Consider the following 72,089-nt stretch of genomic DNA (forward strand, 5'->3'; position numbering starts at 1 on the left):
TTTGCAAGGCACAACTTTTTCTTGTAGCAAAAATAGATGAAACCCACTTTCCTCCAAAGAATTGATTACTGGATGCCTTTGTGGGTTTTGTACAGCACTCTGGTCATGTGAACTAGGTGTAGTTTGGTGAATGTGAAAGCTTAACCCCCCTTCCTCCAACCATACGTGTGGAAGGAAAGAATTTGTATTTAAGATTGTAAAAAATACAACAGCTGTGTATTATTTTTTTTTTATACATAACATTTTTGGTTTTACATGTAATACCAAGCATTTTAAAATAACAGAAACACAGAGCTCTCTGAAGTTTTCAAAAAATGTCGGTCGTGCTAACAACCTCAATCTCCAGTAAACTGGTAACACATTTCAATGTGAAACAAATATAGTCATAAGTTTGTTTTGTTAAGGGCTAACCTTGTGCTGTTAACATTGCTGCTAGTCCAAAGGAGCCTTGGTCAGTAAAGAAGTTTCTTGTGAGATGGACAACTAAATATTGTGGATTTATTAAATATTAAAGGATTACGTGCCCTTTACGTATATAACTTGTTTGGATTGGGTTTTTTGGCCACTCAAGGACTTTCACTAATAGAAATCTAGCAGTTCAGAATCCAGGCTATTGCTGCTGCCCCAGTTGAGCTAAGCTGCTAAAGCAATTTTTAGATTCGACATGGTCTCTGATGTACCATCTAGCATTTGGTTACATCAGTACTATTTGACCTAATGCAATAAAGATAGGTGCTGTAATAATTCTAAGAGAAGAGAACTATATATACATATATATACACACACAGTGGCAGGTGTCACCAGAAATGATCATAAACCGGAGGGGAGGCACATGAAGGCAATTTGTACTCATGTTCATTTAAATTTTTAAAATCTCCTTTAGTATTCAGAATTTTATTTCTGGAAATTTTCTCAAAGCAGTGGGAGATCCCTCAGCAATTAAATGAAGATGCAAATATTTAAAAAATCCTAACACTGGGCATAAGTATATGAACTAGTCAGTGACATTATTCACGTAGTTAAAGTTCGGCTTGTCCTTCAGTTCTTTGCTGAAAGAACCAAAAAGATTTTTTCCTTGCTTGCTCAGCAAAGAAATCACATTGGTGTTAAAAAAAAGGCTTTCTGTATGAACTGGTTATTAGTCACATTCTGTCGGTCTGTCAGATTTCGCTTCCTCCTTGCCTGACGCCACATCTACTGAATCTCCATTCACCTGTAGAGTAAGGCAAATAGAATAAACCAGGGCCTGATTTTTCTTGTATAAAGTATTACCACAAGATCTCAGTCTGGAAACAAAAATAAAAAAGCTGGTGGATTAGTAGAGATTAAAACTACAAAAAGTTATTTTCTCCCACTATTCAGTCAAATTTGAGGGTAGCCTTAAATCTGCACTCGCTTGCGCTTGCCATTCTTTTAAAATCTTCCAGTGAAAACTGAGATTTGATTTTCTTGACAGTAAAATGTCAGCAGCAGTATAAGAGAGGCTGTTCTTCCAGACCATGATGGAGACGAAGATTGTACGGCCTTTCTTTTCCTCTTCCCTTCCTCGGGCTCTGTTTCATTTTCTTACCCTGTGATAAATGGCACTTAGATCCAGGCGGATCCTGCTGTATCGCAAGCACGGCTTCTTTAAGCATAACATGGTGCTCTCTGTACCAGCGTGCAGCCGGAGCCTGGGGTGGTGCAGAGTGCATACCTCCATCCAGCCTCCTGAAATGCAGCGAGGGTATGGGCGTAAGCTGTCCTCTGTGTACGTCAGATCTGGAAAGTAAAAGCTGATTTTTGTTTGTATAAAGCATAGAGCCAACATGGTCACCAAACATAACTGTGCTGATAATTTCTGCTAATAACAATAACTTCGGGCTAATACGTATCGTGGGGGGTAGTGATGTTATCTTGCTTACTAACATGTAGACCTTTTCAGCTCCTGTCCTGCAAATTATATCACACAGTTGGTGCTCCATAGAGAGACGGCTCCTCTTTAGTGGACCAGATGGCAGGTTTAGGGCTTTTAAAGGCTGTATCCAAAACCCACCAGAGCAAACAGACTCGGTCATTTTGCATCCGGCGACTCTTTGCTGAGCGCATGAAACAAAGAGCTAGCTTCTGCGCTCACATAGATGCACAAAGCTGATCATTTCAGCTTTGTGAGGAGGGATTAATTCCTGGTGGCTGTGTCTCGCCTCGGGGACAGGGGTACTCCTTATTACTGCACCTCATGGAGGTCGCTATGGTTCCCTCCAAGCTCACAGACCCCCTTTCCCACCTCCAGACCAGGCAGGGGGCAAAGCAGAGCGATTGCATTCCCACATTTCATCCCAACGCAGAGTCAAGATATAGCTGAGGCAGACAGCAGGACCCAGGAGCTAAGCGCTACTCAGGGTCAGACTGCATAAACACAGTCAGTATTAAATCTGTATTATTTGCTTTCGCTGCAGTGCCTCGGGTCTCTGAGAACCTTACTGTGCCAGGCACTGTACAAGTCCAGAACAAACTTACCCCGATATAGACTTTGAATAAGGACAGTATTGAATCAAGACAGATTTAGAACACAGCCTTTAAAGATATCATTAAAAATATTTTATACCCTGATTTTTTTGAGAAACCCCCCTTCCCTTTCCCCTTTAGAGGGGAGACCTTGTCAGGTACTACATAAATGTTTACAGAAAGGTGTTTATGACTCAACATTAAATAATGGTTTAAGATGGAAATGTTGACAGAGCCTGAGTGCTAGCAATGCTTCTAAGAATCTCGATGCATCTGGGAATTTATTTCCTTTTACAGCCTATGATAAAAAAGAGAATAGCTCTACCTGTGTTTTAAAATACAAGCAAAACTTCCCATCAAGGGCCAACCAAAATGATCTGTAATCCCTGAAAAAAAAGAATCCCTGAAAACAGGGACAAAACCTCTACTATAGATGTTTCAGCAGCAAAAACAACATAAAAAATCATCTCCATATGTCACATAGATGCCTTTTTCTGTTTACATCTCATTGTTTCAGAAATCGTGATTTTTATCTAGTGCTGTCTTTTCATTTTTCCGTTCCCCTTGTTTGTCTTTTTATCTTAAAATGTGTATTTGCTTCAGAAAAGCCTTCTTAATTTTGACCCACTGGTGGCCCGGCTAAGCGCTGAGCTAATATTGACTAATATTTTAAAATAAATTGCTCCCTCTAGTGAGATCGCAGCAGTACTGATGTCTAGCAGATGTGACTGAAAACTGCGTGTGTGTGTTTTTCCGTACCACTCGATTAAGCAGTTGGCTCATCATGGATTTGATTCTGCGCTCTTTACTCAGACAAAACTCCAGATGATCTCAAGAGGAGACTTGCCTGAGCAAGGAGTGCATGATAAGGCCTTCTACATTTAAGATAATATTATTTACAAAGGCTTATGCCTCCTACACCATTAAAACCTTCCCTTAAACAACGCGCCAATTAACTAGCAGACCTTTGGAGAAGCATGCTAGCTAGAAGAATGCTAAAGCCTTTGCTCTGAATAGGTTTCATACAAACAATACTGTTATCACCGTCTCCTTCATTTCTTTCAGCTCAAGATGTTTGAAAAAAAAATTAAAAAAAAATCCAATTAAAGGTAGACTTCACTCCAAACATGAGCTGGGTGCTTCAGGATGTCCCCCTACATCTAGCAGCCTTTAAAGTAAAAAAATATTAATATTGTATATTTTGTGGTGTCTTCAAAAGGCTCCTGAGCAAAAAGACATTAAAAAGGAACAGCATTAGCGTTCTTTTCAGCACCTTCTACCATTTTGGCATGGTAGTATCAGAAATAAAGCACCCATTTCATAAGGAAATGGGTGCCCTTTCTCTTTTTAGTTAATAGACCTACTCTGGGAACACTTGGGAATAATTCCTAGGGAGGCAAGGAACAGGGTGCTGGGATGCATCTCTGCTAATTCGTGTGAGCTACTCATCAGCAGTGTTACCCTGAAGCTGGCTATGCAGTCACTGCAAGTGCTGCAGACACCTCCTCCCTCCCCGAGCATCCAGGCCAGGCGGAGGCCATAGCCAGAGGAGGCCATTGCCTGGCTGTCCTCCCCTCCCAGCACAGGTGGGCGGCAGCTCTCCAAGCAAAACCATGCCAGCGGTGAGGTGGAAAACCCATAAGTGGTGTCTCGTTATCAGCCATCCCGCTCTCTGCTCCCCACAGTCTGCCGGGCAGGGCAGGGGCCGCTGCTGGTGGAGGGCTTGAGGCCATGCTGCCGGCGTGGCTGGCAGGGGACCTGCCACCTGTCCCCACCTCCGGGAGTGGGTCTGGGGGGCTCTCGGCAGAGGTCACCCGCTAGCACAGCCGACCCCATGCCGAGCCCGGCAGCGCTGCGAAGCCATGCTGGCTGCCGCAGGGTGATTTCATTAGCGGCGCAGCCTGATTTCATTAGTGGGATGATTGGATTACCATCCGATGAGTGGCTGTAACGAGAGGGGCCCCGGCCCTCCCTCGTGCGCCAGCGGCATGAGGGACGCGACCTGCTGGGGTTTGGGTGCTGCCCAGCCTCACGCAGGGGGAAAGGGGCACTGCAGACCAGGCAGTATGGCGCCAGGGCCTTTCTTTCTCCCTCCCAACGCCCTGCCTGCCACTTGGAGTAGACATAAACGCTTGGTAGGCTCCCGGCCCCTTGAGAGTGGTCTCCCTCACGATGGCGGCCTCAGGACATGTTGTGCCGGGAGGGGCCACCCCCTCTCATCCCCAAGCACCGCCGCCATCCAACACCGTGGTGAGGAGGCAGAGAGCACTGTCGGTGACCCTGCCAGGGAGAGCCCACAAGAGGAGCTGAGGCGGCTGCACCTCTGGGGGTTGTGAAGGGACCTTGCTACCCAGCGGCTGGTGTGAGATGAAGCCAGCAGGCCGCCATGCTGCACGAGGGCCCAACTCAGCTGTGGCCCAGAGCCCAGCGGCAGGGCCGAGCCCCCGTCCGTGCTCTCAAGGAGAAGCTTTTTACTTTAAAAGAGAAAAACGGCAGCTTGACTGGTGTGAGATAAATATCTGGAAGAGGCCTCGAACCCTCAGACTGCGTAAGAGCAAGGCCACCCCACTGGAGGACGTTGGTGTGAGGGGAAGAGGGAAACATGCCCAAATACAGGGACCTTGTGCTCCAAACCCTTGTTTCTGTCAGGGCCAACTCTGCCCCACCACTGGGCACAAGGCTTTGGTCACCATAGCCCATGGAAAGTCAGCTGCGCAAGGGAGGCCCATCCCTCTGGTGGCTTCTCCTCCCGGCCTGCCTGCCCGGCTGCCCGAGGGAAAGGGGCAGCCTGTGCCAGCCGCCATCTTCCAGGTGCTGAGGGGACAGGTGCCCTGCCTGGGGACACCATTCCCTGGCCTGGCTCTTGCTCTCCAGCCTCCCTTTTTAATGCTGTGAAAAGTGTCACTGAACCACTGAGGCTACAGACACAGCCATGACCGTGAGGCTGTGTCCGTTTTCTGTAAGCAAAGCTTGACTGGCCAGAACGCTTCTCCGGAGGTCTGAGCAGACCCGTGTCTGCAGGAAAGCAGCCACGACAGGAAGCAGTGGATGACTCGTTCTTCTGAAAATGAAGTAATGACTTAAAGGCAGGTGCTAAGGTTTCTTAAACAAATATTTCCTAACTTCTTTTCAGTGAGGAATAAAAGAACATATGACTCCCCAAAGCAATGGATTAAAGAAAGCAAACACAAGCCCATTTTGGAAATGTTGAGGGCTTTGTTGCGGGCTACCGGCAGGCCTGAGGGGAAGACCTGCCTCTGAGGAGAAGCGGCTGGGCAGCACTGGCCCTGCCGTTCCCTGCCCCACCTCCGGCAGCCAGAGCTCCTTCCCGACTGCAGCCTGGCTCCTGCCATGGCCCCACAGCATTTTGCTGAACGCAGCGAGTTACCTGGCGTGATCATGGGCAAACGCTCGTTTCCACAACCCCTCAAAGCACAAGCATGTGTGTTCATAAAGGAAGTCAAGTTTGCAAGGAGAGGTAGTATCTTTCTAATGCCTCAGTTGCTATAGGTTAAGAAAGCTAACAAATACCTGGCTCAGCATGGTGTAAGGGAGTTTATGGGCGTTTATAGTTTCTGCAAACTACACATGCCTATTTTTGCTAGGAAGCTTTTTTTTTTTTTAAAGTTGCAAACAACTGCTTGCAGTAAAATAGTCATCGTGCCAGAGTCCAGCGCGCCTGCTGCGTACAGGTGTGCATGCAAGCTTGTCATGATTGTCCTGAGTTCTCAGGGTTTGGCTTCTTGCTCCTTTGGAGCACTGCCCACTGCTTTTTGAAACCTAGCTTGTATTTTCAGCAATTTCTGGTGACTCAAATGGTTAAATGTAATCTTCAAAAGTCTTCAAAGATGTCTAAGGCAACTTTGTTTTTCTTTTTAAGGTGTATTACAACCAGTTAAGGAAGTGTTTCCGTAAGCATGCACGCTGTGCTAAAGCAGATGTAATTAAATGTAATGGCTATCAACTGTCACTAGAGGCTGCTCTTAATACACTGTGGAGAAATAAAAATAGGGAAAAACTGCACTGCGCGTCCTCCACCTCTCATAAAGATTTTTTTTCTTTCTTTTACAAGAGGAAAAGCTCATCACAATGATGCATCTGCGTTGTTATCCTATTTATTTCCATTACTAAACCATTAGTTTAGCAATAAAATTATTCTAGCTATTACAACCCTGTGAGATTAGGCAATGCATGGACAAACCACATTTCCCAGGACACCAATACTCATTTTTTTCCGGTGCACACAGAAAATAGATCAAAAATTTTGAGTTGCATTTTAAGAAGTATTTGAGCAATAGCTCCTAATTATAATAGGAAGTTTATGTTTTACTTTAAGATATGTTTTTGGAGTATTATACTGCTTGCTGTTTTCTGTCCTTAATCGTCCCCATCTGATTTGTCTTTGACAGGTTGCATTCATCTCAAGGAGTCCTAGCTAAAATAACAAAAATCCCTTCAATAAATTGCAAAAAGCTCTTAAATATTTTGTGCAGAACAGTTAACATCTAAAACAGCTGTGTTTAAATAAACAAAGCACAGGCTGTTTGTGTCACTAGGACATGTGCGTCAACCTGCTTTGGCAACTTAACTGCCTCTCTGTTTCCATCTTCATTTGGACAGCCCAGAAGGTACACCAAAAACGTCTTTTTCCTGAGTAGACCCACCCATCCATTAGATCAGAATGAGCAGTTTGTTTCGGCCAGATGAGGTGTTCTCCATTCTTTCAAAATGCAAAGATGGCCAAATATTTCTTGCCTTGCTCTGTTGTCTTCACGACGTGCATCTGCAGACATGAGTAGGGGGCGTGGGGAGCAGTCTGGTCTGGCTGGGGTGCAGAGCAGAGGGCACTGTATCGGCATGTTAGCTTAGCATCATGCCTGCATGAACGACATCCTTTGTCCTGGCCCTGACTTTTCCGACTGGGCCACTCTAGTGCCAGCTAAGACATGCTGTTTGGCATCTTACCTGATTTCCTCCTCCTGCACTCTGATCTTAGTGGTGTCTGACTTTCCCTTCGGTTGTGTTGTTTCAATGCTAATTAGGCATTATTGGCTCTGCTGGCTGTTCCGTTTTTGTAATAAGTGGTGACTGACTCAATGTTCATTAGAACCAGTCCCTGCTTGCATCAGCCTTTCTCAAATTGTGCAATTGTGTGCTTCTGTTTTGTGGCTAGGGCGATACCTGAGGGTGTAGTTTGCTCCAGTTCACCTCCTAGTTTGTGCTGGTTCACTTTCGTGCCTGGAGCTTGTCTTTCCTCTGTTGCAGTCTGGCCATGGAGCTCAGCAGCCCCTATGTGAAGCCAACAGTCATGTTATTTCGGGGCATTTGCTGGGGGAGCACATTTTTGTTTGTTTGTTTTTCTCATGAACTAGGGAGGAGGGGAGTGAGTCTGTGCAGCTTGAATGAAGCTTTGTTTTCTGCTGAGGAAATGAAAAGCTGAAATCTTGTCTCGCCTGACACAGAAAGGTTCCCTTTCACAGGACTGAAACTTTTGGTTTGGAGTCCTTGAGGTGGTAAAGTAAAAGAAGGGCTGCATTTACAAGAGCACTGGAGAGGAATGCCCCTTATGTGCAGCGGTTGGAGACCTTGTGCAGGAGGTGGAGGAGTTGGTGAATTATTGTTTCTGCTGGAGCAAATTTTAAACCACATGTCTGCCCTTTCAAACTAGCACTCAAACCACTGTACTATGAAATGGTGCTCCGCTACATTTCTAATTACTTAGGGCCTTTTAATGCAGATCGCAGATTATTACCAGCCTCTGTTGAAGACGTCCATTTTTACTTGAAGTAATAACAAAACATAAGGGCCTGGCAATCCTGTGTTCTTAGATGCTAATGTGAGGCATCAAACTAGAAAGTTACTAATTTGCTTTTAATCCTGGCCATTATTTAAGTACCACAGGAGAATTTAGAAGACCAGGCCCCATATATAGTAATGTGGAAGAGTTCACGTGCATTTCTGTGGAGAGGGCAGAACTAAGCCTTGATCTGTTTGCTTTCTGTGCAAGTCTTTCAGCCCAAGAAAAAGGGGGGGGCGATGACTTTTCATCAGTGATTTTGTAACTTCAGGTCCATAGTGTTTTCTCCAGCTGAAGCTGCTTAATGAACCTGGGTGGGCTGTAATTTCAGTTTGCTGAAAGTGAATATTTGCTAAAATAAATGAATCAAATCATGTTTTGGCTGCCCACCAGACACCTGGAAAACCTGCTTCTTAGACTGCCATAGCAACTCTTCTGTGTCATAAGAACTTGACCTATGGCTTAACACCTTTTTTGCCATAATGTCGCACAACTTTTGCTCTGGCTAATAGCTATGTTGACTACCCTCCATTTAGGCTCTTTGAGAAAGACATAAAAAATACCCCCGGGTTGCAGACCTGCTACAAGTATGAGCTCTGTAGCCCTGTGGTATGCAGTTCCTGGTTGGAGAGGCTTCTTCCTCAACCTGTGGTGCATGAATGCATTTGACAGCAGGCAATACAGCATGGGAAATCTGGAACGGCAGAATTTCATGAGCTGTGTTTGGGCTTGCACTCCTTGGAAGAAACCATATCAGTGACCAGTTTCTTGTTCACTGCAAACAATTAAAAAAATTCAAAAGTGCTGGAAAGGATATTTAGAGGACACCTGGCCATTTCATCCATCTCCAAAAGAAAACTAGCATTGACGTTCTAAGCTAGGGCGACGGTTGTATGGTGGATATCACATATATAACTGCAACATCTATTTCAAATATACTTTTGATTCTTACTAAGAATAATGACCCTGTATTCCCAGCCTTCCTTTTGAAGAGTTAGGCTCCAGTCCTCTCTCATGCTTGGATCTCTTCCTTTCCCTGACTGCCTGGTTCAGCATCATTAAACTACTAGCAAGAAAATATCAGCTTGATAGCTGTGTCTGGACATCAATTTGTGAAGAAGAGACAGTTGATATGGAAAGGTTTTCTGCAGATGAGGGATTACTGAAACAACTAGTGAGTACTACTTAAGAACAGCATCTCTCAGATACTATGTCATGGTCATGTTTTTCAGGATTTTCTCTTCTCTCACAGTTCTTTAGCATATATGCTGGGAAGCCAAAAGCTCTCAGACTTACCTGAACCAAATATCTTTCAAATGCTTTTATAAATAAATTTGTGGGTTTTTTTCTGAAACACATCTTGGAAAAGTTCAGATTTCTGGACAGCCATATGAGCCACCATAGTACCCTGTGAGCTGTAGAGCATTTCCTTAGTTTCATGTAGCTATACCTTTCTGTACCAGTTTTCCACATACAGGCATATATTCAGCTGCCATAGGTGTGTATATGAAATTGGAATACCTCCAGGTCAACTGGCTTCTGCCTAAACACTTGGGAAAGCAAACACAACCTTGTTTGACTAACTTTCATAATTGGACACATAATAACACAAGATGAAGATTTAATCTGGCAGTATGGTATTGCTGCTGATAGCAATGGGATGAGGCCCTGTCCTTCTGACCCGGCTTAGTTAGTCTCTCCTGCACCCATCACAAGCTAGCTTTTTCCCTTTCATCTTGAGTCCCAAAAGCTGCTGGAAGATGCCATCACCCAAAGTGATGATAGCCAAGAAATGGCACTGGTCATTGTGTGAAGACCGGAGGGATACTTCCTAATCATGTCCTATTTCAACAGTGAGACATATCGTACGTATGCAGTACTTATTTAATGTCTGCATGCTTTGTAGTGATCTTAATGGCTGTTTTAGAAACCGAGTCGGAGAGTTGTAGTTGCCTTGGTATTTGCAGTGGCGCTATTCATTTTTTTGTTCTGTCCAGTAATAAGATGTTTTCAATTGTTTCTTTACCTGAATCATCAAGATAAAGCATTTTCATGTGCCTATCAGGGTTACAGCCTCCTGGGGCCCATGGGCTCAGGCACTACAGGACATACAGCTGTGGCTGATATGAGAAGGCTTTGCAGAGCTAGTGTAAGGCAACACTGCAGCAGTCACAAGTGGCACCTCTTTAACTCCACCACATTGCACTTCGATTACTCAAAGCGTTTCTCTACCTCACTGCGTGCAACAGCTTTTGCTGTGGTACAATAGGAACAGCAGAGCCTCAAAAAGCTGTGTGGATCTAAGGGGCCAGCCGGTTCTGCACTCCCTCACTTGGCTTTATCAGTGGAAATTCCTTCCTTGCTGATCGAATGACCGAGGGAAAATTATCTCTTTTTAAAACAGTTCACATTTCTTTGGATTCAGTTTCAAATTGGCATTCTTAAGCTTATCACAGACCATTTGTAAATGCACTAGTTCCTGACCGAAAGATTTAGCATGTACCAGATTTGTTATCCGTCTAGGACAAACAGTCTGAAAGAGGCACATGCCATACAGTACATTCTCCATGAGCCATTTAAAGGTAGCAAGAGCGCTGCATAATCTATGGAACATTATTTAAAATTGACAGAACCTTTACCCTGCCATAAAAGCAGCCACCTTCTAGGGCTTTTGGATTTACTTCCATGTTCACCTACTCAATTAAGATCAGCGTAGAAATCCAGCTAACCTTTCTGTATCATCAAAAGTATCCAAGCACTAGTCAGATGTCTCTCTGATCCAGTGTGGCTCAGGTACAAAAGCTGTACATGGTCCCATATTCCTGAACAGAGAGAGAATCAAATGACAGACGGCAATTGCTTGGTTCACTACTTAAATCCCCTTCTCTCCTCCATTCACTCAGGGTCATGAGCCCAGCAGTTGTTCAGGCTTGTCCTTGGCTTTTTGCTCTCTCTTTGCCTTAGTGGTATTTTGCTGTTGTCTCTCTCTGATTGACCTTTTTTAATTTTTTCTACTACAGCGATACACGATGCTACCAATATGTGACTTGCCTTGAATGGTGATATGTCTGTGTGATTTGGATGAAGGCTGCTTTTGCTATAGCTTTCCATCACCACAGAAAATCTTCATTATTTCTTACATTTTCCTTGATGAAAGCCTACTGCTGTAGCCGGCAATGTTGGCCAGCCTCATTCCACTCAGTGGGGCTACATGTAACAAAGGATAGAAATCTCTTCAAGTAACTACTTAATCTTGTATCATTCCCACAGTACTCATACTCTTCTTTCTACAGAAAATTGTGGCAGAAGCCTATGAATAGTTAGAGAATCAGTCCTTTTTGCCAAATTTCATTAAATCTTCTCTGTAAGGGAAAACAACTGAGCTATGTGCTTGAACATCTTCATATTGGTTTTGCATTGTTGCACACCGTGGCCAGCTGGAGTTAAAAACTTTCAATTAAAACATACTGTACCAGCAGTGCACAGAAAATGTTTCTGAGCTGATCATACTGTTGTATAGTCACAGTGATACAACATGTTGACAGTATTACAGTGTGTTGCTACCAAACCGGTTCATGACCTTGAAACCAAGAGAGTTGTTTGGCTTCTGCTGCTTCAATTCACTCATCGGAACTGTAAAATCATGAAGGCGAATTGGCACGTGTCCTACTGAGCAGGCAGCTGCCGAAGGACAGCTTGGTCCCTGTGTGCTGAGCTGCTGCTGGTTTGGGTGTGGGCAGCTGCTTCACTTTCACTGTCCTCTGTGTGTGAATCTGAGCAAGAAGAAAAACTGGAAGGAAGAAATTGCCTGGCCCTTTGCCACCTCTTTACCTTAAAGAGCAGCTGGTATCTGTAGCAAGTCGTAACTACTGTTAGTCAAAATCCTGTCATGTTTTTTTTGCAGGAGGCAAATGACTGACATTTTCCTTTGACAGGACAACTGACTTGGTCACCAGATTTGTCTGGGCTTGTCACAGCTATTTGGGTATCTAGGGAGAGGCCCAAAACAGTACCAGTCCAGAATCTCCCGGGGGGAGCAGGGTAAAGTGTTTCCATCTGTGACTATATAAGCTTCACTGGAGCCCTCTGTGCCGTACCAAGGCCCAGAGGCAGGCAGAGCTTGTACCCCAGGATTTCTGTACATTAGAGCTATCTCCTCAACATCTCCAGCTTTCCCTTTGAATAGCACTGCAGGATGAAGGGAAGTGCTTTTCCGTGCTTCTGTCCTCCCATCCTGCTGCAGAGTTTCCCGACATCTGTGCCTAATCTCTCCCAGGACTACCTACTGTGAGGTACTCTGTGGTCCTGCTCCCAGGAGTCCAGACAGGGAGTGTCTCTAGCTGTTTCCCTTCTGTTGCGCCTTTCCTCTCAGGAGACCAGGGAGAAGGCAAGGAGGATGGGGCTGATGCTCACGTCTGCTGCCTGTACGGTGTCAGGACACAGCGCATGGAAACCTGGGAGATTCAAGGCACCCCAACTCACAGCTTGGGAGGGGCAGGCAGAGCAGCCTCGCTGCCTTCTCCAGCATCAGAGTGTCAGTGGGACTTGGGACCGAGAGTCGTTTCTTTGCTGCCTGTACTTCTGCAGTAGGCTGAATTGCAGAGGTGGGACTCATCTGCCCCTTCTGCCTGAATTTGCCATTTTTTTTGTATTTTCTCAGAGGAGATAATAGTTTTTTCCTGCTCAGAAGTCACTGAAGGGGGCAGCATAGCTGGGCTATGTAACAGCTGCTTTTCCATATGCCAGGGAATTTTATCACTTTATTAGAAAGAGACTGAGATTTCCAAGTTGATTTTTTAAATTTTATTTTCCCCTAAGAAAAGAGACGTAAGTACCATATACCTTGTTTGCAGTAATGGCTACCACAAGTGCTTATTTTGAGAATATTTAGAAATAAGACAAAAATAACCAAGAAAATCCCTACCCCAAGCTACAGAATCCCGACTAATAACAATAAAAAGAATCTGATAATATTGATCCCTTGTGTACTGGTACTTAAATGTCAAAAATCAATGGAGAGAGAATCTTAACTGGCCTTTCTGTGGTATCAGAATGCAAAGCTAAATCTCAAATGTAGAATTTTTACAGCTATAAATATAGACGACAATTTTCAGACGATGATAAAATTACTGCTTAATTCCCTTTCCTTCAGGAGAAAGCTCCTGTGAGGTGCACTTGGAAAGGAATCCCTGAGTGTACTAGATATACTTCTGTGCGAACCAAGAAGTGCTTTTCAGAGTGGTATGCAGAAGGAGTGAGACTAGCTTAATCAGCGAGGACCCCAGTTCTGCCGTCACTTCTGCCTTGGGCAACTTTAAACATTTATCCTTTTTGTTCAGGCAGATTCATCTCTCAAAATATAAACCTATTCCTAGACACAAGTGCTGGCAGGATCTGGGATCAGCAATTAGACAAACATTGCTCTGATAGTGGTCTCCTGAGCGTTTCTGGAAAAAATATCAGGCCTTGGTCCTCTAAGGTACCTAGGCGAGAAATCCGCATTGCTAAATATCTCTGAGGATCTAAGCATCCAAAATGAGTGCTTGGTATTTTTAACAAAGTAAGACTTTAAGGTGTTAGGTTTGCATCTAGCCACATTTGTATTTCCTCCTTGTTCACTTTTAGCCATTCAATGTTGTTCTTCACCTGCTCAATTGACTGACTCCTGGGCATTTCTCCCGCCCCAGCATTAGGATATTTCTCAAAGAAATTTTCCATCTGGAAAAGAGAGAGAAAAAGAATTGACATGAAGTAAATAGTGCTGCTGTTGGGCAAGTGGCTTTTTACAGGGACCTCGTCAAGGGCAGTTTTAGCTGGGAGAGATATTTAAACTCAGGCTAGTAGCTAGTAGTTTTACAATAACTTACACTGCTTTACACATTTAGAAGATTAAAAAGTCAAGTTTCCTGGCCAGCAGATTGTTAAATATATTGACTTAAAACCAAGAGAAGTGTTGTCACCATACCTGCCAAAGCTGGAGCTCAGTGTTGAAGGTTTGGGTAATAGTTACTATTCGACCAAGGTTTCTGTCATTGATAGTGAATCTAGAAAACAATTTAATAAATGATGTTTGATTCAAAACTGATAAAACAGAAAAAGGCACAAGTAGTTACCTGAAGCTGAAACTTCCAACTGTGCTACAATAAAACAGATGTACTCAGCTTCCAGCATTTTTGGAAATACTGGAAAAACAGTACTCCTATACAATATCTGTGCTGTTCTCAAATACATTTACTAATGGAGTGATCTTTCCCAGGGGATTGTTTTTTAAAATTAATGAATTATTGTCTCATGCTGGAAATTAGGCGTATTGCTGCTCAGCAATACAAATGCTGTCCAGTTCACAGGTCTAGGCTTGCAGGTGTGCTTTGCTTCTGTGCCCGCACCAAGCACTTAGAAAGGAGAAGGAAGGAGAGAGAAGTCACTCAAATAGGGAGGAGCAAAGCTAAAAGGTTCGCTATTACTTCCACTGCTCACCTGTACATCTGCTGCTTGCTGTTACCACTAGAAGGAATTAAAAAAAATTCTGTACGCTACCTTTTTGTTGTGAAATCAGTGGAAAGGGTGGAGACATGACTGACTAATTTCCATGCAATAACCGTATTTCTATGGCCTTGGTATAGCTTTCTATACTTTTTAATCACCATTTATTGGTAGTGATCATTTATGGAAAGAATGGGTTTCAAGTTAGCGGCAAAGTACTTTCTCACAGCAGATGGATACAATTGTGTTAAATATGCTTCCGGTTTTCATTATGCAAAAGACAGTGATTATAGCTGTATAGTGAAAACATAGAAGAGCATGGTATCTAAAAAGTTATACAGATGGATGTAGACCTAAAGTTTCCAACTAGTTCATTAGCATACCTGTTCACTAAGTACTCCCAGTTAAGTCGTATCCAGTCCCAGGCCATTGTTTTCCCATATTTGTTATATGAGATGTATCTCAGGACTGTGAACACATCTTGGGTTTTGATGAGGCTGGTGTTGTAAATATATTTCAGATACCTAAGGGAAATGCCGTAAGAGTCAATGAGCGCCTTTCATGAAAGACCATGAAAAGCAAATAATAAGTTAACACTTTCAGTGGAGACTTACATGATGATGATGAGAAATAATGCAATGCTAATGTTTATATTTCTCAAGAATTTTCCACCACAGTCTACAGACCATTTCCAAGCAGAAGTATTATTTTTGTCTACAGCATTTTAAAGGCAAAGTACACTGATCTAAAACATAAGTATCTATTGATAACTGCATCAAGGGATAATTGTATTGAAAGAAATCTAAGCAGTTAGGCATCTCTTTAGAAAATAAGTAGGGTTTATGTCTCTTAAATTACTTGAAAATAGCCAAAACCCATTATTGTTCTTATATTTCAATCAAGTAGTGAAAACAAGATTGGATCAGTCAGTAATCTAGCCTGTTTGGGTAGCCACGTGCCAAAAAAGTAGCATGGACCATGAGTACACATGCAGGTGGCTTGCTTACACTGAAATCTGTGCTGTTTGTTCTGAAACTCTCATCCATACAAAATTAAAATTCATTTGGGCATGGCATGCCTGCAAGTGATGCAGTTATACTTCCAGTTACAGCACAAGTGGTTTTGACTGACAGAGTGGAGGGATTCCTCAGCACGCGTTTGCAGGGAGATGAGTAGCATGGTCATGGCTTCACAGCCGCAGCTGCAGAAGAACACCCTTAAGATGTTGTGTGCTGGGATTAAGGAGTATCTTCTTTTTTCCTATATGTAAGGGACAATTTCTCAATCTGTTTGCTCTTTTCCCCTTCCATGTTATTTTAATAGTAAACTAAGAGACAAGTTCTCCCTGCTGTAGGGGGGATTTTTTATTTTCTGCAAATATAGGCTGATCTATCTAATTAATCCATGTCTTAATCATGTCAGCGATTAGTTATTGAATTGCTTTAGATTATGGCTATTGTGGTCACAAGAATTTAGGAATACAGATGCCTCCTACCACTATTTTAATTACTCTAACTCTTATATTTACTCTTCCCGAACCTCCTATACTTCCTTGTTTCATCTTGTTTAAACTTGGAAGTCTTCCAGGCAGAGACTGCTCCATCATATTTAGACAGGGCTCCCACAAAGTGGTGAAAGCCCCTGGTGAAGATGTTTGCCTACATCTCCACTACATGATACAACTACGTGCAAAGTTATCAGATAAGCTTAAAGGAGCTGGTGTGTCTGTGCAGAGTGGAAGCCTGGGGAGATGCTGCCCAGTCTGACAGCTGGACCGGCCTGGGGCAGTATCCAGACTCCCCATCACTGCCATGGCAGCATGAATACATCATTTCCGGTTCTAGCTCAAATACCTCTGCACAGCATTTCAGGGAGCATTGCAACTTCACACGGATGCCTTCATAGGACTGTTAGCAACAGTTGCTCAAGGGTGGTTGCCTAATTTTGGCTACTTAGAAGGTAGACATCTAGTCTAAGCAAACTCGCTCTGTAGCCAATGGAGGGTGACTGGCAACACCCAAAAGCAACTCTTCCCATTGATTTTAAGTCCCTTTCCTGGTCTGGGATAAACAGTGCTCTGGAGGTCCTGCCTCCCTTCACTGATTATAGAGGAAACATAGATGACTAATTTTCTCCTGAAGCTTAACTATTAGGCAGCTAAAATTACACAGGGTGAAGGCACTGTGCAGAAACTACCATGTGTTTAATATCTTTCCACTAAAGGAGCAAGACTCTTTTCTACTATAGTACGATCTCAAAGGGGGGTGTTTGATAACTGGTCTTGAAAACGTGTTGCATTCCTCATGCTGTACTCTGACACAAATGACAACATGGGAGAGAGGAGAGGGGAATGAACAAACTGTGACCAGTTGCTCCTGTACTGAAAAAAAAATCCTTGTGTGTTTAAATCACCTGTCCAAAAGGGTGATGTTCTTCACTGATGCCAGGCCATACAGCAGCTTTTCTTTTTCTTGCGCTAATGAAGTTTCTTGGTATTTCTCAAACATATAATTCCATGATGTCTCATTGCCTGAGTTCTGCATCCCATAGCGATATACCAGGAGTCGGAGATTTGCAGAAATACTAAAATAAAGAAAGAGTACTTGAATATTCTTCCCCCTTTCCTGCTTAAGATCTTTGACCAAGTCACATGCTGTGTTCTTCACGAGCCACAAAAGCCATGAGCACTCACTTTTCTCCTTGTAGCCATCTCTCAAATAGTTGAGAAGCGTTGTTCAAAGATTCTGTGTCATCCATACTGCAGGCAAAGTCTAGAACAGTTGCACGAAGGAGCCTTTAAAAGAGAGAGAGAGAGATACTTTCCTACTGCTTAGCATTCTTTGAATCCATCAATAATATGAGAAAGAAAAAAAAAAGATTGTTCAACCTCTCCAAATGGCCTCCAGAATCATTCCAGTGCAGTTGATCCACAATGGGTTTTACCAGCTTGAGAAAATATTCCTGAGGTGGAAATAGGGTGTTGGTTACTTGTGTAGATTTCTTTAAATAACAATACATTTGTGTTCATAGTTCATTCGCCTTCATTTTTCCCAGAACTAGCACCTTTTAAACAAAAAGTAACACAAACATGCACAATCTTTCCAGATCACCACAGCATGCCAGGTCTGAATGCTTGCAATACTGATGTGCAGCTAGAACAAAGGCAACCTGCTTCTCTCCAGCCTTGTCTGGGCGCCCAAATGAAGGCTGGGGTACAGCAAGGACACACTGCTACAACTGTTTTCCAGAGATAATGCTGAGTTCAGGACATACTTATTTTAGTGACCATTAAATCATGTTCAGCATGTTAGGTCAACTAACAAGCCTGCTCACTGCCACACTGAGATACAGCCATCCTTCGTGCTGAGGACAGATGTCAGAGACTTTGCTGCCCTGTACATACTTCTTTAGTGGATGCAGGACAGCCTTGACTAATAAATGTCTGCACTGTGACCTATGGTGATGAATTATAAGAATAATTAGGCATAAGTTCTTTCCTCCAAGTGCATAGTCCTGAACTGAGAATCCAGGTAATTCAGAGATCAGTACTAAGCAGTTTTCAGCACTTTTTTTTTAAGAATATAGTAACAAAAAGTAAATATTGATAGCTCAGCAACATTGAAAATCACTTGAACTTCAATATTATTGCTTTTACAGATCCTGAACTGTCAGATGCAGTGGTCCTATGCAGGAATGTTTTTTTTTACTTCATCACCTGAAACCGGGGATAGAGATTTGTATCATCCTCCAGCATGTTTGCGAGGTAAGTTACAGATGAGATAGCTCTATGCCAAGGTAAATAGTCTGTTTCATTTATTAGGTATTTTGTGAGCGCCAGAGGAACAGAGTAATTCACGAGTCCAGGTCTGTGGAAGTAGAAAACATAACTTCTGTTATTTTAATTAATTTGAAGAAATTGCTTCTTTAAAGACATTAGAACACGATTTACTTTAGAAGGTCAGAAATAATAAATTTTGGGAGGGGGAAAATAGCATAGAATGTAACTTGGGAGGTGTTTTCCAAAGAGACCTCTGAGGATCACCATCGGTTAATGCCTAACCGCAGGAGCTCTCCCTGCTGTGAGGAGGTTGCTCACACTGTGCAGCAGCCCCGTGTGCCCAGAAGTGGGTAGCCCACAGCTAACTACATTAACTCCTGTCACGTAAAAAGGAATTGCTAGCCCTGGAGACAGCCTGCAAGGCTGGGGAGATTCAGACTTACAGGCTGTCACAGAAGGTCACCTAAAGTTTATCTGTGTCAGCATGGCTGGGTACAAGAGCTAGAAGTTTCCAAGTAAGTTTCTAAACAAGATAGCTGAGGTGGTAACTTCCTAATGCCATGCTGTGCATTGTAGGCATGCCTCTGACTTTCTAGACACCTAACTTCTGGAGTGCTTCTAGTATTGTTACTCACATGGCAAAAAAAAAACCCTTTCTAAGACCTGTGCAATTAAAGCCCTCTTTTTTTCTGCCACTGAACTGAAGGGGAGCATTTCTCTTGACTGCATTGATACTGCAAGTTGCCAATGCATACTTGAATTTGCCCCTTTTGGAGGACAACATAAGCCAATAAATAGTTAAGATTTATAACAAATGCAGAAATTTTCTTTCAACCACCTAAGTTAATTCTAATTAATAGGCAATGGAAAGTGAAAAAGTTGTGTTGAAATCTCTGCAGGGAATTAGTCTACCTTGCTAAAGAAAAGGCATCATCCAAAATCCCTGCACGGTCAGCATCTGAAAAATTCTGTATGAAAAGAGGAAAAGAGTGATCAGGATATTTTATTATGTTATTTTGCAGAAATAACAGCCTCTACAGATGTCTCTAGAAGAGACCCACCAGACAGGTTAATGTTATGACACTCACTTTGTGGTTGCTTAACAGAAGATTGCTTAACGTGTCCCAGTTTTGTCTATCATAATTCACCCGATAGAATCCAATGTGGTCTGGGTTAATGTTCGCAAAAGGAGATGATGGTATTTCAATTCCTGCAAAATAAATGGTGATCTCTTTGTGCATCTTATATGACACAGAACTCACTGGAGATTCTTCAACTCCGAAAGTAATATTTAGTTTTCATGAATACCAAAATAAGATCCAAACCTTAATTTTATTTTTTTATTTTTTAAATGGCTGTGAGTGAAGATGCATTATTATAGACTTTAATGAATGCCAGCACTTCTCTTAGAATAGTGAATTGTGGCAATTACTTGGGCCAGCTAGTTTGTTAAATTTAAAATGGAGATCATCGTGATTAGGGTGAGGATGGTGAAAATTAGACTTATGGTAAAAACTAAAAAACTGTAAAGAAAGAATTCTTGCAAATATCTCTTTTAAAAGGTTTTTCACCCTCATGATTAGTATTATTTTTAAAGTTCTCATATTTTATCCTCCACCCGTTTCATTTTTTCAGTTTATTTCAACTAATGTTTTAAGGGTTTTCTTTCCTGTATTCTTTGATTCGATTTCTGTAGCTAGGGATAAAGGAATTATAAAATTGGCTGACACTTTACTCAAGTACTCTTTTTTTAAGGAATTTTCCATTTAAAATGAATACTTGAAAAATGTTCCTTTCTCAGAAGCTTGGCCTGGTCCAGTTGGTGCTGCTAGTTATTGAAGTTTTTATATTGCCCATTGAAAGCAGTGGTTTTCAGTCTGTGGTTTGCAGGTGTCTGGAGTTAAAAGCACTTTTCTGTTTGGGTGACCCATACAAGGTATTTCAAAAGGCATTTTTTCCCTGCAGTTGCAGTTTGCCCTGCTATCCAAGATTTTTACGGATGCAGAAATAAGCACCTAATCATGCCTTTGCAGGCTTTATCAAGTTAATGCCCCCTTGCAGCCCACCATAATGTCACGTGGAAGTTAGAGATGGAAAATTTCTTTGTGTTAATCTCTGACTTGTATCATGACATTTTTTGTTTGCTTTTGCATGGATGCTAAAAGCAACCAGGGAAAATAAAAAGGCAGAACAAAAGACAAATTACATTTTAAATAGATAACATTCAAACAGGTACAGGAAGAGAAGAGCTGATTGTGAAATTTCTGAAATTCCAACATGTAATGAAATTTAAAAAGTCGGTAATTTTTTTTTATTCCCCCCCATCTTTGGCCACTAGAGTTGTAGAATGAGAAATTCAGATTTGACTGCATAATAGAACAATCATCAAAAATACCCATGTAGGTATTTCCTCATTCCTGAAATTAGCATTAGAAAATGTGTTTAATCATTTGTAGCTCTTTTTCTTTAACTGAACTCAGTTTGCCAGTTTACCATGCCACTGATGCTTTCATCAGCCTCCCACTTCACCTCTTTTCTTAGACTTGACAAAAGCCCATTGATTTTAGTACATCATAATTAAGAGCATGCTTAGATGCTTCCTTGAATAGGACTGGATTTAAACACATTCTTAAGCACCTTACTGTATTTGGTCTAGATTGGCATAATGTATATATAGGGGAAATAACCATAGAATCATAGAATGGTTTGAGCTGGAAGGGACCTTAAAGATCATCTAGTTCCAACCCGCCTGCCATGGGCAGGGACACCTCCCACTGGTCTCATCTTATTGCAGAAATGACTACCAACACCAGCACAACCAAGCTGCGTGCTGGTTCGTGGAACTGAAAACTGAAAAGCATGAGTGTTAATTCTGCATTTTATTTCTTGTTAAGGACACTGAAAAGCTTTATCCATTCATTACTCTTAAAAGAGAACTTTACCTGCAGAGTCTGATGTGTTGTATAAAGTATAACTTGTTGAATTCCCAGCTCTCCATTTCACTGGTATATTCCATTTGTAACTGAAATTATTTAAAGGGAAAGAGAATCAAATGACATTTGAAACCAAATGCTAAAAATAAAACCCCAATGTATCTTTTTATTTGATTCAATGCTTACATCTTGTTTTCTGAAGGCAACTGTGTGCTTATGTACATATACATTTACCAAATATCCCTTCTAATAACACATAGCATTTTACCAATAGCTGTTGTTTATGTTGTAAAGATATTTCTGTGCTATGATAGTCTATTCAGGCAACAAAATGTCAGATATTGGTGTGTTATGATTGGGGCAGTTATATTCCCTCAAAAGCAAAATAAAAAGCATGAAGCGTCTGAGCATGTTCATGCTCTAGAGATGGGGAACAGCAGTAGCTTGTCTTAATACTTTGTATTTATCAGTAGTTCTCAAAATGCATCCGCTGGACTGAGCAAGGGAGTGGAGTAAGATTTTGTTCAGCATCTGATGTTGAGGTATTAGTCAAGCTAATATGGTACTGTTAATGATATGCCTGAAGTTAAGTCTGAAAGCTGCACAATTTCTTCTTTTTTTTTTTTCTTTTTTCTTTTTTTAAATCAATGGTAATGCTAGGGCCATGTCCTTCTGAATGCAATCTTCACCTCTTGGTGACTCTGTATGCTGGAGAGGGTAATAATTACCCATAATCAGAGAGAGATCGCGTGAATGAATTTCCATTGTGCTATACTGTGTAGCTTATTACCACAGCTCTGGAACATGCAGTCCCACTAGGAAGTATCTTTATGTCATGTCAGGTAATAATCTAGCAGGGTATAAAGCAATAAATTTAGTAAAAGATGATTATATGTGGATGGTTGGTGTCAGAGTTAATGTTGATGCGTCTAGGGCTTTGTGCAGACACCAGTTAATCTTTGCAACACTGACTTGGTTAAGTAAAGTATCATGAAACCTTTTTTACAGATGGGAAAACTGAAAGAGCTTAAGCAACCACTGCCATACAGTCAATAGAACCTCTTGCCTTTTCCAGTCTATTTTCCTTCTCCAAGACAACTCTAATTCCTGCATTATAAAGCACTGCGAGCCAAATGTGACCTTACTTCTTGCTCTTCAATTCCTTGAATACCTTCAGTGGGTAGATGCAGGCTCCTCAGCCTGGGATATGCCCAGGATGAAAAGGAGACATTTGGGCTGGAAGGGAACCACAGCACAGCCCGACCGAGGCCATGACCAGCTAGTCAGGCAAGTAGGATGGCAGAGCATGCCATGAGTGTACCTTCACAGCCACCTGCATAGGGCTGCTAAAATTATTAAGCCCTTCTAAGCAGTCAACTGCTGTTACATATTAGCATATTACAGTCCATCCCAGAGAGATTTTTCTTCCATCATCTTAAATCCCCTGGTGACCAGCACTACAGGAAAACCTGAGTCATCTTTACAACCCTGAACTAAGTAAAAGGTCATTAACTTCCAGGAAATACCAAAATGAAGGCTATGGTGTCTCCTGCTGCCTCCAGGAAGAAAGATCAGATATTATTTTGTATTTTCTAAACAAAAATATCTTAACAGATTTATACACTTCTCGTTTTCACTAGTTCTCTTATGGAGCTTTCTGCCATGGAATTTAGAGAGGTTATTGTTTGGTCAGAAGCCCCAGTATTGCATTTCTCCAAGAGAAAGCCCATAAATGATTAAAAAAACCCCCAACAAACCAAACTAAACCACCACACTGGTTTTGTAAATGCATTTAATGAGGGGGATTTTATTTGGTTTTGTTTATATGTTCCTGAGATTACTTTTCTTGAGCACAAAATGCAATAGCTGTGTGCTGTTAACTGTGCATGTTGAGGATGTGTTCCTTAAATGCTATGCTGTAGCTACATATTTGCCCAGCAGCATTATTTTAAGAGCACAAGTTAGTGAACTTCCTTTTCTTTTGAGTGCCACCATGCAGGAGAGGACTCTTTCAAGACAAATAAGACAGAAACAAGCAGGCAGCTCAGGTGACTATCCCTGCAGGGTTCAGAGAATAAAGCATACACAAGGCCTGGAGTTTTCACTGCTTAAATCAAAACCCTGCACCCCGACATAAAATGGGCTAGTCTCATCTGGGGTAGGATCTCTTCAGGAGCTTCCTCATCCCCATCTGTGAGGGTGGAAGGAGGAGGTACTGATTTTCAGTGGCTTGACTTTTAGTCAAGGGAGTAAGTCTATCCCAGAATAGATAATATCAGCATTATATTATATATTACTGCATTTTATTTCTAAGTCATTTATAAAAACTATACATGCAGAAGCAATTTCCCCTCTCACTTAGGGAATAGCAGGGGCAGTGCACAGCTTCTTGACAGGTTAAGGTAGGAACAGTGCTGGGATTTCAACTCAAGAAATGACAAATGGCAATGTACTGTAAGTCTTGAAATCAAGCAAAAGTAGGATTCCTGAATCTGCTACCTCTGAGCATAGTCCAATAAGTCAAAAATTTTAAGAGAAAGAAGTGTTTTTGCCTAAATAGTCTGTAACACCAGCCTTCAGATGGCACAGTGCTGTACTTTGCAGGTAAAGTTGCTTCAAAAGCCTGCAAATTTTTCTGCTTATGTTGGAAGAAATACAACATTGCAAATACACAGGTAATAATGTCATCCCAATGCTTTTGATACCTATCCAAAACTGCTGATACCTTCTCAGAGAACTGCCTTCTCATTGCTCAAGTTTTTTTCTCTTTAATCAGAATGAAATAAAGTGGCCACAACTGTCAATTTTCTCCTTGTTCTTCCTCTTTGTATTAAAATAACTAGTAGAAGCTAATGGAAAATTCCATTTGACTAGATTTAGTTCTGATTCCTACAGGCAAATTTTACTGATTTAGTTGTATTGGACTAGTTCAAGGAGCAAAACCTTCCTGAAATAGGTTAATTTGAATCTCTTTCGCTGGAATGTTAGCAAAGTGGTATTGCCTCAAAATTGTGTCTGGCTAAGAATATATACAATTCCAGCTCAGAACAGTTATTCAGCTGGTTAATGTAATGGTGCAACAGAGTCGTTTTTCTGTGCAGGTCCACCAACCCACAGGTGGGGTTCATCTCCCCTCACATCAGTCATCTGTTAATTAACAAATATGGTCCTATACAGTATCCCACCTGTCTTGACTAGGGTAGATGAATGTCTGCAGCTGGTTGTCTGGACGCATAAGAGCCCAAGATGGCTAACTTCAACTGGATAACTATCTTTTAGATCACTAAAATGAAGCAATACCATCCTGAGTTAAATAAGAAAAAAAAGAGCTCTTGATGAGGATTAATAACATCTATACATGACCATCTATTTCACAGAAATTCATGTTTTTGAGACATGTAAAGAAGACCCTGTACTGTATGTGCAGATCACCGTGATGTATTATAGATCCTTACCATATAGGAAAAAAAATAAACTATTGTGGTCTAAAATACCTGGATCTGGATGGAGATAATTTTGTGTCAGTTTTCCTTAGTCTGGCAGACTGTGATTTGCAGTGGTTCATTAGATGATTTGCAACCATCTGAGCTGCCTGTGCATGGGAATAAGATCTTCTGAGACACCCTGTCCGATTTTACTCTGCTGTGTTTGAGAAAGAAATCCTGAGCCAGAGGGCTGATGCCGTCCTAAATTTGAAATATTTGTATCTAACTTCCTACTTGTTTCTTTTTAAAAACAAATGCTGTGAGTAAGTTTAGCAAGAAAAGGTGTAACACTGCCTTCATGTATGTCAGATGGAGAAAGTATTTGTACAGTATTTCTACCTGTTTTGGATAGACAGTTACAGCAGGAACTTACCCAAGATCAGAAGGAGGATGAGAAGCATTTGCGTTGGGATCCAAGAGAAAACGTTTCTGTGTGAATACTGAGTTACTTCCCATCTCCAAAACAGGGTAGCCCATCTGCCTAGTCCATGTGTCCATGACTTCCTTCACAGGCATATTACTTGCCTATGAACAATGGGAGAAGGTTCCAGTGAAAATGCAAATTCAGTCCAAAGAGGAAAAAACCTCCAAACCTCTGGTATTGAGAGGAAGAAGAGCAGAAAGGGGCAGAGGAAAAAGCAGGTTCAGTACAAAAAATACTCCATTAAATCCTTTTGTGGTGCCTGTCATTGAAAGAAGTAATAAGATGGAAACTTGAACACGGACAGAGGAAAAGAGAAATATATGGGCAGGAGACTGGCCAATAACATGGACAAGAAATACTGATGAATCTTTGAGGCCCCTTACATGCTCTAAGGTGTCTCCATTTTTTCTGAGGAAATAACTAAACAGGACAGAAAGGACATAAAGAGACTTTTCAAAGCCAGAAGTCTCCTAGGAGGATGCCGTGTTTTGAGTGTGAAGGAGGAGCCAGTATTAACCACCAGCAGCAGCACTAATGTAAAATTTCATCCATTCTGTGGAACATGAACTTCTGTCCTAGAGACTGGAGCTTGAGAAAGCTGCCACTGCCGCCCCAGGCTGACACCTGTGAGGAAAGGGAGCTAAGATCATTGTTTTCTTCTTCAGTCAAGGTCGAAGACATGAAGTTGCACAGCACCAGAGAGAGAGCAAGAAGAAGTCCTGCTGAGCAAGAAGAATGGGACCAAGGAGAAGATGGGAACTTGAAAGGAGACACAAAAGCACAACCTGGGCTGTGTGAGTGTCCACAGTGATGGAAGGAAAGGAAATATCATGAGTGGAAGAACCCGGTAGCATGCAGGTGGGGTTTGGGGGGTAATGAGATAGATGGAAAGAAACAGCCCAGCCTCAAGGAAAAGGAAAGATCAGAAAATGATGGCACAGAGAATGACTCAAGTGGGACTCAGAAACAAGAGATGGAGATAAGCACCAAAATTACTTGGGAATGGATACCGTTAAGAGCTTTCAAACAGCTGAATCTGATTAGAGAGAAGGGAGAGTATGGTGTGCGTGTGTGTGGTGGATGAAGGGTATTTTCATCCATGAAATGAGTTTGAGTTGTGGGGGTAATGTTTCAGTAGCAGGCTATTTGTTAGCAAGGCCTCCTTTCTTGTTTCTTATTCCGCTTCTACAGTCTTGTGCCAAAAAAAATGAGGAAACAATTTGTATTTGCTAGAAATAAGATGTGTTGGAATATACTGGGAGGCTGCCTAGCTTGTGATATCTCATTGACAGAAGAGCTACAGAATGTAAAAAGTTTGGTAAATTTAAATCAGTGGGTGAGATATGAAACATTTATTAGCAAGGGTTTGTGCTGCTGCAAAACATACCTCTTGAAGAGCGTCCCAAAATTGTTGTGTCTTGGCATTCTGGAAATGGTATTTCTTCAAATATGCCTAGAGAGAGGTAGAAGACTGTGAAAATACTACCAGGTCTTTCTTCTTTGCCTATGAAAACAATACACATATTCATTTGTACAAAGATACAGAGAGTACAGATCAGTCGTACAGAGTATCTATCCATGGGCAGTAGTATTGTGAGTAGGAGGTTAAATGGATCAATATTCAGCTGATGAAGTTCCTTTGCTTTCCAATGCATCCCAATGCTAAAGGCAGCATTTTACAGTATGACTTGTTAGTGTGAAATAAATTTGTACTTGAAGAGTTCTTTATATTTTGTTTGAATGGACACCAGCATACCCTGTTGCAAATTTCTGTCTAATGTAAGAGGTTGTTTAGAAGGAGGAAGCTATTTCAGGAGATTTCACTAGCTGTGGACTCAGAGTGGAAATAGGAAAGTCTAGTCACCTCTAAGTTGTGATCAAAATGACTATTACAAGGAATAATGGTATTTGCCTAAGTGCTTACACCTCCTAAATACTATTCCTACCCTGTGTCTTACCTGGCTGCTTAACGAGTGCTTTCCTACCCTGTTATTTGGATCCTGGTGATGTTTAGTCAGCAGATGGTGCTGTTTGTTTCACTGTTAGCTACAGATACCTACGTTGATGTTCTTGAAGCCTCTGAGTAGAGGTGAAATATTAGACTCTTGTGGACAAGGTGGCTGTAGTTTCCCATCTTGTGGAACTGTCCTGATTGAATATATATCATGAAAAATAAAGGAAAATACAACTGTCTTGTAGCAACCCATGAATGTGCTCTCCAGGAGGGAGAAAGGTAAGAACAAATGTGGTAAATCTGCACCATAACTCTTCAGAGGCAACAGATGTCATTTCAGAGGAAAGGGCAGACAACCTTCCTTTTTGTGGGAGGGCTCCTTCCTCCCATTTTTTTTTGTTTTCATAATCTAGTAGCATTGTGTTTTTTCCTCCACAAGAAATGACTATGAACTGTGCAATATCTCCCTCTTCTACTCCCTTTTACCTTGGCTCTCTAGGGCTGGGTGCCCCTGCATCAGGGCATGGATGAGCTTATGCCTGTAAGAGTGTCCCTGCATAGCAGGCTTGGGTGGGTCGGAGGATCATGGCCGTATGAAGCTGCAGGCACAATTTACAGCTGAACAAGGGGACAACAAGATAACAGTGGGTAGAGGAGGTTGCTCCACTAAAAGCTGTCATGAATTTAGGTCCTCACTGGCAGGCTATCAAATCTTAATACAGTTCATATTCCTACTTCTGTGGGAGCATGGAACTTCTTCCCCTTGACATTGTCCACCGAGTACTGAAATGCAGTAAATGCTTTTGCTACTAATACCAGGGTCTCTGATATTAACTTGTTGAATAATGGCTTTGCTACTGTCATTTTGCATGTTTGCGTTTCTGGCATGTCTTGGTGCCACCCTTACCTGACAGCCTTTCTGGAAGAGGTCTGGTGTAATCCAGTCTTGAAGCATTCTGAGGATTGATGCACCCTGAGGACAAAGGGAAAGGGAAGAAGGTCATTCCGTGCTGCTCTAACACTGGATTTCTGTTCACCTAAAAGCAAAATGTGAATGAATATTTTATATGGCAAAAATAGAAACCATCCAGGCTAAGGAAGTGGGTTTTCTAATTCCTTCATAGCATGGCATGCCGGCCTGCTGGAACTTAATTCTGGATGTGAGAGTCGGTCTTTATCTGTCATCAGACGCTCACTTCTGACTTCAGCTATGCCAGTGGAAGGGCTTCTGAGCCCTGCTGCTGGGAGTTACTGTCCTGCCACTCTGCCAGTTTGTGTGAGTGGGGTTCCCTGTTTCACTTGGAACAGGACAGGGGGGAGGGCAGCCGGGGAACTAGCCTTGTCCAGCAGCACAGCCCGGCAGAGGAAGTGACTTTGGCTGAACGCCCAACAGGTAGGGAACTCCAAAAATGCTGCAAGCCTGGGGCTTTGCATGTTGAGGATGCCATCTCAAGATTCAGAATAAGTTTTGCTGAGGACTGGTGTAAGACCTTTGGTCTCTGAAGCAGGGTAGAACCGGGATCAGAGAAGTTACTTACTTGGGTGCCACAGAAAAAAAAACACAATTAGGGCCTTGAAAGAAGAAAGAAACAAAAGGAAGACAGAAGAGAGAAGTAGGAGAATCATGTGGAATAAAGAACAGTACGGGCAAAAAGTGATGAAAAACAAAAGCAATGCAAAGTCAATCTAAAAAATGGCATATAGTTTTAGGATTAGCATGTTTTAATTTTCTGAACTAAATCAAAGGGCAGCTGAAAGCCCAATGCTACAAGTGGTTTAAAAATCCAGTTGTCTCATAAAAAAAAAAGAATGTTATCTCAGTTCTCTGTAAAGCCTGTCTCCCCTATTTACGTGTCTGAGAATAACAACTTGGCTGCGCGAGTCATGGCAGAGGAACTGTTTGAACTGATAATGCCTCAGACTTCTCTCTAGACTTTTGGCGCAGAGTCAAGATGGTCAGCAGATGACTCTTTTCTGATACAGTAATTTAATGTGTTTGCCATGAAATATGTTCAAAAATGATTCAGTGAAATTTAGAACAGCTATCCATTAATGGTAATCACAAGGCTGCTTGATTCAGCAGCCTTATGGTGATCATAAGGCCATGTGTATGTGCTAGGGTATCTCAGTTCCTCAGTTTTGTCTATCAGGCACTTCTAATCTGATATCACCTCTCATAGACCATCGTCTCCCATTTATATTAAAAGTCAGGGTAGAAATATGCACTCTTGTATGTGTTTGGGGGCAGTGGAAGTTTCTTTTGCTTTAAATTGCAATGTATATTCAGCCCTTGCATCTTCTACTACTGCTTTTCAGAAAGCAGTCTACTGCTGCTTTCCCCCTACTCCTGTCCCTCCTCTGTAGTCCATGATGGAGTGTGTTTGAGAAAAACTCATGCTAACAAAATCACCAGTTATAGGAACCCCAGTGTTTTCATAACTTCCCTTAACTATTTGGGGAGGTTCAAGAGAGTGACCTTGATTTGAATAGCTGACCTTGTCTGATGGGCATATGGGGGGAGTCTTTTATCAACACCCACATAACTTCTCCTAGAGAGTTGCAGTAATTGCCAAGTATATGACAAGATTGTATGTGGCAGAAATGTGGAACGTTTAATCCTAAATTTCTTTATCTGGGAGGTTCCAAAAATGTGGGGGTCCACGAGTAAATTTCTAGCAGAACTTATTTAAGTATCTGTTTTCTGAAAAGGTAATTAATGTTTGAACTCCAAAGACAAAAAAATCTCGTTGTTACTTTAATGGAAGGTTTCACACTGAGAGAGGATTAAACTGGAAAAGAATTGAATACAATTGCTTTTTAAGAGTGGATTAAAACCAATACATACACTAATTGTGTAGTCAACAGCTTTACTCCAGTACAACTTTTCGAGACGCATAATGCTCTACCAATCATACCACAAGTGAGAGATTCCCTTACAGAATACACTGCAATGACTCCAGAGACCCTTAGGCAATTCATTAGAGTTTTCAGATTGTATAAACCCTGTAATTGCTCTGGTAAAATTAACAGAAAGCATTCCAAATTACGCTTTATTTGTTTAGTGATGAATAATATCATGAGGAGATTGTTTTTATAAGAAACATGCGAAAGAGAAGCCAAAATAAAGCCAAAAAGAAACAAGTTAATTTTGTCACGCATTTATATATAAATACCAAATAGTAATTTGAGCTAAATCTACACGAAGACTTTCTCATTCAAGCCAAATTATATCCCAAGCCAAATTATATCCCAAGCAAACTGTTCCCAAACAATGCATGAGTCCTCAAATGTTTTTGCTTAAAAAAAATGAGTTCATGTAGCAATTATCTAGGCACAAAGAGATGAGGAAAAGCTAGGATTTTTTTTCTCCATTGTTTTTTCAGACCATAGAAAAGTGTGTCTCTTGCTTAGCTCACCACTAAAATACATTTTTGTCCAGAGTATTTGATTTAGCTCTGTAAGTTTCTTGACTTTTGTTAGTTTGATTTAAGAACAGTGTTACAAAATGCAGGTTTTCACATAGTTTATGATTTGACTGTGAGGCATTTATGATGCAATAAATACTGGTTCTATTGTTCGATAGAGGACTTAACAATTGAAAACAGAAAACTTGATGGAAATGGATGGATCAAGACTAGCTAATAAAAGTAATATCTATGGCTACAGACTCCAGCACAGCTAAAGCTAAAGGCAATGCAATACATAGTTTATCTTTAGTTGATAATGGGAGCCTGCAGGGAAAGCAACATGTAGGTTTTAATAATGGTGGATTTTGTGTGTTCAGTGGAAACTTGTTGTGGCATCAGATAGGAAACACTGACAGCATCATACAAGAAGCTGTCGACACAAACATGGTGTATCAGGGTCGGAAGCAGTGCAGTCTGGGAGATGGCTGACCCAAGACCCAAGGGATTCTTCCAGTTGGTTCCAGCTGGCTCCTGAGAGAGACTTTATAGCACAGGTCTCCACCACCACTGACAGGGACAGCCCAAGGATGAGCAAAAAACTTGTCAAATACCGAATGGGATGTCCTCTACCACCTCCTGGGCTACTGTATTCCAGGTCAGTCCTGTGCTCCACAACTCTCAGTGAAATGTGGAGCTAATTTATCTCCCAATTTAGGGACAATGCCAGCAGAGGCTGGTGGTAGCCCATCTTTGCTAAGGCTTCTTGGGTGGCTGGGATACTGTGAGAGACATGATCAAAAAGTTACTTTCCTGTTTTCACTGCTTGGTTCTCTGCCTTGCTTCCTCAAAACAGAAGTTATACTGCCCAGAAGGTGTGATGGGGAAGTGAGAGAGAGGACACTGGGATATCTGTCCTTGCATCATCTGTCCTTGCATTAGATTATGAGGCTTGATATAACTGGGCTGCATCAGCACAAGGTGATGGGAGAGGGTTGTGCTTAGTGGCTGATTTAGAATAATGTAAAAACTGGCAATTCTAGTGGCAGAATCTGCTGACACTGTGATTTCCCTGCTCTTCTGCATGCTGTGATCAGGTTTGCCTGGCACACAGCAGCTGACTGGGGCCCTCGCTGCACTGCTCTTCTCACAGTCACTTTTGACTGAATCATCACTGACAACAGTTGGGGTTGTCCTGGAAAAAAGATCAGCACAGACACAGCCCAAGGAGGTTAGGAGTTATGATTACGAGCTCCCCTGACTTTTATATTGTCTCCCAAGCCTCCACTTTCTTTGCATCCAAAGTCACAAGAGAAGGATATCCTACCTTACTGTAGGATATCCCATCAAACGCAGAGGTGATTTCAGCTGGAGATGACACGTTGATCACAATTGGGTGGGAAGACAGCAAAGAGTCATCCTTCATTACAGGAAGCACATCATCAATTAAAACCTGTTCAACCTGAGAAACAGAAGATGTTAGAATAGAAACAAAGGCAGGACTATATGCCTAACTTCACAAAATAAGTAGCTTGAACTGCAGCTTCTCCAGGGGGAGGCAGCTGGAAAAGGAATGAAATTTCACTTCCTCTAAAGAAGGACTTGAAAACTCTTACTTTACATCTGAGAGGGGAGGGATACATTTTTTCCTTAACTAAGATAAATTACCTTTTGCAAATCCTGTTTTCCCGTGTGTATCATAACACAAAAAAAACCCTCAGTAGGCAAAAAAGGAGCTTGTATTACCAATTTCAGAAGTGTGACAAGATCTGCAAAGCATTATGGACTCCTCTTGCAAAAATGAAGCTGGGGAGGAAGGGAAGGAGCGAGGAAGGAGGCAGAGTTCCCCATCCTGAGGTTTATAACTTCTAACAAGTGATTATAATTTTTTTAAAAAGATGAAGTGATCTGCAGTCAAAATTCCCTTACTTCCTTATCAATATCGATGAAAAAAGACTAAATTTCTATTTAGTTTTGCTCTTCTAATACTCACTAGGATGATAACACTGAAATGGCTCTATATCTTAACTGAACATGGTGTCTAGATACAAAAAGGTCTTTTAAATTTTAGGCTCGGTGATTAAAATTTTGCTTATGTTGGCAGCGCAACCGATCTCCTACTTCAAAATGTAAAGGAAGTGATCCAGGAATGATTTTGTTCTCTGCCTCACTTAACATGGATGAGAAGAGATATTTTTGGGGAACAGGGAGAGAGGCAGGGGAAGCACCAAGTAGGCACTGTCTGCTTCTAAAGTCACTAGGCTCAGCAGCTAGTAGATTTTGACTACGGGCTCAACCTATGCAAAACCTACCCTGTTTCCTTCCACCGACATATGTTATATATTTTCTAGTAGCCAGAATCTCATTATTGCTGGACAGTTGGGGGAAATATGCATGCTATGCACCATCACATCTGTTTGGAAAGGGAGAAAGGAGAGAGCAGGAAACGTCCCTTTATTTACACACTGTTATCATTCCTCAGAATATAATGCGTATTTAAGGCTACCCTCTTTGTCTGCAACCCCCTTAAAGTGACTGGAGTTGGTTTTGCTGCATAGTTAATGCTGTGGGCCATCCACTATCACTACCTATTTTTGCACTGTGCAGAGTAGAGATAGTCTGAGTTGGAGCATTTGAAATGACACTTAAAATGCTGGCAGCAGCTGAATGGGGGATCTGATGTTTTTCTTGACAAATAGCCCAAGCTGTGTAGACAGGCCCAGGTTCCCAACCCTCACTAGGTCAAATAAGGATCCTAAGACAAGTCCCATGAAGAGACACTACAGCCCAACTAAATAAATAAAGAGGAATCTCCATCTTCCAAGGTTAGACCTTTAAACAACCTTGCAAAATTGCTAAAGTTCTGTCCAGAATCCACCTAGGTATTATTTGACATAATAATAACCAAACACTTGACTCACATGTTAAAAAAGAATGACTCTTCCCTCCAGACTGAACCTTTACAAAGTTTATTTTCACTAGTTTCAGACCATAACATAGGTAGGAGGAAAAGCTTAAACCAACTTTTTCTTTATGTTGCACTGCACTATGTTAGTTTTCTATAAATATACTTTAAGTTTTCATCGTCCTTGTGTAGTTTTTATTGTAATTTTTATTGTAATTTTTACTCCCTTCCAAAACGCTCCCCCCAGCCCCACCGACCCTCCACAAGACAGAAATATTTACCATTTGCCAATCTGGTTCTGCAGCATTTACTCCCAGGAACTCAAAATAACTGGCAAATCCTTCATTTAACCACAAGTCATCCCACCAGTCCATGGTCACAATATTTCCAAACCACTACAATAACAAACATTGAAAGATGTAGTGTTAGCTAAATGGTAAGTGTACATTTCAGTATCTCACATCTCCAGACAGAATATTCATATGTTCACATTCCTTCCTGTTGCCAGATGAAAATTATCATAATTCTGGGGTTTAAATAGGAATTCAGGCCTCGCCTTGTGTTAAAACACCACTTCTATTATGAAATTACATATTACTGGGGAGATTGCTAATGATTCATGTGCTACTGAAAATATTTTTAGTGTCTTCCTCTTGATTTGATGATTTGTGCTTGTAAGGATATGTTTTCATACAGCCTCCACAGTGTATAGTTCTCCCTATTTGCTTGCCCAAAAGAGACATCTGCATATGCAAATTACCTCCTATAAGACATTTCAGACAGATTTTCGTAAGCTGGCTCACAGTCTGGACCCAAGCATTTTGAATTTTCCTGAGAAAAATTCAAAGGCGGTATTTCTGGTACTTTAAAGCTCTAACAAGGAACAGTTTTAACACGGTATTTTGCAATCAAATTCTGAGCACACACAGAAGATCCCGAAACAGAGTTAATGACAGTATTTTCAAGATTAAAATGTTGCGACTACACATTTGAAGCACTGTAAAAATGAATCATGTCCTAAATGTACCTGATGAACGAGCTCATGGGCTATCACAGCAGCTACTCGCTGTTTGTTGGAAGTGGCCGACTCGTTGGGATCATACAGCAGGTTTGTTTCTCTGTACGTGATCAGCCCCCAGTTCTCCATAGCACCTGTCCCAAAATCTGGAATAGCTATTTTATCTACATTAAAAGAAAGAGAACGTGATTACCACTGTATTCTTTAAGCCGTTTAGCCTGTTTTGTTTACCATTGGTGGTTCTGGCTTACTGCTGTGGACTGCAGCGTATAACCTGTGTTTGAGAAGCAGAGGACTGGTCTACAGCAACTGATAGCAAGTGCCCTGGCTCTGTGAAGGCTAGGATCGGTTTCACTAGCTGAGGATCTGTCCTGCGAGGTGATGGTATGCCACCTCCTGGGAGCGTGCATGTCATACATTACTTAATTTTGGCTCCAGAAATTAATAGTATTGTCTGGGGATATGCTGTAGGCAGTAAACCTCCTGAAACTATCTGTAGCATAATGAGGCATGTCATTGTTTGTCACACGGTTTTATTAAAAATATTTATCGACATGTTAACTGAAATAAATCCCCCATGCAGTGACAACATCTGCTTCTACTCCTGACAATTTGTGGGGGTCACTCATTTATGGTCAGTAATCAATACAGGTTTAAATGAGAATTGCAGACTCAATTGGACTGTCACTTTCCTCTGCAAATAACGACCACAGCCTTTTATGTGGGTTAGTGGAAAAAAAACCCAGAAAAACAGATGAATTTAAAACTGAATAGAACAAACAACCCTCGCTCTACTCTAACAGAAGATAGGAATTACTTATTTTAATTTAAACAACTTGATTACAGAATCAAAGCTGATAGTCTGGCAAGGACTTCATTGACAGTCAAAATGAGGATCACAAGGAGAACGGTAATGCCAGAAGCCATAAATCAATGTGAAATACAATATTTAAATAAACCAGTATGTAGAAACATATTCGTTTCATCGGGTTTGATCTAGATGACTTCTAATACTGAGGGAACAACATAGTAAGTCAAGATTTGTGATCCAACAAATAAACATTCTAAGAAAACCAGTATCAAAGAGCATCTGTCCTCTGATACTGCTGACCTGGGGTTACCAGTCCACCTTGTAGCACAGACAGGCCCCCATCCATACGCTGATGCAGCAAAGTCATCTGGCTTTTATGGAAATGAAAGTTTGAATATACAGCATAGGTGAGATATAGTCCCAATTATTACTGGGGACCAGTGTGCAAAAGAACACGGTATTGTACTGGTTGCCCTAATTCAGTTATCGAAATGCAAAGAGATATTTACAATAAACTCAGATGATGTTTTGAAAGGGAAGTAAAAATCTGTTGTTAAAGTAATACAGGTTAGCCTGATAGGTACATGTTTGAATAGACAATAAAAAGTTTGCATAGCATTGTTCATTGTCTTCAAAGTTTTGGGTTGTTTGTTTCTTTTTCCCTCTCATTACATTGCTTTGACTTGCTTGTAGTTAATATTTTTTCCATCCATTTAAGTTCATGAATCTAACTGAATTACCTCTTTGGAGGCCTTAGGAGGGGGATTTCCAAAATTCTGATTACATTCCCAACTCTATTAGCTCAAACTGCACAAATCTAATCCAGAGTCCAGACAGTCCAAGCTAAAGGATGCTCAACTGCATTACTTTTTCTTTGCTTGTTTTGTAACCATGGGCAAAATTTGATAGTGTGCCTACTCTTGTTTAGCTCTGGGTCTTTATTTAGCCTGGCAGTAGAAACTCCAAATTATATGCTGGATCACGTTCATCTTTCTAAGAAGTGGATACACACCCACTTTGCACTAAGGTTAATAAATAGTATGACATACTCTCTGGCAGTTTACTTCTCCACTTCTCTCACTGCTGACTTTTGTCCAGAAGTTCCCATGGCAGTGGTACGTATTTTTCACAAACTACTTCTGGCTCTATTTTGGCTCACTTTAAAATAACCGTGTTGCAACCAGTGCTTCAGTTCAGCAAACTGAACTGTGAGAACTAGTAACTAAGCTGTTATGTAGACCAACCTTCCCATCATGACATTTAAGAACATCTTGGACTACATGGGTACAGTTTTAAAATATCCTGAAATTATATCAGCAGTTATCAAGCAAATGCTTTTATGCTGTTTTCCACCAAAGCACAGAGACCTGTAGCAGAAACATAACCATGACAGTGAAATAACAAAATTAAAAATGTAAGTAATAATAATCACCTAGTTTTGGAAGAGAGTAGTTCAAATCAAAGTACTGTTCAAAGAAGTCGAATACAATTTTTGTTACATTTGCTGCATATTCTGCTGTGTGTATTTGCTGTGGCTGGGCATAAACTCTCAGCTGTAAAATACAGAGAGACAATTACAGCAGTCTTCAGTTAAAAGAAATTAGAACGTGGCAAGCATTGAAAAGTCATTTAACATACATATCTATAGCACTTCAGGTTTTCTCTAGGAGACTGGCCTAAACACTGAATTCTGTTCCCTAACACATTTATTCAACAACGTTTTTCAAAAGCTGTGCGTAAGAGAGACCAAGTCAACATAATCTGTGCACACTTTCCACAATATGCCTAATTTATAAAAATGACAAGACCCATGTCCAGAAGCCCGCAATGGCCAAGCCTGGAGCAGGGCCTGGGTGCATACCAGCCCCTTTTTCCCCAAGGCCTGGTTTGCTCAAGAAGGAAGCCTGAGCAAGCACAATTGAAGGGAATCCACTTGTTCTGAGCAGTTCATTGATCTGCACTGATCCCATCAGACCAATCTTTAGGGGCACATCAGTCCTGAAATGTGTCTGAAGCCCATAACACCTTTTTTTTCTTCAATTTTTTCTTTTTTTTCCTGAATGCAAAAGATGGTGTCTTGAGTGCTGACCTTTCCATCCCTGAGGCTTGGTGCCTAGCACTGCTTTGGCTATTACTGTTAAGCAATATGAAACCTCAAGCCCTGGAGGACTAGAGTTCTTATGCCACCCATAACCGTGATGAGGAGACCTACAGCTTGAAAAAGCCTTTTAGGATGTTATCCCCACATTATGAAGACAAAGTTTGACTTCAGAATTCATGGAGTCTTTTGGAGGTTTTTACCTCAGTCTCTTTGTCCCAAAGCTCACACAGATGTCTGCCCGAGAGCAGAGCCATAGCACTGGAGTGTCCACTGGCAGGAGCTGTAGACTGTTCTCTTCACTGTCCACCAAAATCTCCAGTGTGGAAAGAAGAGATCTTTATATGGAGTGAAGTTTCTGGCTTTAGGAAAACTGATCCATCTCATTTTGCAGGCTGTGTCTCTTATGAATGGGCCACATTCTTCTGGCTGTGTTGGTGTGGCTTGTTTACTCCTCAATGCTGTCTTACAGCCAGGAGTTTAGGATCTAAACTGAGCAAAGGAGGCAGCCTACTCTAGGAGCCCTCTTGGAGTCTGACCACACATTGATTTCAATACCATGAAATTGCACTTCCTCCAGCGAGAGGGGAGGATGGGAAAGTGGTTAGAAATAAAGCTGGAATGAAAAAACAAAACCAAAAAAAGCTTATGAAATTCAATCGGGAATCCATTCCAGCCAGGGGATTTCCCTCTGGGTCAGTTTGCAATTACAATCTGCAATTTCCACTTCAGTAAGCTCTTTACCCAATTTAGCAGTCTTTGGTCCCCTAGCTGATCCATATTAATGGTTTCCAAAACCTTCAGCATGCACTAGAACTGACTTTGGGTTTCATTCTTATAATCTCCTCTGTGATTTTCCAAAACAGACATTTGGTACCTGACAGGTAATCAGCTCAGGATCATCATTTCCAGCTGTAGGTACATTTCCCACCAGTGACTCCATTAATGTCTTTGTTAGGGCAAAGGCTTTCAGAATGAACGGCAGTTTTTAAGTAATTTTCCGTGTCATATGAGCTGTATGCTGTTGCTGTTGTTTATTAAAGCAATATATGGATCACGTGGATACTTTCTGTTGGATGAGGGATTTATTACTAGCAATTTAAACACCAAACTATGGAATGTTCTTTTCATCAGTCGGTGAATGGAAATACCTCATTGCTCGGCTGGGCTTCAAAGTTTTTGGAAAGGAACTGTTTGGCTAGCAGAAGGACTTTCTAAATATCTGATTAAAAACTCCAAAGATAGCCTGGTTCTCCTGGGAGAAAGGTAATTTTTAGTGATGGAGTTTATGTGGCTCCCTTAATTAAAAACAATCTTACACATATACTTTATATTGGTAAAACTATGCCCATGCTAAGAGAAAGGAAATGGTTATGATTTTAACCTCACTTAAAACCCAGGTTTTCTAGTGCAGGCAAGTCCTCAGACATTGTTTAGTGAATAGCATTGATAAAATATGTAGTAACCAAGGCCTGAATTAGAAGACGTTTCTTCAGGCAACCTCTGTACTGACATGAATACCCCTGCTTCTACACACACACACACTTTAATTACCACATTTCAGTGAACACTCCCTTCTATTTACAAAAGCTACAGTCAGGAACATTGTGGGATTTACTGTTTTGCTTGGGGAAAAAAACCCAAATATTGTCCTCAGAGCCATATTCTGGAGCATGGCATGGACAAGCAGAGAATGTTAACTTTTGCATCTAGAAAACAAAGAGTTAAACATACATTTTCACCACGTTTTTTCTTTCCTACTGCACCATGTTCTACAAAAGCTGCACAAATTCTGATTCTTCAAATAACTAAACTCTAGAGAATATCTATTGAGGCCAAATAACCAAAGTCCTGTCCCTGATCGTGAATAGAGCAGCCGTGCTGAAGAGCATCTGGTTAACAAAATCATGTGTCCAAGTGGCCTAAAACATTCTCCTGTTTTGCAAATTACTCGGCCAAACAGCGGGGATCTAAGAATATTGCAGTGCTATCTCAAACCAGACTCCACTTGCTTGGCTAAGTGTAATTTAGCCTTAGTTATTCGTCAGGAAGTAATATAAGTGTACAGCATGATGCTGGCGATGGCATAGAGGAGGGAGGCCTCAGCACAGTGCTATGCCAGGAAGTCTTTGCTAAGAACTGGATCAGCACTTTGGAGATTTGTACAAGGCAGATTTTCACATCAGTGGACAGCCTTAAGCAGGGAAGAGCTTTTTTGGACAGAGAAACTCAGGAAGGGCACACTTGCGAGGGGAATGGTGGTCTAGCTGGGGCTTTGCTCTAGATTTCCCTGTCCATTGGCATCACAGCCTCCAGAAGAGAGGAGGAGAGCACTGCCAGTTCAGCTGAACTGCAAGACCATATGTTACACCCCTAAGGGGAAAGGAAGGGTGTCCTGGGTTGAGCGACACAGGACTAATTTCTATCCTAATGCTGGGGAAAACTCCACTTTTGGAAGACTCTAGTGTCTGAATTTGTGAAAATATTTACTTTATAGCCAGCTAGGCTATGTGGGATTCAAGGTCTCAGTGTTTTCGAGCCTTGCCAGGCACAGGGATGAGGAGGAGTGAGGCCTGGGCATTTGACCCAGGCTGGCCAACAGAATTATTTCATACCATGAACATCACATTCTGTATAAATTAGAAAGTTTGCTGAGTGGTCTTTCTCTCTTTCCCTTGATGGCAACAGTCCAGAGAACTCCTTGCCCCCGTGCCGGACCCCTGAGCCGGACCCCTTCCTCCTCAAGCTGTAGCGCTCGCAGTGTCTGACATTTGCTGTCCACTGCTGGGAGAGCACAGCTTCCTGCTGATAGAATTGGCTGAGTATAATTCTTGTATATTAATATTAGTATCGGGATTAATACTGGTTCTTTAATATTATTGTTAATTATTTAGTCTTATCCTATAAATCTATTTATATTTCAACCCTGTGTTTCCTTGCTTTCCATGATTCCCCTTTCTGGGTAGGGAGGGGTCATTGAGTGATAGAATATTTGCCCAAACGACAATAAATTGTTATGGGTTTTCTCAAACCATAACAAAGGGGAAGCAGCAAGAACATACAGCCCTGGGATCATCCTCTGTCTTAGATGAAAAAAAGATGTAAACCAATAAATAATTAACAATGAGATGAGCATCCTAGACTAGGTTTCAGCTAAATGAGGAGTTTATGTTGAGGGGAAAATTTTATTTAGGCTTTCAGGTTGTGATTCAACATAGTGCCTTGTGATCTTCTTATGCCTGATCAGCTGCACCTTCAGGAGGTTTGCACCTAAGCGAGAACTGGATTGGACTGCCTGTTGCAGATAAATAAAGAAGCTATTTTAATTTTATGGATTTAGATTCAAACATACTCACTTCATTAGGGCACCTACCAAATATCCAGCTGTTTAGTCAAGCGCTATCATTTCTATACTTTTTTTTGTAAAGAACTTACACTGGAAAGTTGTCTTTGGCCACTGTTGTAAAATAAATATTGGAGCCAATACATAACGGCACATAGCATTGTAGTCATATGTCTCCATGACTGTAAACAGGAAGACATCAAGTGCATAGATTCACACCTTTTAACGCACAGAAAATTGTAAAGTATTTGTATCCATGGCCTGTAAATGTCATGTACCCCTGGACTTGTACATTCTCTTAGACTCTGGGCTTCAAGTCAGGGACGAAGTTGGAGAAACAGTGTGCCTCACCCGTGTGCCCATATGGGTGCCCAACTCACCAAGATGGGAGACAGGGAAGGACTACAGGACACTGTATGTAAAGGTCAGAGGGACCACTGTGAACACCTAATCTGATAAAATAGGCTGCATAAAATAGGCTATAAGAAAGGGAAAAATATGTTCCTGTTTGTAATACAAAAAGAGATGTTTAATTTTTTTAAAAAATGCAAATCACATTACATCTGTCGTTTGAACCATGTTCAGGCTGCAACAGGACTTACAGGTTTTCCACGAGCGGATACTCTCTCTATCCACTGAAACTGGTGCACTGCAAAGCATACCAAGTAAGTGCTCATGGGAACTGACTTCTCAAAAGTTGTCCGATTCCAGCCATTGCCCAGCTGTACAGTTTGCTGCAGAAACAGAAATATAATTAATTTGATTTTTGGAATTGCAAACACACGCAGAAGACGATACAATAAGTCTATGAAGGCTGCAACTACATAGGAACAATAAATCACCTCTCCAGATTCACCTCTTCTGGCATACCAGTGCTGATGGCATGAAAACAGACAAAATGTTTTTTCTGCAGTGCTGCAACACACGAAGCGGGACTTTGTTTTTCTGCACTAAATAGGTTTATCTGGTTCTAATTTTGCATCAAGGATTTGAAATTATTCACATGCACAGGAATTTTGCCAACAGGAGTCTTCCAGTGTATGCTAGTGTGTTTTGTTCTTGAAATAGTTGCATAAAACAACATCGCTTTGGACAGATCAGAGAAGAGACTGGATTCTCTCCTCTCTTAAATACATGCATCATGCAGGAGTCAGGGGCTGCAGAGATGCTACTTAGGATAAAGACCAGTCTAACTAATCTATCCTGAACTCATTCAGATACAAATTAGCACTGCTAATTGGTGAGTTGATTAAATGTACATAAGGTTTAGTGCTGATCATAGTTTTTATTTTGTAAATCTAATAAAAACCATTCCTGGTATTCCCAAATGTCCTTAACTCTCAACTGAATTATATGACCAAACCTGCAACCTGTTGTTTGTGATTCATCCTCTATATATTTATTTCTGCTATTCATTATCTGCTATTGCCTGTCTGATAATTTTTTGTGCGTCTGACTGGTAGACTAACTTAAATAGGACAAAAGCAAACAGTGTATAAAGGACACTAACCTTCTACTAGAGATACAACACTGCATGAGATTTGTTTGCTATAAATAGAATATAAAATTAAGCACAGATAGTGAATGTTACAGGTGATATGATTCAATGAGCAAAAAAACCCTTTTCACAGATATATTCACAAACCTCTTTTCACAGAGGTATTTGCAATCTACTCCGTTATCTGACTCATTTTGACTCTATTTTGATATATTTTGTTCTTTCAATAAAGTCAGAACTTCAGTGAAAAAAAAGTAAAAAAAAAATTAGTGAAAACTGCAAATGAAATGTAGAAGTTTCTGATTTTGACGAGCTGATTTTGACATGTTGATTATGAAACTCCACACCAGCAAAACTACTACAGGACGTATAACACACAACGTGCCTTGTCTTTACAAACGATTACATTTCCATTCATTGAAAAGATTTCCCAAAGATCTTTCACTAGTAAGAACAGAGCTACTGACCTTGTGAGCACACCAGATGAAAAGGGCCCTGCTGTCATTTGTTAGTTAAACCCGAGTATGAACTCAGCACAATCTACATTTCCATGCCTGTACTTGGATTTTAGCAAATTAATTAACAAGCGATAGCTAGCCCTTTGAAAATTTGTTTTTGTATGTCTATACTAGAGGCAAGGTCCATGTTTAAAGGTGTAAAGTAAATCTCAAAATCTTGATAACATCTAGTCTCATTCCCTCACCTTCCTTGCTGGTACCCTCACTTATCTGAGGTCTGTGAGCAAAGGTACAGCAAACACACTCCTTTCATATGTTGTTCGTCAAAGTGCCTGGTGCTCTTTTAGGTATCACAGAAATATTTTTAATAACAATAGGTCAGAGCTTTAAATATGCAAAGGGCCTGGGAGGCAGCTGTATCAGACTGGTAATAATTTTCTCAGTTGCATTGCTAGGGAATAGTTAAGATTCGGGGAACTCTAAATAAAACTGTACACAGTAAAGCAGACTGTTTTCTGGCTGGGGGAGTGATTGGGAAGATGCAAATGTCAATAGCCTTGAGGCTGGAAGCTCTTTTTAATTTTTTCCCTTTTTTTATTTTTTAAACTTGGCACTTTATGTCCCACTTCAGAACATATTCATTAGAAATTATACATTGGACTACACATTCAGTTAAACTATTCATTAGAAACTCTCAGCTGAAAGACATCCAATCTTCTTCCAGAGGGCCCAGAGGTAGATAACTGATGCCATTGAATTTTGTATGAAACGTGGAATTTGACCCACCAGGTCCAGAAATAGATTATGTAGGAAATTACAGTCATAGCGGACTGACAAGTGTCCACACCCATGACAGATGGGATTTCAGATCTTGTATTATTAAAAATAATAATCCTAGACTTTCTTGCTAGCAGGATCCTTTGTCAGGATCAAGCAGACCCTTGCTTTGGAGCATTATGTAGTTTCAGTGATTATTTTAGACTTCCCATCTGGGAAGCAGCTGTCTTCCAGAGTATTCCTACTCAGAGTCCACTTGGTTTGACTGAAGAACATGCCATTACCAATTTATAGTTAGTAGGGGATGTTCATCTAGAATAGAGGGCCAGCTAGCTAAAGACAGAGGGGACGTTTCATTTCTACTTTGGATTTGTCTCTGTATTGCCATATTGTATACTGGTGGACCACTGGAAGTCCTAACCAACCAACCAGTCCTATTTTATGGAATATTTATGAACCATTAGCTTTACAGTGTCTGGGCAGTGGAGTTCGTGAATGTGCAAGGACCTTGCAATCCATGTTACCTTCCCAGTGGCTTTACAGAACCATTCCACTTAGGCAGCAGACTTGAGAAATACATACCTGTACGGGCATGTTTGAAAGTGCTTGGTACGTTTCTTGATGGATGATAGATATGGTGTAAGTTGCCTTTTTGTTGGGCTCATCAAAGCAAGGAAAAGATTTCCGTGCATCTGTTGGCTCGTGATCAGTAGCTGCAATGCTCCTTAAACAAACAACACATTGGCAAGCCTTCATTATATACCTTTTAAATCTTATCTGCAATTTCTAAGCATCATGTTTCAGCAATTTCACAAACTAAAGTCAGCTACAAATATTTGTGTGTTCTTGTCCATTCATAAAAGTAGGTGACATCAGAAATGCACAAGCTGACATCGTATGGGCACGTGTAACACACATATAGTCTGTCAGTAACATCCTCTGGGTTTCAGGGCAAAAGCTAAAGCCAATTTCTTCTCATCAAATATTTTTAGGAGTCAGGCAATGAAATACAAATAACCCCTTGTGGAAGGTAAAAATTTATCTCACCTTCCTGATGAGGTTTCCCATTGATTTTTGTGCATAAAATAAACTACTGATGCTATCATCTGAAAGGAAATTAAGGCCCTGGTATAGGGATGTTTAATTAAGTCACTCCCTGTGTTATTTACCCGCTGGAGCACATTTTAGGATTGCAGTCTTGAATATCTCCTGACAAGACATCTTGGAATTGTGTAAGTGCCCCTGCAGTCTCATCCTGCCTGTGTTTTTCTTTTTCTGCAGTTACCCAGTACAATTTTCTGCTGGTGCTGTTATGCTTTCCTGACTCCATTAGTGAAACTGCTGGAGAAAGCATGTAAACATCCTAGTACATAACTGATGCTATGCTAGTTGTGTTGAGGGGTTTAAAAAGTCATCTCAGTTATGCAAAAACAACTGGGGGAGCTAGACAATAAGAGTCACGTAAAAAAATAAGGTGAAGGTTATGAACGTTCGTACGGTGTGCTTGCTTCTCACAGTGACATCAGGCTCCCCCATTAACGAACCATACAATGGCAGAGCATAGTCTCCAGTGATTGATGGTGGAAGGGATCACAGATGCTTCTTCAATTAATCTGGAATGTTGGGCATTTTCTGACAGCACTTCTACAGCTGCTCCAACTATATTAAGGTAGTTTTTCTTTCCAAAAACTAATTAAAAGTGTACATCATAAATTACAGATCTGCAGCAATCCTACAAGCTCACTTGACAACGAATTTTTCAATGTTTCTTTTGCCCTTGGCATTTCCCTGTGACGGTCAAATACTAACCTGGTCATTAGGAACTTGTAGCAGCAAGGGTGATTTTCAAGCCTGATGGAGGTAATATGTCTGGCTTCTTACCATTCACGTTCATTGGAATAGTAACTCAAAAGTTCATGGGCAGAAAGCATAATGAACATTCACCTTAACATAACTCCAGGCTCAACAGAGTTTCTTTTGCTTGGTAAATTGTTTGATGTCACTCTCTACTTTTTGTAGGATTTGAAAGATATTTCACAGTTTCACAATCAAGTCCCCGGGGCAATGCTTCATAGTTATTGCTTTAAAAATTGGCTACGTATTTTGACACATTTATATCTTGTTCCTACAGGCTGATAACACTATGGTATCTCTGTTGATTTATAAGGTGATACTCCTTATATCCTCATGTATTTGTGAAGGCAGACAGACAGCAGTGCAAAACCTTAGCTACGGGGTAGATGATGAGAACTCCAGGATATGGCATGCGTAGAAGTGGCACTAGAAACATGAAACGCTGTAATTTCCTTTTAATTTCCTTTCAAACTGTATAAAGTAGTTTTTAGATAAGATTTTCTTCACTACTTGGTGGCTTCTGCCCTTCTACTTGGCCTTTGATGTCCAGACCTTTAAATGTGAACTAGAGTTGTAAATATCATAGTAATAAGAAGTGAAGATCTGTCTGAGACTGCATCCAGCTGTTCCCAAAATAAAACAGTGCTGCATTTAGAACCATGATGAATTTCCCCCCCCTTTTTTTTTTGAAGGCACAGGAGGTTAGTGCAAAACCACCTCCCCTTGAGCTAATAAAAGCATTTTTCTCCTAGTCTTTCCCTAAATTCAGATTCCTTCCTTCTTCTGAGAAAATTTTCTCCTTGAGGAAGAAATGCAGGAGTGCTACTTGTGTACTTCTGTACACTAAAGAATATTTCATCTTCCTCTAATCAATAAAATTCTAAATGCAAGTCTCCCTGTTAGAGATGTGCCTAGCTGGATATCTTTTATAAGCCTCTTGTTCTCCTCTTACTGAGAACCGAGAGAATTCTTCTAAAATGGAAGTCATACCTTGTCACTAATAGTAATGCAAAATCAAAACCAGCCACTGTGACATGTTTGTATTATCTGTAATACTAAGGAAAAAAAAAGGGGGGTTTTTAGCACATTCCTTGAGAGAAACTAGTGACTTAAAGGAACCCATTACACCAGACAAGGACTCTTGTGCTCCTTTCCCTAATATCTGAAAATAACACAATTGTAATGTATTTATGCTTACTGCATTATGCAAAGTAGGGAAGGACTGTTATTCCTCTTTCATCAATGGGAAATTAAATGTGCGCAGGAACAACTTTACCAAAGGATTTCCGTGTTTAGAGCTAGATTCAGGCACCCACAGGAGGATCTAGGCAGGTCTATGTCTAAAATCTGCATTCTTAAAGTTTCTGCTTTCCTGCTCGCTACCCACACATGCACATCCCTTTAAATAGTTGTGTCCCCAAGATATCTCAAGATCCTCTTCTAGGCATGTCCAAAAGCACCCTTGCCCTGACAGGGATTGTGTGATCTGTCTGAACAGGATTCCCAAATGAGGTGTTCTTCTACCTAAGCCTCCCGAAGATCCCAGACTTGCAGGCATGTTCAGCACATGTCTACCTGTTTTCCACAAAATGTTGTGGAATATTTGAATCCAAGCAACAGCAGAGCCTGGACTTGTTCCCAGTTGGTAAACAAGATGCATTATAGCAATGCTTTGGCAAACCTTTGCCCTCACAAATAGACAGATGGGGAGCAGCTCAGCCCTCGGAGCTAACTTTCCAGTATTATTAATTCTTTCAAGAGGTCCTGCTGCTTCTAACACTGCCCAGAAGGGATGGGGGAGTAGGCTTAATTACACGTTGGCTCTCATTTTCACCTCAGCCCCCTTCTCTCTAATATCTGATATTAATAGACTCACCTGACTTTTGCTATTACCTGATTTGTATTTAGTTACATGACAAAAAAGGAACGGTGATGTCTGCTGCAGGCAAAGCCGAAATAAAAAAAGGTAATTCTGGTCAGCATTGGTTTTGAGTAGAAAGCCAGGGGAAAATGCAGTTTTAATAAGTAATAAAACCCTTCTCTCGCCATCTCTCCTGACCCCACGTATCACCTACCCTCAAGCTGCACAGCAGCAACCTGGCTGGTGGTTGCAGCACTGCTTGGCTGGTGGTTGCTTTCATTTCAAAGTTGTGCTTATCACGTACATGTACACATTGCCTCTTCCACCCCTACAAACAATCTGCCTAAACTTAACCACATGAAAAGCATTTCAGAAATCACCATTCATTCATTCTTATTAAAGCCCTTCTCAAGCCTAATAAACAAATTCACATGCTCAAGTTCCTTTCTGTATTGAGTGTTTTCGGACTGCTGGCTAGGATCATCCTTGCAATTGTAGCCTCCAGCAACCAAATCAAGAAGTAGGAACCCTCTTGAACTGAGCTCTCATGTTATGCTTTCTTTAGCTTATGAAGTTGTCCTTTCTTCCTGACATCAGATGCTTGGTCCTTGTCTTCCTACACTGTCCGGATCTGAGGGATGGGCACTCACCTCTCCTGCTCTGTGACACAGGAGACCTGTGTTCTGGTCCTGCTGTTCTGCTGTTGTGATGCACCTGGGGCAATTAATTTAATGTTTAGGTATCCTTCACTAATAAGAAGGAAGTAACACATCTCAACTTAGAACAATGCCAAGAGGTTACACTTTAAAACTGCTGTGGGGATGTCAGATGCTCAAAGTATAAAAACAAAGCACCTTCTGAGTCAGAGCTATACTGAGGTGGTAGATGGAGAAAAACAAGAGGGAAGGAGCTGGCTGGGGTTTGAGCTGTTCCCTACATGGCTTCTTCCCAGATCAGATAACTATTTTTAAGTATGAAAAATCAATGCTTGCTTTTTCCTCTGCCTCTTTGATTTGCTGCTGCTGATGCCTGTCACTGGTGCTACTCCTGGCATTGCCTGTCAGCGGCTGAATGGAGCTGATGCAAGACTCACTCATGACAACATTGTCCCAGAAGGGCAAACAAGGGCTGTGAAAACACATCAGTGCTTCTCTCCGTGTTCCTGCTACAGGGCCTTGGAAGAGTCTAGCCAAGTTTATCTTCTAGCTGTAAAGGCTGAAACGAGTCACTTCAGAAACATAAATACTGGAAAATGGATTAGTGTCCTCTTCATATGTTAATTGTGAAGAAATGTCTCTGAGCAATGAGCAAATAGGCAATGGCTTTTTCAAGCTTCCACCTTGAAGTAGTGCAAACCTGGGAAGTGGAATGGGTTAACTGAACTGGCGGAGGCTTTGTAATCTTTCAATAACTACTGATATATTAAAAACGAAGAGCTGGAACACACAAAAAAAAACCAAAACAACAAACCAAAACAAGTCAAAGATAACCTTCATCATTTGGACTTTCCTACGCATAATTTAAACCAGCTGCACAAGGGACAGGGAAGTTCTGGTTTGGATATTCCTCAGGGTTACAACATCAATGAGGTACGATGTTAGGAAAACTATCACGAGAAGATTTTACACTGAAACTGTTACCTTGGGGAGGGCCAGGAGAGAGTGTTGACAGCTGTATGTCATTTATTGTACTACAGAGATAAAAACAAGCCTCGATCCCTCCAGCTGTCTGAGGGAGCCATTCGTAAAACTCAAGGGTAACCTGGGACCAGTAGAGTTTGAAAAAGTTTTTCAGAATAATAATAACAAACCCCTCATCTCTCCAGCCCACATTCACTTGTCAACAGCCAAAAGGTTTTGAATATAGCATCTTCCTTAGGGGAATGAGAAAATTAAAGAACAGCCCAGAAATGTCAGCAAGTCGATGAGAGACCAGACTGAGAAGACGAAACAGGAATAGAGCAGGCCTGAGCAAGTAAAAATAGAGAAGAAAGTTTAATAAATAAAAGAAAAACTGCTTTACTTGATCTCTCCTCCTTCAGTGTAGGTGGTCTTGTAAAACCCAACCAGGGAACCATTCAGCCAGCCTTCAAACTTCAGGGTGAGTATATAGGGATCATTTTCATTAGTGACAGGGAGCTCTGCTTCTGCCTTCATCACTATGTACTCGTGCGGCTTGTACTCAAAGCAGTCGACCAGAGCAATCTGCTGTCCTGAAGATTTCCAGAGTGTGGGCATTTCTGTAATCTTGGTCTCTCGCAGGTGGAGCCACAAGTAGCTGGTAGATTTTTCCAAAGCAATAGAAATATTAACTGACCCAGTATAAGTGTCTTTCTCCATTTCAGGCTTCATTTCCAGATCATAGTGGACAGGCTTGACATAAGTGGGTAGCCTGAAATGTCTCCACTCTCCGGCCTCATCCTCTTTAGGAGCACAGGGATTCGAATCCACTGAGGGAGGGTTTGTTGTCTGAACTGTTGGCTGATCTGTTGTTACCTCTGGAGGGTAACAGTTAGGTCTGCTTAATCCCACGCCAAGCCCCACAGCAAGACCTACAACGACCACGATGCCACAGATGACAGCCACATGCTTTGTCTTCATGCAGTATCTCTTGGACTTCTCATCCTCAAAATCCATGCCCTCCATCTCTGCTCCCGGGTCCGTTTTCAGACCAAAACATTAACCGTAAAAAAAGCTTATTAGTCACTTCAGCACTTGCATTCAGTAAACTCAGCAGACTCGGTTTGTATTTTAATGTGCAGCTATAGCTGTTCTCTGCCCGTCTCCCCCACCTCGCTTTCCACGAGACACTCAATTAATTAAAGACAAGATGCATTTGGAGGAAATGTGAATGATCAAAAGGAGTGCAGCTGGGCTGGGAGACGGAGGGAACCGACACAGAAGAACATTGTTCCTGCCGTGCTCTCCTTATAAGCAGCGCAACCCCACCCCCAGCCACTCCTGCTCTGGCCTGAGTTAAATATAAAACAGTGCTATGTTAATCAGCAGTTAGAAGATGATCAGATGCCAAAGCTATGTCAGCAGCTTTCAGAAAGAGTTTGCAGATAGAGGTGTAACCGCTCCAAATCCTCAACCTTTGCCACTACCTTTTCCCTTTTTTCCCCCCTGCTATATCTTTTTTGGGTTTTTGAGGTTTGGCTTTTTTTCACTTTTTCCTCTTGCTAGCAAAGATTTCCTTGAACTTCCACCCTATAGTTTGTGAAATGACATCTCCAAAGTCTCAAAAATCCATCAAAAATCACATACGTCTTTCAAGGCCTTTTCAACTGTTTCCCCTCTTTTCTAAGCTCATTTACCTTTGCCGAGTAATTCGAGGCAGTCACAGGCAGAAAAATGCACAGTGGAACGATAAATTTTGATCACTGACTTCAAACTTTAAAACACGTCTAATTCCTCTCCCCCTCTCATAGGGCCAATTTTCCAGGAGATTGCTCGTAACCATGCATGCAAGCTGGTAGCCTGGGATAGCATTGCCGTATTGGTCAAAGTAATTACAGTGCTGCTGGTGAACCCTTACTGCGAGGGACCCTTCTAAACATGCGGTTATATGATTTACGTACTAAAGTTCTAATTTAGCATTTAGTGCATGTCAACACAATGTGGGGCTTCATCAAAATAAATTCATCGAACAGAGCCTGATTCTGCTTGGGGGAACTTATTGTAAGTAAGGCCTTGCTAAGCCTCCAACCAAAATGTTGCTAATGCAGTATGAAACTGAGTACAGCAGTAATCTTGACCTTGTTTGATGCTAAACTAAAGGAAAACAGTGTAGAAAAGAAACCTTAGTCCCTGGATCTCTTAACCCTTTTTCTCCATCTATGGAGCCCACTTGAGTAGATTTTTAATCAGGGACGTCAGTTTGGCTTCATGCCTCCTGTTATGCCTTCTGTTTTAGTTTATTAGGAGACAGATTAACATCACTCTTCATATCAGTTACAACTCTGACTACTAAGCTTTTTTTTTTTTTTTTTGAGATGGATGAAGTTTCACCTGGAAGGGTTGACTTAGGCCCTAGAATCAGTCAACACATGTTCCAAGTGAGATGCACTGAATCAGGGGAAGAGCTTTTACAGGACAGACTTCATCCAGTCTTTTGGAAATGGATCTCCTCAAAAGCTTTATAAGTCTCCCTTTGAAATATCGCCAGCCACCACGGGGAACTTTAGCCACCCAATCTGCATCAGCACTCTTACAGCACACTACTATTTATACAGCGTCTTGTTTAAAAGGCAATGTTTTCCAACAGGAATTGAGAAAAGAAAAGGTCTTCGTTGCAGGGCATCAAATTAACTCTTACTCAGATATTTTCAAAAGTGAAAAAACAATGCAAAAAAAAATCAAGCAGAAAGTTAAAAATCTGTTTCACATTATGTCTGTTTTTTATTGTTTCCCATTTCTCTACTGTGATCAAAACTAGATATGACATGGGAAACCAGTGCCCTTTAATGGATTGGGTAAGAATTTAACTTCTAGCAACAGAGCCAGCATTGAAGATCATGGTCTTAACATTTAAAACCATTTCAGCTTTTCTTTTGTTCTGAGGTTGGACAGGACAAGGAAAAAGAGAGAGAATAGATTTTAAATAAAACATCTTAAGCCAGAGCAGCCATAAATGATGAGATAGTAAATGTGTCTTGATTTCAGGCATGCTTTTTACGTCACTCCCATTTTCATTCTCCTTAACCATGAGGTTTTCTGTTACATTTGTAATCTGAGATGAAAAATGTTGTTTGAGTTTATAGACCACAGAGCAGATTATTTACTGTAATTATTAAGAGACTTGTAGATTTCTTCACTGATAACAATTACCTCCTTCAGGAAGAGACAGAAAACAAATCTGGATGAGCTGGTCCCAAACAGCAAAAATATATGTATTTCTTATCCTAAGCCTTAAAAAAGATTCTAGCTGTAAAAGCCATTACAAGCTAAGGAGGAGTGACAAACGAATTAGCTCAACAAGTAGCAGAGATTATTGGTATCTTCTGACAGTCAAGAGCAGTAGTGTACTTACACGAAAGCTCTAGCATTGATCTTTCCTTTATGAAAACTAGGGTTCAAGCCTAGTTGCAGCCAAAAATAGGTATAATATATTTCTGATAGCGGTACTTATGAACAGACTTATCCCTCCCATATCAGAAGTATGCTTTCTTCCTAGCTGACACCACTGGGGTCAGCTAGCAGTGCTAAGAAGCTGCCTAGCTACCAAGAGAGCTAGGAACCAATGACCTAATATACATGTCCAACAATAAGACAGGACTCAAACTATTAATTCCTCTACACAGGAGCAATAAAGGAGGGCAGAGCTCTCAAGTGCAACGGCAGTGCTCTCCCTGCTTGGCTGTCTCTAGGTAGAAGGGGGCAAGGAACAGGACCTGCCTCCCCAGACAGAAAAGCACCATGGCCTCCATCAACAAGGTATAGATACTTTGTCTACCCTCTCCCAACGGGTATTAGATGATGAATCCCTATATGGAAAGTGGAAGAAAGATCACCCCAAGCTGCTCTGGCATAAACCACAGGCATGACTGCATGCATGCGCTGTCCAGGCTCGGAGGGGTTTAAATTGCTTTAGCTTAATTTCTAGAAAACTGAAAAGAGGTTAAAACAATCTTATCAATCACCTGGACAATGCTAATGTCTGATAGCATTTGTTTGGTGTTGATTTTTCATTGAAGCAATTTCACCTTAAGTTAGAATTTAGTTCTAAATCTGCACCAGAGTTACCTCACTAGCTTAACCCTGACCGTTGGCCACCTAAAGTGGAGGGGGGTTTGAAATCACCATGCTCTGTCATAACATTGCTGGTGGGGACATGTACGTGCCTGTAGGAGCAATATCCAGATATCTTTTCAGACGACTACAGGCATAAAAAAGAATCCTTTTTTTTATCCCCAAATTGTATACCATTCATTTCCAATATAATTTCCAGTTTTAAATTTGGAAAATGGAATAAAATTTCCACAAGTGACAGCCAGGATCAGCACTAGCACAGGCCTGCAGTAGGCATTCAGGGAGAAGTCACATAGTACCAGGAAATCCTTAATTGAAGCTAACAATGAGAAAACAGCTGCTCTGGAAAGCATGAAAGACATGGAAATAAGCAAAGTATATTAAAAAAAAAAAAAAAGAAACCCCTCCATTGCAACTCACAACAAATGAAACTCCTCTGAGACAAGTCCATCCTTGGAATAACATGAAACACTTACTGGGCCTACGCTAAGGAGGTCTTTGGCTCCTGTGTCTAGGGTAATTAAAGTAACATGAGGGCAGCAGGGTCTAAGGACCTCTGAGTTCTGAGCTGCCCCTGCAAGATTTAGGGATACCATAATAAATGGAGCCTCTCTGCCTCCATCAGGAGGAATTTGGCTCTCTTTATGTCAAACTAACACTCCTCGTTAGATTTGTCATTGCAAAAAAAAAGAAGGCATGAAGCAATCTGCTGTAGTGACTGATTTCTGGCAGAGCTGCACTTGCAGACTTAATTTGAGAAATAGGAAACTGGTTGTGGTGTTCTATCAGGTCACAAATGAACTGTGTGAGATATTATTCCCATGTCCAGTGTTTTCTTGCATCTGTCATGACTGATTTTGTCTCCATCTTTGGCTTTGAACGCCCTCTAGCAATCATGAATCCCCTAGAGTTCACAAGTCTTAGTAATTACCGGCTTGCAGTAGTCCTTGTTCCACTCACAATCTTTTCTATGACAGTTTTTAACAACAAAATAAGTCCTTTTGGGTTTGTGTTGTTTGGAAATGCAAATGGTTTGAACTGATTTGAGAAAGACAGTCAGGATTTCTTCAGTCATAATTGTTTCTCCATTTAGGTCTTTGAAATACCCCATCTGTGGGGTACTGCCAGCTGCAGTGCCTCGGGAGGACTACACTATTTCCTGCTGCAGACTGTCAAGCTCCGTATATAATGCAGCGGTTAAAGCACAATGCAGTCCCACCACCTATTCTGGGTTCTGCTGTGTTTCCCCAGCAGGTCAGTGCTGGATGTTTTATTTATCACTAGGGTCAAGGCTGAAGGGAGTTACCTCAAAGCCTTTTCACAAGAAAGTACTGAAAGTTGCCTTTAGTAGAGACTTTATTTCCTTTCTTTCTTTTTTTCTGTTTCAAATTCCTGAATGAAGATTCTGTGCCTCAAAATGTGAATGTCATCTCTTACACTATTTGTGTAAACAAAGCTAGTCAAACGGTATTCATTTGCTTCACTATATCATATATCACATTATACCATTTAATCTTCCACTGCATTGCTACCAAGGTGAGCTTGCTTGCGTTCTTTCATTCTAATCATTAACTTTTACTACAAAACCAGCATAGCCTGGGTCCTGGTGAATACAGTTCCAACTTTCCAATTCTAACATGTTTTATTATTTTTACATTTTAGTACTCTATTTCTCATCAAAAGTGGTCATTAAAATAGTTACAGTTTTTATCTCTGCACTTCAAAGTCTAGTTTCCAATAGGAAGTTTCCTTTTTGTCTTTAAAAGCATGCCTGAGGAGAGTTCTACTGTAAGAACACAATACAATTTAACTTATACAGACATTTTTTCAAGCTCACTCAACATACATCTTGTTTAACGACTTCCCAAGCAAAAGTGAGAAAAGCAACAAGCTTTTCCAGTGTAGCCTTTAGGATACGTTGGGACACCAGCAGGCCCACAGGAAAAATCAAATAGTGCAGTTTAGAAATTCAGTGGGAAATTCCTTTATGAGCTTCTGGAGGTATTTTATCCTCTTAGAATGAAAAACTTGCTTTCAACTCTCTTCACTTTTTTTTTTTTTGGGAGTGAGGGTGATACCTTAGAAAACCTCCTCTCTCCACCTGCAATTCAGGGCACTATTTTTAATCTATCTGATATGAGTTGCAGTTCCTTGAGGTGCTACCTCTGCCCTTGAGCACTGCTGTGTCATTCGGTATGCAGTTATATTGATCCATTTCCATGTCTAGATAGCAGGGCATGAGAAGAAAAGCATTTTGATGGAGGAGAGGTGTAAAATTTCCTTCCTACCTTGACTGGTCCCAGCCTGAAACTGTTAACCTTCAGGGCAGGCTTATTTATACTGCTTTCTCCTTTAGAAGCAGGGGAAAGTTCAGAGGCTGAATAAATGAAAACGAAGCATTAGTCAGCCCGGTAATGATGTCTGCTCAGCATGCAGTGATAGTACTAAATTCAAGTATGATACTAACTTCATTGAGCAGGTAATGGAGATTACTGTGGAAAACAGTATTTTCAGTTGAAGGCATGTTTTCACTTACAGTAAATTGTGAGTTTCTCATCTTACTGAAAAAGATACAGTGGAAATAAAAGAAAGCATTGAACTAACTGGCAAGACAGACAGAATGGAAGGATCAATCATCCTTTTTATCACTAAAAGAGATTAAGACACTGAATCTTGCTCTCTTAAAACCGTGTGCACTGGGAGCAATTCTGTAACAGTCAATAGCAAAGTGCTTGAGAATCTGAAAAAAGAGCAATAAGATATGATAAGAGTGTAAAATACTGGGTAGCTTTAATTAAGATAGTTTACCTGTTCCTTAATGTAATAGCAAGGAAACTCATAGAGCTTTCAAAGGCAATAAATTTGACACAGATTAGAAGAAAACCTTTCATGTTAATCTCACATATATCTCACCTGTGGCATTCATAATGAGAGGCCATAGATGCTGCTTACGAAGCACCTAATGCAAGCCATTGAGAAGCAGAACAGTGGACCGAGGAGATTTCTGATCTGCTCTGCTATATAAATTCATGTGGTCCTTTGCTGCTGAAGGTGCATCAGAAATCATGCCAAGTCACGAAAAATAATTGCTCGCATGACTTCCAGCACTATAAAAGTCCCATAAATGAAATCAAGTTAATGGAAGAGGAGACAACAGTTAAACATATTTGCTCAGTTGCACATGTAATCTCAGGGGAATTGTCTGTCAACATGTATTTAGGTTACTTCCAAGTCTGTTACCTCTGCATTTGCCCTTGTTTTCATTTTCTTGGCCAGGGTGATGAAGCTGATAATAGAGAAAGCAATTGCAGTAGCATAAACTGTTTCATTTACTATTATATAAAAAAAATCCTTTTCTTTCTTTCTTTGTAAACAGGATTGTAGTTATATTAAGGCATTTGAAAATTAATCAAGAGATTGGGGGATGAAAGTAAGTGGACAATTATAGATTTAGCTTCCTTCCCTGCCCCCCAGTTGAATCTAGTCGCCTGAAAAATTGAAATAGAACAAGCTATATCTTTGGGACTTCAACCACATTTGCTTTGTCTGTTTTGTCCTGCATAGAATATCTCTCTCTGGCAAGGACTGGCTCTATTTTCATCAGTCCTTACCTTCCCACAGCCCTGCCAACAGCAGCTGCTGTGGTTGGGTAGAGCAGGAGATAGACAGAGATCAGTTGACTGATTCCCAGGCGAGTTCCTAAATCACTCACAGCGCACACTTTCACAAACAGGGGTGTATGTGAGGGTTGGTGAGGTATATGTGCTGGAGTACCCATTAGCAATTTGCCTGAAAGGGAGTGTCATGTTAGGAGGAGGTCTCTGACACAAGTAATGTTTATTTCAATGTTATTTGGGAGTCACGTTCTTCAGAGCAACAACCAGACAAATATTTTCACACGGAAATAATACTATAAAATATTTTGCTCTATTTTAGCAAACCTAAGCTGATCTGGGAGTACAATATTATTGGTCAACAGTAAGTCCTCATATCTAAATTTTCATTACGAGAAGCAGTAACTGAAAGAGTAGGTGTTTCTACACAAGGATGAGGACATCTTTATTCTTGAGGCATATAATATGTTATTTTGAGCTTGTATGCAGCAGTACAGGTTGCAAAGAGCATAAATGAACAGATCAGCAAAATTAAGCTGTTGGTAAAGATTGCACTGAAGAAAAAGAAGCACAAGCAAAATCAGAGAAAAGCAGGAATTTCAGATCTTACAGGTGATCAAGTTTGAAGTTTGAACACTGGTGGTTTATGGGATAAGCTACAGGATGGGATGTTGTTGTACAGCCAGGTATTTCCTGCAGAGCCTTCTTTCCCTTCTCGCTTTAGTTCACTTTCTTCTTTTGCTTTTCCTCAAACCCCAATGATAGACCTTTAGTAGGAAAATTCCTTTACTAAAAAGAACTTCCTTCTGAGAACTTCCGTCAACAAAGCCACAAAAAATACCAACAAACCTAATAAATGAAAATGAATAAAAAAGACTACTTTTCAGCCTCTGTCCTAATGTCTCTTAGAAACAATTATTACTACTTGTATATGCTGTTTTCAGGCTATTTCTGGTTGCTTCTGAAACGAGTAATAACATTTCCATTCACTGCAGAGAGACAAAGAAGTAGAGCAGAGAAGTGCAGGCCTACATTTACTACTACATCTGAGGGGAATGTTTAAATAAAGGATTTTTGATGCTTCTTCCTCACAGAACTTTTTTCTATTTATATACTTACATTCAAAAGCAGCCTAATGGTTTTAGGAGGAGTAGAGGCTTGGTCCTTGCCCAGAGAGTACATCTGCTTGTATTAGACACAAGAAAAAATAAGGCCACTGAAAACTGGAAAGGGAGAATGAAATGAAGTGATAGGACAATTACATTGGCATAGGCATGCAGGTAGGTATGCATGTGCTGTTCATCTTGATTATTTGTAATCCAACATATGTCATTAATATTGCATTTAATTCATATTACATGACAGGTTCTCATTCTGTTGGCTTGCTTCTCATAATGACATAGGACTCTAAATGAAGTTCTTTTAAATTAAATAATTCCATAAAAATATCTGCTCAGCTGAGAATTTTATTGGACTTACCCAGCACTTATTGGACTCTTACTTAGACAAAGCAATCTCCAGCTGAATTATCAGAACTCATATCTATGGTGCAATCAACAGTGTTTTTCTATGGAGTCAGTCTAAAGATTAAAAAGTCAAAGGACAAACTGTTCAGCATAGTTTTACAATAGTTTTACAATAATCACACCTTACTTTTATCCAAGAAAAGAAAGTTGTTTCTGAATCATGTACTTAGGGTTAAAGCAAGGTGCAGTCTGTTTAACTCCCCCTCACACCTTTAGGTTACAGGGGATTTTTAGAACAGATATAACATTTTTTTGAGGAAGATACACTACTACAGTGATACAAAGCAACAAAAATCTCTCTTGGAGACAGAACTTTAATAATTTTCTTAAGTTTATACAAAAATTTGTGCATCAAGTTGACTATGACACAAGGGCATCTCTGTACAAGATCTGAGTCTGTCTACTCCAGTTGGAGGGTCAGCAGCTTACTTTTAGAAGCTCTGCCACCCTTTTGCTTTCATCTAGTCTGGTCTGTAATATTTGTATTATTGACAGAGATGTTTAAATCTTCAGGCATGGCCAGTAGGAGGGAAAAAATTGCAAAAGGAGCTACAGCTAATCACAAGTTACGGAGAGGCTCAAAACTACTTTGTAGTCAACTACAAAGTCGTTAATGTAAAAGGACACTGAAACCTATTTCCACTTCCCAGCCCTTCCTGCTTAATATTCTTATTGTCCATTATCCCAGACCACAACAGATACCTGAATTGCTGATATTCTGGGGATAATTTGCCTAGATTGCAAAGGAATGCTTCTGACTACATGGACCATTTTAATGGTGCTGTTTTAACAATACCGGGTAAAAACCTCTAAATGTTCTAGACAGAGAAATAGAAAGCACTTTTTCTGCTTTGCCAAAGTGGGGTTTAGTTTTCTTAACTCTTACGTTCCTCTAAGATGCAGCTGCACATTTAGTGCTGTAGAGAAAGCAGAGTCCATAGCCTTGCCTTCAGGCAAACTCACAGTTTAACGTGCTGCACAAGCTGTTCCTTATCGTCCTGTGGCAATATTTTGGCACACACTTTGCTGAGTCTCCCAAATTCACGTGAAGCATTTAAACAAGTGGCCCGGTTTTTCAAGTGCTTCCTATTGAACTTAAGGATCCAATTTAACTCTGAATCTTCAGAAAAATTAACTAAGTTAAAAAATGACCAAAATTGTGGTTTAATTTAATATTTTTGTGAAGAAAAGGCAAGAAAGAAGTAGTAAAAAAATCTGACAACTCAGCACCTGCTTTCCATGGTTATCCTGAACGCTTATATGTATTATATGCTGCAGCTCTGCGCTCCTGGAATCCTATAAAAAACAGTGTTATACCACTGACTAAATCTAGACTTGCAGGCAGAAATACAGCCTCATTTCAACAAAAAGATGAGTTCTGGTTATGCTTGTCTGATGATCTGGATTATTGCCATCACCACACTGAGCTGGGTGTCTGCACTCACATCGTGCCAGCCCTTCCCCGCAGTACGGTGAGACTCAGGACTTTGTCTCCTGCAATATGATGAATAAGTCCCACAGAGAGGAAAGTTAAGTTGCTTCGCATCATGCATGTGACCAGCAGCAGTGTCCAAGCAAATTCTCTCTATGGCCTGTTAGTACCTTTTATCTGATGACTGTAAATGCAGGGCTCGGAGGAGGACTCTGATATCTGGCTGTGTCATTCCACCAGGAAATAAAATTCAGCACTAATCCTACAGCCTCACCCAGGCCAGAGCACCCAGCGTAGCAGGGATTAGAACGATTCTCCTCAGCGCTGCTTATCTCACAGTCAGCCCTGTATCACAGCCCCTCTGAGTAGCCAAGTGGGACACTGCCTGTCCCAACAAGGAATACTGTCAGTCCATACTGACTGCTAATCAAGTCCTTGGGAACTAGCTCAATTCAGACAGACCATCATTTCTACTGTCTCTGATTCATTTCTGCAATGCTAAATAGAGTGTCTCCTCAAAGCCTTTGCATTCCTCTTTTCAGGTCAGTAAAGTCCCTTACCCATCAATGCTTTTTGCCAGGGGAAAATTCTAAAGTTCAGTTTCTGGGATGTTTTCCAGCACATGTTCACAGCTTTAGAAGTGTCAGAAATCATTGTAACAAGGGAAAGAAAGTGCTTTTATGCAGCAAATCACTAAAGCCGCCTCCCCCCACCAGGAACAGCATGAACTAGTCTCTTAAATACAGTTCCAAATCCCTTGATCAGCTGGGATTTACGACCTCACCCAGAAAGCAAGGGGTGAAGCCAGGCAATGACCAGGGAGCAGAGGAAATGGCCTCAACTGCTCTGAATAAAAAGGCTGGGAAGAGAGTGGTCAAAGAAGGTGGTGGCTAAAAGAACTTGCTTTCTAAGGTGAGGCCTGATGACTGAGATTTCTGTATATCTGCTACGGAGGATGGATATATGTAAAAACATTTCCCTGGATAGGCAGTTAATGAGGTAACCTGGTTGATTTTGGTTGGTTTATATTTGGCACCTGTGTGACTCAATGACAGATGTATAATACTTCAGATTTAACTCCCTTGTGCTAACGTGCAGCCTCTCGCATCCATCTCCCATCAACAAAAGAGCAGCCAGGACCAGGCCTGTGTTTATGCCTGTCCCCAAAGCTGTGTGATTATTTCTATGCTTTAGATAATCGAATTCCAAAAGTTGTGAGCTAAGTGACCTGGCAGCAATGGAAATGCGGCTCTGAGGGATTTTCATATCAGATTATGATGTACTTTCCAGTTCTTGCAAGCGGAAACCCATGCTGCTTTCCTGAGCTGCCTATCTTGAAAAGGCACTTTTGCTATTCTCATGAGGACAGGCTTCTATTGTCTTACTCTGTGGCAACTTCATTGCTCATTTATAAATAGGAACAGATGTTTCACTCACATACCAATGAGGAACAGGTGTGGAGAGTAAAATTATTTCCTCCTGATTTAGTATTGTTTCCCTTTCTTCACATTAACTTCTCTGTGAAGATAATCCACTTCCCTGTTGACCAGCTGCTCAGGCTAGAGTGGAAGAGCTGAGCTGTGCTCCCTCCCTTGCATGCTGCCCTGGGAACATCTGGATTTAACACTCCTGTTATCTTCAATGCCCAGAAGTACAAAACAGATGACTTTTTTCAGCTGTATGAAGGTGGCAGTGAGGGAACCCAAATCAGTATGCCTGATTAAACAAATGATGTCAAGGTACTGTCCTGTTTTAGACTTGTGCTGATAGATTTGCAGTATTTTGAGTATAGGTAGCCACAGCTGTTGGCTCTAAGAGCAGCACATTGCTTAAATGGAAGCTGGGTATTCATTTTCAGGGGATTCCCGTACTATAGTGCTGCAATTAGTCTTCTAGTTAAACAGGGCAATAGTTTACTCAGGATTCACCACTATGTTACGAAATGCTAGAAATGGTTCTATCTTATTATGTGTTGCTGGACTTTATTATTTTATCAGGACTGGCTTTAATGGTTGTCAAATTACACAGAAATAGCACTAGTGTTCTCACATATGGAAAACAGAACAAGTATAAAAAATAGACTGTTATGAACGTTTATTACCACAGAAAGATTTTAAAAAGTGACCTTCAGCTAAAAAAACTCCAAATCGTATGAACAAGGCCCCAAGTTTCAAACACTATTTTGTTTGGGACATTACCCAGCACATGACTTAACTTCTGTGCTTTAAGTGCATCCTTCAATGATTGGTTTTGTTAAAAAGAGACCAACAGCTAAAAGGACAGGAACTTACTGCATCTATATGACCTCTCTCTACTCATGTAAACAGCACAATGATAATGTTTCCCTGCCATCCCATTCTGAAATTAGATGTTTAATATTGCTAATATTTAAAGTGCACTTGGTCATTCTGGTTCTGAAATGTACTTTTAATGAAGTGTGCTACTTCTTTTTACAACCTGTGTGTTTTTTAAGCCAGACTCCAACATTTCATTACTACATAATTTAAACTGTGCCATTGCTTGTGCCTGATAGCTGTAATTTACTTCTCTGGAATGAAAAAGGAACCTACTCCATTAAAACGCTCCAAGTGCTGACATGCACAGTGTTCATTTGCAAGATAACATACAGGCACCCAAAAGTTTAGTTGATCAGATCCTTCATACTTTTTGTGGTGCCATCCAAAAGAAATGCTGTATTTCCTAGAATATGACTGTGAGGTCTCAGTTCACGGTTTGCTGATGCTATTCCTTTTGTTCCATTTTTCCAAAGTGGTGAGAGGTACGCTTACGTCAGTTGCTCTCTCATCTCATCTGAAGTTGTTCTCCTGAAGTCTGTTACACCATGGCTGTCTTTGTTCAATCTTTTGAGTCCTGGTCAACAATACACCTGTATAGTAGTTCTTGTCAAGGTCTTAATTCTGTCTTTCTTGGTATTTTCCAGTAGGCAATGTTAACGTTTTTTTCAAAGAGGTTTCAGGAGAGAGCACTTGCAGAAGAGAGATGTTTAGTAGAGATGCTTAGAAGCCTTTCTCCATGCACAGGGCTAAAGTACTATCTTTAGTGGCAGTTCCTGCGTGGTGTACAGTAAAATGATAAAACTCATATTCTTCAGGGAGGAGTTAACAGGAAAAGCCTGCAGGCTTTTAATGTCAGACTACACAGCAGGCAGTACAGCTTGCCCTGCCATGAAATACTGTGGTCGAAGCTGGCAAAGCATGCTGGTACCCTGGGTTAGCAAATCAGAAATATCATAAGTAGATTTAATTTTTACTGGGGGAAGAAGGATGTTGAATGAAGAAAGATTCATGTTCACATTGACCAACTGATATGACACTGAGTAGAGTATAATCTGAGCAATGAACAGAAGGAAAGAAAGCTGTGAACAAAGGCAACGTGCATTTCATAGGAGCAATGTGAGACCCTTGTCTTGCACTGCTTTAAAGAAATAATGATGTTACTTGACATACCATTTTTTTCCTGAAGTTATGCTAATGATGATTACTACAGTGCTTACTTTTCATATTCTGGAAGTTTCAGTGCAAAAAGAATAAATCAGTTTACCATATGTACGTTGACAGTTATTAAAGAAACATTCACAATTCAGGAGACCTGAATTCAGTTACCTCTTTAAAAAAAAAATCAAATCCAATGCTCTTATATGTTCCTATTAGTACTATGTCTGGGTACAGGATAGATGTTACAAGTCTTCAGTTTCCATGACCAGAAAGTTTCTGGATTAGTATTTAACTTCTGCCCAGCCCCTTCACTGCCCAACTTTCTGTCAGAAAGAAGCGTACCATAGCTCCCATTAACATTATAAACAGAGGAGCTACTTGTGAGATTGGTACAACAACGTGACTTTTGAATTAATGCTTCTTTCCATAGCACATGTGTGTTGGCATCGTGAGATGTCACACTCATTACTGGTAGCTTACAGCTCAGCACATAAAGGCTTCTGCTGAGTTTAGATATTTTTAAGCAAACACATGACAACTGCAAATTCTGAAGTAGTCTTAACTGAGGACAAAACAATAAAATGGTATATTGTACAATAAAACAAAACATAAGAGCACAGCCTTGGAGTTTGACTGTTTGCTGAAAATATTTCTTCAACCTGGAAGCATCTTATATTTAAGATTGAAATCCTCCCTCCCTACTCCATCTCTAATAGATGGTTTGCAAAACTTTGCATGGCCACAAACCAGATATTTGGCATGTTTCAGAATGGGCAGTTTATCCTCAAACCCTAATTATTTCCTTGCTTCAATTTGGGACTTCAGAGTAGGCTGCTTTAGTGTCAAGGAAGAAGCTATCTTTCCTCAAAAGGAAAGCCACAGACTTCCTGGCCATAGCACTAAAAACTCCTTGTCCCTTGAGGAAAAGGCCCTCACTTTTAAAAGTGAGATTTCTGACAGGGCATCACATGGGTGCCTACAGTGATGAGGCAGGGCTGGGATCTAGTTGGGAAGTCAGTGCACAGTGTGAGAGCGCTTGGCCAAGTACAGGCCGTGACAAAGCTTGAAGAGAGTAAAAGTCCAACCTGATGCTAAATAAGCCCCTGCTAGGTAGGGGTGTGGCCGTGGGTCCCAGGTGAGGCTGGTCAGGGCTATAAAGGCCTGTTACTGCACTCAGGGCCTGCCACAGAGGTGCAAAATTGGCTTTTGTTTCTTGCAAAGCATTGAAATGGCTAGCGTGTGTTGGGGCAGGGGAGTAGGGGCAAGATTCAATGTTTCTAACAGTGCCAAGAGATCTTGAACAACGACTTTGACAAGGAATTTTTTTGATGAAGAATAAAAAAAGAAGCTTTGCCAAGGTGCTGATTAGCATGATCAGCAGCAATAACTTCAAAACAAGGAAGGAAAAAATGAATTTGCTTGTTTAGCAGCAGGAAAATGCTTAGCAAGAGACTCCCTTAAGAAACTCATAGTACCTTTAGCCAGGCAGCACCTGCCAAGATTTAAATTACAAATGAAACACACACCAGAGATAAGGAAAAGCAAGATTAGTGAAAGGCATGATGCACAAATGATTTCGATGCCTGTTTGAAAAATGTATGATAGTTACAGCAATTTCTGCATACCTATTGTGTCTGTGGAACAGCATTTCAAAAGGATTCAACTCTGTAATGACACAGCGAATTGGGAACCTTTAATTCCCACTTTAGTGATAGTTTGTGGTGGGTTGGACCGTACAGCACTGCACGGAGCTGCACAGGGACACTCAAGCCAGTTCTGAATGACATCGTAAGCAGAGTCACCTACCTAATATGCTGTATTGTTCCTTTTTCACATGAACTACCTTGATTATCCACCTGCATGGCACAACAATGCAGCCAGGAGAGAAGTGTCAGAGTCGGAATAAGAATTCAGGGTTCCTTCTTTGTAGCCTTGAGATCTCTAAAGGTCTAGAAATCACCAGAAAGTGTGCTTTTGCTTTGGTACTGCAGGATACGCAGAAATAGTTGGGTACAACAGGTGAGAATTCAGGACTATATCAGTGTAACTGAAAGGGTGTGTGGATGCACACTGCAATTTCTGTTGGGCTGCGGAAGGGGCTGGGTTGGCTGAAGGAATAGCTGCATACAGGGTATGCCTTATCAGGGAGCCTTGGAAGTTGCGAGGATGTTGAAAGCATGTGGAAGACAGAGGCACCATAGAGTTTATGTGACTTAAGACATCTGTTCTGGGGAATAAAAAACTTTTTAAGCTCTAGAGTGTGTTAAGACTTCAGAGCCACAGAAAGAAAATGTGCAAAGGTGCAGCAGGACCATATACCTGTTAAATTCCATGTGTGGGAGACACAGAGGATCTATATGGCACACACTGTATTAGCAACATGGCTTGGAGAGGAGGGAACTGTTCATCTCTTGTTACCTGCAGGAAGCAAGGACTGCATGGATCATTCCTTTCAAAGGAGTTCTGTGCGGGCTTTGTTTCTGAAACCCAAATGCAGTAGCTGCAGGAGGAGGAAGAGAACAGACCCTGCATGTTCCAAAGGGTGCTTATTTGACCTTTGCTGCCTGCCGAAGAGTTGAATTAGGTGCTTCATTTCCATCTTGGATGTAGGACTAGTTCTTTCTTGAGTTCAGTGCTGGGATTAGCTAAATGGCCATTAAAACAGACTCAGCAAGGGAGGGAAGAGTCACTCACGTGGCAGCTGGGAATAGCTTGGCCTTTGATATCTCTCTGCTACTTAACAGACAGAAAGGAAAGGTGTAACTAGTACTTACAGTGAGCATAAATACAAGCAAGGTCACCTCTAACCATAACAAAAAGACATATTTTCCATCGATAGCTCTTCCAAAGGAGCCTAACTGCTCCCATCACTCCTGCTATTAGAATTTAAGTGCAATAGCTGGTTTCCAAGGACACTAGACTTCCTTGACTTTTCACATTCTTCAGACTCTTTCTTCCTGTTTTATTATGCATGTCACAAAAATTTCCCTTGTTTCAGTACTGGATTCCGAACTTCCAAAGAGTTTTTTTGGGTTATACTCAATCCGCACAGTCAAATGTGAGCCTGCACAGTCCCTTCTATTAAAGTAATTAGTGCTCATTCTCTCTTCTTTCCTGCTTTTTATTTTTCCTCATCAAAACTATTTTATAAGCTGCAATAATCAAGCCCAGTTTCATTACGTCTGCAACCAATGTTTTTGATTCAGCACCTGCTCCTCTTCTACTGAAAGGGCAGGGATGCACATCAAATGCTGATGCCCTGCTTTTGTCTCAAGGCTTCTGAGAAAAAGTTTTAATGACACTGGGGTTCTGTCACATCAGTGAGAGCAGGATTTGTTATTCTGAAAGTGTTGGTATTGGGAGATGCCTCTCATGTGTTCCTGGAGGCAAAGTCATTTTCTTACAATGCGGACAGAAGCCCTCATTTTCTACCTGTGCCTTCCTCTCATTCTAACCTTGAAGATGTTTGCAGGAAATAAAAGTAAGCTTCCATTCAATTAGTTACCTGATTGCAAGATTTTAATGATCTTCCCTGAGACTAATTCCCTTTCTTCTAAAGCATGGCAGCCCTGCAAAATAGACAAATGTGTTATATGCCATAAAATCTACCAATGCCAATTATTTTTGATCAAAAGGCACATGATTACTTCACAGACATTTATAGGCGAGCATTTTCTCAGTCTCATGACTGCAGTAAACATGGGTCAGGTCCTGTCACTTTTATGGCACCTGATCTACCAAGTAAGTAGAAGACTGGTGTAAACACTAAGCCTGAAGTTGCTCTTGAAGTGCAGAACTGTCAAGAAGATAGATACTTGATTTCAAAAGAAAAGGTATAGGCTCTTCACTGAAACTGGTCTGATTTAATGCTTGGGATCAAAGGGACCCTCACCTGCCTCCAACAGAAAGTTCTATTTACCTTGTCCCCTCTGGAAGCAGCAGCTCTTACATCCTGATATACCTCAAGTTTGCTCCACTTTGCTTGAAAGCACGTTATAAGTTACTGAGTTCAATGTTATAATATATAACCACGCAAACTTACTGACTGCCATCTTATTCTGTTAGATACTGCAGTGACAAACCTTTTGCAGCACCACTGCATTAGGCAGATCTAGGTTCAAAATAACAATTAAGCTTTATCTTTAACTAATAGATGGCAATATCTCGATGGCCTTAAGATTTAGACTATCAATCAGCCCTACGCACCTTAACATTTAATTGATACCCTCTATTCCTGATCTTATGGAAAGTCTCAGCAACTGGGAAAATCAGGCCGTTACAGAAAGCATTGTTCATTCTTAAGGCTAAAGTGATGGATGAACTCACAAAAAGTCTTGGTTATGTGAGCTGCTCAGTCATAGATCTCCCTTGAGCTTGAGCAAATTGCAGAACATCTCAACCTTTCAGAGCTTCAACAATGTCTAAAGTTGCCATGGAAATCTGTCAGACGAACATAGATGGAGAAACTGGACTGGGACCTACAGGTGTGACTATAAGTAATGCGGTGCTTTGCCGCATTATATATTTGTGGCTTGGATACCAGTAATCAGGCTGCTATGGTAGAAAATTGGTTAAGATATTGTTCCTTATGTACCACTTTTTGGGTAGCAAATACATGTAGTTAATTTCATTGTGTATACAAGCTTGTTTGAACAAGGAAAATGCTATTTATTCCATGGTTGCACACATGAGCTTCTGTGTCAATAAGTGCATTTCTCTTCTTTTAAACTCCCTGCTAACTTATTACCAGGTTCTGTCTTTGCAATGCATTTGACAGCAAAGACTCGATAACTTTCATTAGTGCTCAGCTACCTTGGAATTGTTCTGGGATATTACAATTGTACCTTAGTTCCCAGGAAAATTATTGCAACACTACTTCCTGGTCCATATCTAAGGGAATATTAGCTTTACATAACCCTCACCTTTTAATTCTTGGATTTTGAACTAGGAAGTTCCTAGGTAGATATCTGTGTATTTACATCCATTTTCATATGATGCTCTCTATTATTTAAATTCTTAATTACTCATTTAACTGCAATGCCTTCCTGTTCTCATTTCCAAAGTGTTATAGTGTGGTGCACCTGAATGGTAAGAAATCTTCCCTTTTCATTCAGCGGTCAGCTCTCCTTTGGCTGGAGAAGGACTTAACTATGTTGGAATGGTATGGTTTCATGTGCTCCAGCTGGCAATCTGAGTTTGGGGCAGAAGATGAACCCTGAGTACAGTTTGCTCACGTGGTTGATACAGGGCTGGGGCAGACTCCTTGTCAGTGTGGGTCACTATCCAAAGGGGAGGAAGATCTCTGAGCAGTGGTGAGTGCCAGAAAGGTACAGGGGCTGTTTGCTTCCTGCAAACAAAGCTGACAGTTGCTGATTATTAGTATTGCTGTGGACTAGCATTGAATGTGCTCCTTTGTAAAAGGTGAAAGGGGGATCCCTCAAGAGATCAGAGCACCCCATTGCCCTTGTCTGTATTTTATGTTCCTCTTGAACACTGCCCTCTCTCCTATGCCATTGCCTAGCTGAGGACATGTTAACTCTGAATCCAAATGCAAGGGTAACTAGAAAATCTTCTGGAGGCAGACGTTTGATTTTGTACAGTTGTTTCCACACTAAATGCTTATTTTTAGATTCTTTAGATGCTCCTAGAGAACAATGAATACAGAGATATTTGCAGATGCAGAAGCATATTTCCTATATGTTGCAAAGTAAGATATATACTCATAGCGTCATATAAGTTTTTCTGTACTGTCTAAACCAAGTAATATATGGTACAGGTTTATATCAGAAAATTCCATTTACTTCTTTGGTACTTTAAAGAGATGTAGTCTAGGCTTAAAGCATGCATAATGTTTAGTCAGTGTATGTCCTGCTCCTTAGATATGCTTGTGTTAAAGATCAGTATTATTGATAATACAGGTTAGTCTTACAAAACTTAAAGGCAGCCATAAAAATTTCAACATAAGTTCAGGAAGTTCAGCTCAGGAATAGCCTCTACTATTGCAACACTAAGAAATATAGAGGGAATGGGGAGATCAGATCATAAATTCATCATCATCATCAAAGATTTAATCTGTTCTATAATTTGCTGCTGACATCAGTTCGCAGGGAGATAATCATTAACAGAACTAATGCAGTAAAGATTACACCATCTATGTGACATTTTTTTACTCTTCCCCTAGCATGACAAACTTTAACCAACTTTCCTTGGTGAAGACCAATGTAGATAAAAGAGGAGGATTGCAGGAAGTATTCCGAGGCAAGGGTCTATTTCTTTGTCAATCCACTTTCTTCTTCCTGATCTCTGATTTTGTAGTCTAAGGGCTCACACAAGCTGCGTTCACGTCACTCATGGTGTACAGCCTTGTGGTAATGGCTTGTTGCAGAGGCCTCTTATCGTCAATTGTGGGTTAATTTTAAAAGCTAGAATCCTAATCATACTGGTATGAAAGGGTCAAAGAACAAATTACAGGCAAATATTCTTGTTTGTGTTTCCAGGGACCTCAGTGAAAAACATTCTCCTTATCTTCAAAGGGGTCATTAGAGGTTGCTCAGCTTCCACATCTTTAGTAGGTATCCCAGGTGTTATGGATTCATAGTGGGATCTCACTGAAGAAAGCAGCAGTGTGACCTTGCCAGGAAAGAACCAGATCCTCTAAACACTGAAGAGGAACCAACAACTAATGGCATATGGTCACTGTTTTTTTTAATCTGAGATGATTGCCAAAAATTCAGTGATAACAGTCACATTGACTTTAAGAGAAAGAGTCAAGAACCCCCTGTTCAGAGAGGTCTGTATCACAAGTACGAAAGCTACTTCAACTGGGGGAGCATTCTGTGTCTGAAACTTGCATGTTTCTCCTACAGGGATGAATTTTAATGCCATTTAAAGACCTAGTTCTTTTCCTTATGTCATTAGTCTTAAATTCAGACGCAATGTAAGGAATTTTCTTGTTGTCGTGTATGTGGAAAGAGGTGCTGGGAAGCAAGATCTAATATTGCCTCAAAATCTCCTCACAGGACTGGAACAAAGAAGGATCTGGAAAACAAATGGTGTTTTATCTTTAAGTCTCCGTAAAGTCTCCCCAAACTCAGATGAAGCGACTACTTTAGTCGTATTCCTCCTTTTTTACCTTGTTTCATCTTCTCCTGTGATTCTACTGAGTTTTATCTTAGTGGGATTTTTTACTTATTATGTCTCTTAACCTCTAGCCCTTAAACAAGAAGATTTTATTAAAATCTAATGAGGCTTTTGAAAGATTCAAACATTCCATTCTTGCAACAAATTTTACAAACAGGCCTTTTCTAATACACTCCTAATCAGAAAACTTCAGTGGGTGTTAGTCCGTTAGTCGTAGGCCAGCTAACTTCGATGTATTCCTAATGAGTTCTCAGAGCCTTCAGGCTGGGGTCCGGATCCATAATCTTCTCATTCTTGCTAATAACCATGACCCAGTTCAGTTATTTGAGAAGAAAGGGCTTCATCACTACTTCAGAGCACCATCTCAGGATAGTGGAGATGGCTCTGTTCATGTGTTTGATTTCTTGTTGTGACATGGGGAATATTCTAGTACTTGGAGACAGGCCTTCTTCAAAACAAAAAAAGTGACCAGCCCAGAAGCTATTTTTTTTTTTTTAAATTGTTGAAATGCCAGGAATTCTTCATTCAGCCAAGGGTCCCTTGTCACAGGGGGCTGAGCAGAGTTCTTCTGTATTCCCAGATATTGCCAGTTGAAGATGGTCTGACACTGGATTTCCCAGCAATGCAGAGACAGAAGTGGTTCATGCTATGCCCAATACCAATCTACACTTGGTGAGTCTAAAAGGTCTACTATTAGAATAAAAGAAATGTTACATATCTAACACTCGGACTGTGGAGTTCATCACCCTCCATAGTGATCTGGCCATTAGATAGGAAACTCCCTTGAAGACAACAAATGCTGTTAATCCGCAGCCATAGAAATAAGATGAGCATTTTCATGAGAACTCTGAAAAGCCCAGAAAAAGCAAGATGCTGTTATGACAGATAATGCGTTTTCCGTCGTATTATGACAGCAGGCATGTCCTCAAGCAACCCTGTATAACATACAGTGTTGGTGACATAGTGACATATGCTGGCAGTCTACATGGCCATACACACTTAGCTGTTGGAGCTCTTGTGGATGAAATACACAGCCATCCCACTGGAGGCAGATTAATAAGAATTATTTGTAATAATTATTGTGGCTACAACTATAAAGGACGGCACTGAGTTTTCCCTTACTGCTCATGCAGAATAGAGATGTCATAGACATTTTGTGGTCAGTATACTTTGAATCTTATGTATCTTGCTATAATAATTGTAACATAAATATTCCCACATGAATATTTAAGAAACTACTTTCCTTTGGTATTGTATGGGATTTGCATAATTATCACTGAAATTTGTGGCAAATTCACTGTCAAGTCTGTTTACATTGCAGTGGAAAAGTATTTACTGATCCGTACAAATGTTACATTTGCATCTGTAACAGAAAACGCATACCTCTTCAGTATGCTAATTAGAAAAACTCTACATCTGGTTAAAGAAACTTTGTCTGAGGCAGAGCTGGCATTTCCCGTATCTCATTAATGTATGGATACACTTCTTTCCCCCCTGGAATTTCAGTCAACTGTGAGAACATGTTGTTGAGGAAATTGAGTGGTGCCAGAATTTATATGAAGTATTAAACCCCAGGCTTCTGAGCCGTTGACTTATAATAGTCACAGTCTCATTTGGCTGGCCAAGTAACAAGTACAGCATTAATACAGGATTTAAAACTAGAAGAACAAAATAAATGGGACATTGTCCTGTTCTTTGGGGCCTCAAAAACAGTGTCTGAGAGAGGAGGTGCTGAGTACCTGACAGGATTTAGCACCAGGACACTCAGCTTTCCATTGCAGCTGTTAAACCCCTGACTGATAAA

At 40.9% G+C, this 72,089-nt stretch overlaps 1 protein-coding gene across 1 annotated transcript; it reads right to left on the minus strand.

The window, feature by feature from the left end:
* Positions 1 to 13,101: 13,101 nt before the first annotated feature.
* On the minus strand, positions 13,102 to 50,278 carry ENPEP (glutamyl aminopeptidase). The gene is made up of 20 exons (XM_063335858.1): positions 49,391 to 50,278; positions 44,236 to 44,377; positions 41,523 to 41,654; positions 36,912 to 37,032; positions 34,678 to 34,832; positions 33,932 to 34,045; positions 32,073 to 32,207; positions 28,249 to 28,314; positions 26,775 to 26,840; positions 25,337 to 25,488; positions 21,488 to 21,567; positions 19,634 to 19,755; positions 19,458 to 19,513; positions 18,483 to 18,633; positions 17,655 to 17,728; positions 17,460 to 17,561; positions 17,180 to 17,350; positions 15,151 to 15,291; positions 14,250 to 14,328; positions 13,102 to 14,002 (listed from the first exon to the last, which is right to left on the minus strand). Exons 1-20 carry the CDS (start codon positions 50,011 to 50,013, stop codon positions 13,853 to 13,855), a joined length of 2,832 nt encoding a protein of 943 aa, XP_063191928.1. The 5' UTR covers positions 50,014 to 50,278; the 3' UTR covers positions 13,102 to 13,852.
* Positions 50,279 to 72,089: the final 21,811 nt, after the last annotated feature.

Source organism: Chroicocephalus ridibundus, chromosome 5 (genome assembly GCF_963924245.1).
Source record: "Chroicocephalus ridibundus chromosome 5, bChrRid1.1, whole genome shotgun sequence".
Taxonomy (NCBI): Eukaryota; Metazoa; Chordata; class Aves; order Charadriiformes; family Laridae; genus Chroicocephalus; species Chroicocephalus ridibundus.

Bases quoted from the DNA above. Each gene is read 5' to 3' on its own strand.
- ENPEP (XM_063335858.1), bottom strand. From the start codon at position 50,013: ATGGAGGGCATGGATTTTGAGGATGAGAAGTCCAAGAGATACTGCATG. The intron at 19,756-21,487 runs GTAAAGTTCTCT...TTTATTTTGCAG, and splicing joins CAACACATCAGACTCTGCAG to GAATTGAAATACCATCATCT. The intron at 19,514-19,633 runs GTGAGTGTCATA...CTTTTCATACAG, and splicing joins TTCTGTTAAGCAACCACAAA to AATTTTTCAGATGCTGACCG.